At 41.1% G+C, this 60,948-nt stretch overlaps 1 protein-coding gene across 1 annotated transcript; it reads right to left on the bottom strand.

Annotated features, from left to right (window-relative positions):
- Nucleotides 1-1,114: 1,114 nt before the first annotated feature.
- LMNB1 (lamin B1) lies at nt 1,115-57,139 on the bottom strand. The gene is made up of 11 exons (XM_043586681.1): nt 56,308-57,139; nt 29,223-29,379; nt 28,475-28,600; nt 25,433-25,603; nt 23,450-23,575; nt 17,148-17,368; nt 15,596-15,821; nt 13,818-13,922; nt 9,974-10,093; nt 4,717-4,824; nt 1,115-1,902 (listed from the first exon to the last, which is right to left on the bottom strand). Exons 1-11 carry the CDS (start codon nt 56,664-56,666, stop codon nt 1,861-1,863), a joined length of 1,761 nt encoding a protein of 586 aa, XP_043442616.1. The 5' UTR covers nt 56,667-57,139; the 3' UTR covers nt 1,115-1,860.
- Nucleotides 57,140-60,948: the final 3,809 nt, after the last annotated feature.

Below are 60,948 nucleotides of genomic sequence, written 5' to 3'. Positions count from 1 at the left end.
GAAATTTATCATCTGTTCGTTCGATGGATGGTGCAGGCATTCCACTTCCCACAAGATGAACACACGTGGAGAAAGCAATCGCAAGACAAAACTGGCCCAAACCCCTAACGATCGACACCCTAGATTACCACTATACATGACAAAGCCACCCCATAAGCACATGGCCTCCCTGTCACATCGCTCATACCTTAATCCTCTAACAGGTACGGTTACGGATATCTTTTCTCTATTTTATAAGTCGGTAAAACTAGATTCTAGAAGAGTATTCTCTCCCTCTTCTCCCTTTAAAAGGAGTATCTTCCTCAGTGTCTTCTGCCACTGTCCCTGTTCCCATTTGACTTTCCTATTAAAGGAGATTTTGAAAGGTCTAATTGTTAATAAGCTAAAAAATATAAAGCACTTAGCACGGTATCTGACCCCAAAACATAAGCTACTATTATTTTTTTTAATGTTTATTCATTTCTGAGAAAGAGAGAGAGAGAGAGTGCGAGAGAGCGCCTGCGAGAGAGCACGAGCGCACAGTGGGGAGGGGCAGAGACAGAGAGGGAGACACAGAATCCCAAGCAGGCTCTGAGCGGTCAGCATAGAGCCCGACACGGGGCTCAAACTCAAGAACCATGAGGTCACGACCTGAGTTGAAGTCAGAAGCTTAACCAACTGAGCCACCCAGGTGCCCCTATTATTACTTTTATTATTGTTATTACTGCTATTGATGAAGACAGAGTACTGAAAGGGGGAGGAGGGGTAAAGACCTCAGAGTGGTTTGTGGTTTCCTCATTATCAAAGCTTAAAGAAACACCTAGTTTATTTAATTTTTTATTTTAATTTTTTTTTTGAGAGCGAGCAAGTGCGAGTGGAGGAGAGGCAGAGAGAGAGAGAGAGAGAGAAAGAGAGAGAACGCTCAGGATGGAGCCCAATTCGAGACTCAGTCCCACGACCCTGGGATCATGACCTGAGCCGATATCAAGAGTCAGATGCTCAACCGACTGAGCCATCCAGGCACCCCAAGAAACATCTACGTTAAACAAGAAGCCAAATTATTTTTATGAAAAGCACAGGTAAAACAATACTCTTCTTCCCCCCAAATCAGGTTTTTAAAGTTAAAAGAGACCAATTAATATTAAAACAGCTTTTATTTGTTAATGTATCATAGGAAATTAAAGCAAGTTACACTATCTTTAAAAACACAGCTAATGCATTTTAAGAGAAACCCGTCCCTCCCACCCGCTATCCCCGCATGAATTAAGAATCTAAGAGAAGTAACCATAAAACAAAGTTTTGTGGAATCCTTCATCCAAGAGTGCTTACATGATGATTAGGTTAATATTGCCTTCTTACAAAATTTCTCTTTTCTATTAAAAAAATTTTTTTGTAGCCTTGATTGTTTATTACAAAAAAATTCAGTACAAAAGTTTGATATATTGAAAAATGCCCCCCCCCTCACAGCACCGTTATATATAGCAGAGAGTAATCAAGAGCAGATTGCTAATCTAGATGGAGCAATCTTCAAATTATACCCAGACACACAGTGGTTTATTTACCCTCCCGTCCCCTTCTTGTAAGAACTTAAAAAACACACATACAAAAAAATGTCAAAAAATTTGAGGAACCCTTTCCAAACAGTACACAGTTAGTTCAGTGTCAATAATTCACATCTTGCAACAAAGTGTATGGATATGGTTTCTTTTACAAAACTTTTTCAGTGTCAAAAAAGGAAATTAAGGCCATCAGATTCGCAGCTTAAAAATTCACATAAAGGAAATATAAAAATATTCTGTGCTTCTGAGAAGGCTCTGCACTGCATGTTGGTAAGGATTACCGTATTTCTTTGTGTTGAGGAAGACCGTTGACTTGAGAAGTTTACATAATTGCACAGCTTCTATTGGATGCTCTTGGGGTTCCCTGACGAGGAAAAGCAGAAAGAAAAATCAGTGCTAAGAAATTGGAGGACAGCACTTTAAAATAAGGCAGAGATGGGACAAAACCGTATTACCTAACTTCAAATGAAACTTTATCATTTTCTCATTTTTAACCTCCTCTTATAAACTTCTTCCAACAAATTCCACAACAGTGACACTAAACTCCAGCTGCACATTCAGATCCTGAAGAGCTTCAAAAAAAAAAATTCTGATCTGGGTCTCTAGATAAGAATTTCTCATTTAAGTGGGGAAGTATATCTATTTATATATAATTTTAAAACTCCCTAAGTAATTAATGATATGCAGCTAAGGCTGAAAGTCACTATTCAATAAAGAACCTTCTTTTCTAACCGGAAACAGGAGGTCAGCAGGCTCCATTGTGAACAACCACATCAGGAAGCCCAGCCGGCTGGGTCCTCTGCTTGCACATCCCAAAGCACAGGCTCCGGCATCGTCCTCAGACGTGAAGTCAACATGGCTCTCTCTGTTCTTGTCTTTCACCACGCACTAATTCCTTAAAACCACACAGTCGGACCTGTCACTCACCACCAGACTTGGCTGAAATTGGTTTCTTGAAGGCCACCAAAAAAACCTTATCAATTCGAAAGGCCACTGGACCCATTCTCTAATGAGAATTCAAAATATCTACCCTTCCATCTTCCCTCTTTTAAAACTTGACATCATTATCTACTCTGATCACCAAAGCTAAACGCCTCACACATCTGCCTTCTTCTCCTTCTCTCCCCTCTCAAGTTCAGTCACTAGGTCTTAATGAACCTCCATTCACAGTCCCTCAGTGTCTCTCTAATCTCCCTTCTGGAGTCAACTGCAGATTAGTATTAGCATCTCCTTGGCTCCGACGTGTGCAGAAGCTCTCTGCCCAGGCAGCCCAGACTGCACACTTACCACCAAAGCTTCCCATTTCATCTACGTATGATGTGTATCCTACGATACAACTGGACAGATACACCTAACACTGACATCCTGACACGTCCTTTGTGCTGAACAGAAGATCACCGCAGGTTCTCTGCCTCACTCCTCCCCATCAGAGCTGAGGACTATTTGCCCTTGCCTACGGCTGAAGATGGCCTACAGACTCACTTTGTCTAAGAGAATATGGGCCTAGCCTTTAAGAGATCTGGTGCTCTCTTTCTCCCCCTTATGGAAGCCAGCTGCCATGTTATAAACAAGATTTCAGCTAAACTACCAAAAGATAAAACAACATGGGGGCGCCTGGGTGGCTCAGTTTGTTAAGTGTCCGACTCTTGGTTTCAGCTCAGGTCATGCATGATCTCACGGTTTCGTGGGTTTAAGCCCAGCATCAGGCTCTGTGCTGACAATGTGGAATCTGCTTGGGATTCTGTCTCCCGCTCTCTCTGCCCCTCCCCAACTCACATTATCTCAGTCTCTCCCAAAATAAATAAATAAACTTAAAAAAAAAAAAGATAAAGCAACATGGAGAGAAACAAGGAGAACATTCCAGCCCCAGCCAAGATCCCAGCTGAATACAACTGTGTCATTAACTTTCTCTCCATCACATGGAGCAAAAGACTTGCCCAGCTGAGCCCAGTCAAACCACAGAATCAAGGCAAGTAAGAAACACTTGTCCTAAGTCACTTATGTTTTGGGGTGTATGTTAATGCAGCCAACAGGTAATGCAAACACCACTGTGGGTCTTCTGATACCCAAATAACTGCCCAACTTTCAAATTACTGGACAAGCATACTTCCCAGGGATCTTCTCAACAATTCTGGTGGCCTAGACAGTCTTCTCCAGCATCCGACCTGCTACAAATCATACTCTGAGCCACTTCTCTGCCACCTTGAGAGATCTCTTACATTGTTATTTTACTTCCACTCATTATAATGCTTCCCACTGGGGGCAGGAAATGGATCTTGTCCTGGTTTCTTGTGAAAGTTAAGGCTAAAGTAGCTGTTCTTGAACAGTCCTCCAAAATGTATTAGGAAGTATCCCAAAGTTCGTTCTACCTCATACAACCCCCATCAAGTGGTTCTCAACCCTGGGGGTTAACCACCTAAGAGAATGTTTATTCGGAGTAGGACTGGGGCCAATGAAGCAAAATGAACCGACTTATAAAGCTGGAAACATAGAAACAAAGTCTTATAAGGATAAGGGTAGGAATTTTGATTAATCACCTGACTCAAACAGCTTGAGACTATAAACTGAAGGCTTATTACTTATTAATAATTCCAATTTAATTAATTAAAATCAAATTTGGAGTTTATTTCAAGGACTCTCAAAAGCCCAAGCATCAGCTAAAATCTATCTTATAATTAGATGATTTGGAATTTAATATAGTTTAACCGACTGAGCCATCCAGGCGCCCCTTGGAATTTAATATAGCAAGAATTTTTGTTTCACACTGCAGAATATTACTCTGGCTTTTTTAAGTTTATATGCAGATACTCTAATTAGTGATCTAAAATAAACCTCTATCACAGAACTCTCCAGTAAATAATTTTGAGCATGCATTCCAACCCATATATACTTATTTATAAGTGATACACAACATGTCCTGCATATTATGTACATTATGAAACATGATAAAAACTGAAATTGGATATAAGGAGAAAAAAATTGTTTTAAAGAAGTGCTATCATTTTCTTCTAACACTCTCTAATGTACTATCTTGAATGTCCCCTCGGGAAAAACAAACCCCAGGTGGCATATCACTCATCTGGTTCAAGTAATAGGGAAAAAGACCAAATCCACTGCGGATTTTGGTTTCTGTGTAATTCTTTCAATAAAATTTTAAATAAATACATTAAAGTGATACCTGCTGGTGGAAAATCTCTTCCTCAACAACCACTTCAGGTGCCGCTTCCTCCTCCTCCTCTTCTTCAGGTATGGTTGTTTTAAAGACTGTACTTCTTTGAGCAACCTCCTGAAAACAAGAGTAACTTTTAAGTCAACGTCATAACTATCGCAAAGGCAGTTGGGGAGAGGGAACTTATCTTTGCTTAACTTTTAGAAACAGCACCTTTCCTGCATCAGGGATTATTTTCTAAAAAAGAAGAAAGTGCTTCATCAATAGCTTTAGCTAGTGAACAGGATATTTTACATGACTAGTAGCAGTTGTTAGATTTTCCATATTCCCCACAGAGGAGCTACCGGTATCCAATTTGAAATACCGGCTGCAAAGATTCCCAATGCTTCTGATCCCATTCGCTTACTAAGAACTCTGTGAACAATCTGGCACACGAGACTCTTTGTAACACTCAACATGAATGCAGCTTCAAGGTCCTGGCTCCTCACAAAAAGAAGGCACTGAAGAAACTCTGAATTAAATGAAGCTGAAGGCCAAATGCTGTGATCGCAGGCAACATGGTGGCAACAGTCCACCTTCAACAACTTTCCTCTCAGGAAACGGAACCAAGACAGATGAGCGCCATTTACTAATAACACACCAGTGAAGCTCCAATGTATTCTGCACAGAAAATAGTTTCATCATTCACCGTTTCCATTTTCTCCTGAAAGGCACAAGTACAGATGCCTCTCCTGTGGAGAACGCTGACTTGCACAGCACAGCAGTATTTGTGTGTAAGCAAGAGGCTGACCTGACGATCTGGCAGCAAGTAAATGAGTGTCCTACAGCCTGCTGCAGAGCATCTCATTTTATTCTGTACCAAGTCCTAAGGTCACTCAAGAAGGATAACTCCACAGACAAAGATGCTAAAATTCCGTCAGTAAAAGCTTATCTGGAATTTAACACACAACCAGCTCGTTTAAAATAGCAGAGAAAGAAAACCAAAGAAGGTTGTCTTACAAATCAGAGTTCAACTTTAAATTTATGTCCAGGGATATATCTCATAAATGAAGCAAGGTAGTACACTAGTGTTTTGTGGGGAATTTTGATTACGTTACATGACCAAGGAAGACGGAGAGTGAGAGTCTCAGCTGGAAACTTCAACTCTGTGAGGTCAGTCAGTGCTCAGGTACACGAACAGCCACTTCACAAACATCAGCGTGCTCTGACCAAATCAGCACTAACAAAAAAGCATGTGAGCCTTACATCAATTATAATTCTTTGAAGTCAGATATCAATTGGGGGATGGCAGCATACAAAATAGAAGAAGAATTCTCAAAAAGTGCTCAGAGTACCCAGCCTTCCACAATTCATCCTAAAACGAGGCAAGAAAAGTCAAAGAAACCCTGCTACAGAATTCTCACATTCCAGCTCAGGCAGCACATGACAAACATATACACCTCATCTTGCAAACATTCTTAAAGCATGTGACGTTATTTTCCTCAAATGTGAAACTCCGTAAGCAGGAACTTGCCCAACTAAGTTAATTATAAGTTAATTCACCTGAACTACTTTTTATTTTTATTTTTTTTATTTAAAAAATTTTTTTTAACATTTACTGATTTTTGAGACAGAGAGAGACAGAGCATGAACAGGGGTGGGTCAGAGAGAGAGTGGGAGACACAGAATATGAAACAGGCTCCAGGCTCTGAGCTGTCAGCACAGAGCCTGATGCAGGGCTCAAACCCACAAACTGTGAGATCATGACATGAGCCGAAGTTGGACGCTTAACCAACTGAGCCACCCAGGAGCCCCTGAACTACTTTTTAAAAATGTTTATTTTTAGGGAGAGAATGAGAGAGGATGGGCATGAGCACATGTGGGAGAGGGGCCGAGAGAGAGGGAGAGACAGAATCCTAACCAGGCTCTGCACTCTCGGCACAGAGCTCGATGCGGGGCTCAATCTCACGAACCCATGAGATCATGACCTGAGCGGAAATCAAGAGCTGGACACTTAACTAACTGAGCCACCCAGGTGCCCCTCACATTAACTACTTTTTTTTTTTTTAATGTTTTATTATTTATTTTTGAGACAGAGACAGAGCATGAGTAGGGGAGGGACAGAGAGAGGGAGACACAGAATCCAAAGCAGGCTCCAAGGCTCTGAGCTGTCACTGACACAGGGCTCGACCCCACGAATTGTGAGATCATGACCTGAGTTGAAGTTGGACGCTTAACCAACTGAGACACCCAGGTGCCCCTTTAGTTATTTTTAATATAAGCCTGCTGTTAAGCACCTTTCATGTGATGACATTTAAAAACCAAATAATCCAATGCAGAAGGCCTGTATAGAAAAATCAGTGTACTAAATAATGTCTAAAAATTGATAGAAAAATCATAAAACACATTTAGAACCAAAAATCGTTGGAAGGTTTGGGCCCAGGAAATTATTAGTCAAGGCACTAATAAGTGTCTTTATCCAAAAAGTTCCTCTCATCCAACCCTATCAAGTGCCCCGAAAGACACATATAAATGGCCTCTCTGTAAAATGTATTAGGAGTCTGTCCCTGTTAAGCCTTGCACACACAAAGGTACACTATTCAGGCATGCACTGAAGCCAGCCAGTACCAGCTGATCCGCTCACCTCTGCCAACTGTGCTCAGTCATGACATGCGGATATCCTGGAAACACCACAGTGACAGTATGGGATATCCACAGCACAGAAATCAGCAAATGTTACAGGGCTGTTTTTCGATGGAGGAGCTATTAAACTATGGTATCTCTGTACAGACAAGCAATCATTCACATATAGAAAAGCTTCAGTTATGACTATATTCCAGAAGGTAGAGACTTTTTTATTTCTTATTTCCCTCACAGAAGAACATTTTAGCATGTCAACACTTGGTGTTTTTAATCATCTAGCACCTCCTCCCTCATTTCTCAGTGGCAGTCCCCAATTTCACCTGGGTACCCATCTCTCCTGTGGAGATGGGACAAATGAGTCACAAGGAGCAGAGGGGATCAAGCTGCTAGAGAGAGAATACTCAAGCTCTGTCTTCCTGACTCCAGGAACCGGGTTAGAAGGGAGCCTGTGAGCCATGCTGGTACAAGGAGAGTAAAGCCCGGGATGGGAATGTCACAGGGAAAGAGGCTCCTTCCCACAAAAAGCCAACCTGGAATGATGCACTTCCAGGAACTCCAGCACCCATCCCACATCAACCACAGAGACGCTCAGCAAACAGACAAAGAAGATCCTTGGTGACAGTGAGTGAACTCCTGGATCAAGTCCACTACTGCTGGATTTCTGGGTGTGTGAGCCCAGATATTCCCAGGAGGGTTGGTTTAAGTGGGTTTTCTGACACTTCCAATGCCTCAGGCAAGAAGAAAATATATGTAAAAAAATAAACTGACTTATGCCAATTACCTACAAACTTACGGAAAAATGGTCTTTATGGTAGTGATTATGGATTGTTGCAAATATGGTCTGGAATTTACTAATAAACACGGTTTCAGAATCAACGAATAAATACCAAATTTACTTGGCTGGCAACCGCAAAAATAGAAACCGTATTCATCCTATTTTCCTCATTTGACAAAAGTCACTTTAAATAGAGCCTAGCAAGCAGAAGACAGAAGTTTGTTAAAAGAACAAAACCGACCAAGCAAATAATCTAATATTCAATGGTTTAAGTTCTGCAGAGAAACCAAAGCTTCAGTCAGCTTTATCGAAACGTCACTGTAATACCACCTTCAAACCCGACCCCCAGTCACGGGATCTGCTTTGTTCACATGTCACTCTATCTTGTGGGCTTTAAACTGCTACATTCCAAATACCTTCCCATAAGACCACCTCTAACTAGATAGGCTTTCACAGAGAAAAGAATGGTACACAGGTGATGACTGGATTTCCATGATTCACAAAAGCCCATCTCATCTGCCAGGGCCCCTTCTAACGGTGCTTTTCAACCTGAGCAAATCGCCACTTTCGGCAACACTGTGAGAGTGTCACGTGTGCTGCCCACATCAGGTGTCGGGGGAATGCAGCACTTGGGTGGCGGCCCCAGCGACCCTGGGAAAGTTTCCACAGTGCTGACGGCAAGAAGCTTCTTCTTTCTCCCGTGGAGAAGATCCAACACCTTGAAGACGGAGTGAGCAACAGCAAGTGTCAACTACGCCCCCACCGGAGAGGCTAGCCAAGGACCTGGAGAGGAATTCTTCACGCGTGCCCTGAAATCTCACACGACCGTACTGAGGTCTACGGTGAATCAGAACAACTCTCAGTCTGAGATCAAGGGCACTCTTCATCCAGCAGACCGTGAATTCATGTGAAGAGCGGTCCCAACACCAGCACGTGTGTGCAGTGAGAGACAGACAGGAAGGTGGCAGGGCACGGGGCTCCTGATGCAAACACCCCACACCCGCATCACAAACGTGTTACTTTATTTCTCTGAACTCAAGGCAGGCCCACATTTAATTAAAATTTTTTTATCCAGTAAATTCTTACTGAAATATGTGCCAAGAAAATTCACCGTAGGTCCTCACCCTCAATGTGCTGTGCTGATTACTGTAATGAGACAGGCCAACCGGACAAGTCCCGTACAGGTGAGAGGTCTGCACTCGGCATTACAGCGGCGGAGAAGGAAGCCCTAAGGGGCTGCTGCGAGTTGGCCTGCAACCGCTCCTTCCTCCGCAGACTCCCACTTCTTGGGTGGGCGTGCACGTGCACATATGGTAGGGGTGTCTTTACCTGACAGCACGGGTAGGTAAGGTTCTTTGGTAAGAATCTAGGACAGACATGTTAAAAATAGAAATATCAAGCAGATGTACACTCCACGGTCTTCAAACTCACAGTTTCACAAACACTCTGAGCGAGCAACAAGGTGAAAACATAAGCAGTCACCAGAGGCCAGATGCTGTTGTAAGCACTTCCCAACGATTATCTCATTTATATTGTATTCCTCCCATTAATACCATCACAATTATATTACTTGTCTTTATCATCTCCACTGTAAAATGAGAAGACTAAAGTAAAGGAACTTGCCGAAAGTCACAAAGCCAGTGGCAGTGGAGACAGAACTACTGTCCTGTATGTTCAGTGTCCACAATACATTCCTACTTCACTCCTAAAATCTGAAGTCAGCTTCACTTGGATTTACTGAGTGGCCTTGGTCTGGTGTAAGCAATCAACTACTTCCCATTTCAATGTGATTTCTGAAGAGAAATCGTCTTGCACAATGAACTTTCAAGGGGAACATACACTGTGGTAGTGCTGACAAAATGGCCTTACCTCTCCCTGAGAATTTTTCAATATCACCTTCACATCTTCACCAGTGCCCCAAGAGTTCTGGTTCTTCCAGATGAGGTCAGTGGGAGGACTGGCTGTGACACCAGCATTTGCAGCCCAAATCTAGAAAAGAGAAAGGACATCAGTCGATCCAGATCCCAGCTCTCCCACATCCCAACGACAGCAAAGTAACCAAGAGACTTGGATACTTTATAAAAGAACAGATTCTAACTCTCAGAACTGAGTCCCAGGTTCAGAGACCTGCTGTATGACTAGCTGTGCATCCAGGAGAACCTTTCTAGGCCTCAGCTTCCCCAACCGATAAATGTGAATGGTGATGCACAGGGATCTGAGGGGACGTTGTCCATATTCACCTCCTACCCCTCAACATGTCAGCTGAATGTGTGCAAGTCACCTTACTCTCATTAGGCATGAAATGACAGAAGTGAAACCTGGAACGCATGAGATTACTCTACCCGCACAGAGGGGCTGGCTCACTCGGCAAGGCTCAGCTCTCACTGTCGCTACTGTTACTCTATGGGTTTTATGGGCCATTCTTCCAGGGTGGAGACCTCTGACCAGCTCCAATAGTAGCCTCCAGCTGCCTAGAGCAGGAAGTGAAGAGATACCGCTAACTTCTCTCAAAACTTCTGCAGCAGACAGCCCACCTAGAATATTCTAATATAAACTAGTAGGTCTCCAACTAGGGGCTCTGTCACAGTACGTCAGGAGTGTCTGATACTCAACTCCGAAAAGAAAACAGGAAAGGAACAAATCACCCATTACTCACTGATAAACAGGAATGCTACTGAAATAGGCAAAACCAAAAAAATTACATTTCCCTCCTAATAAGCATGGAAATTCTGCCATATTTTTAATGTATTTTATAGACAAAAGAGTATTGGTAGAGTGGAGAAAATGTGAGTCAGAAACTCTGGCTCTGAGCCAAGGACAAATCACTCCAGCTCCACAACATCCATCTGTAGGGACACCACCACCAATCTTGATGCTTCTGAAAGAGTGTATGAAAATAGAAAGGAAAGTCTTACACCCCATAAATTATTTTACAATATAAATGGCTACATGATGGCAAAATGAAGACTGGAGATCACACAGGCAGACATCTTTTCAAATGGGGAGGAAAATCTATGAATTACTAACTAGGAGGGAGCCCATCCTCTGTAGATGCTCACCTGAAGCTTCAAGATCTTTCGTCAGCATTATAGCTGGAAACGGACAAGGAGCATTTACTGGGGTAAAACAAAAAATGAACTGGAACTGGGCTGTCAGGTTTGTGGAATGTTAATGTTTTCCTCGTTTCAAGCAAGACATTTTTACTAGTCCATATGGAATCATATAGTTGGTTTAGTGTTGTTAATAATCACAAAATGTCAGTAACCTTACTGGGTAATTTAATCTAAATCTAAAATGTCCCAGAGTCTGGGGTGCCTGGGTGGCTCAGTCAGTCAGGTGTCCAACTTCAGCTCAGGTCATGATCTCATGGCTTGTGAGTTCGAGCCCCGTGTCGGGCTCTGTGCTGACAGCTCAGAACCTGGATCCTGCTTCAGATTCTGTGTCTCTCCCGTTCTCTGTCCCCCCCATGCTTATGTTCTGTCTCTGTCTCTCAATAATAAATAAAAGTTAAAAAAAAAAAATTAAACATCCCAGAGTCATCCTGTTCCATGTGCTAGCCATATGTGGTTTGTGAGCATTTGAATGTGGCTGGTCAAAATGGAGATGTACTGTGAGGACAGCTGTAAGTTTGAACACATAGTTTAAAAAAAAAAAAAAAGGTAGGGGTGCCTGGGTGGCTCAGTCGGTTGAGCGTCCGACTTCAGCTCAGGTCATGATCTCGCAGTCCGTGAGTTCGAGCCCTGCGTTGGACCTCTGTGCTGACAGCTCAGAGCCTGGAGCCTATTTCAGATTCTGTGTCTCCCTCTCTCTCTGCCCCTCCCCAGTTCATGCTCTGTCTCTCTCTGTCTCAAAAATAAGTAAACGTTAAAAAACAATAAAAAATTAAAAAATAAATTCTAAAAAAAAAAAGGTAAAATATCTGACTTAATAATTTTTTATTATTGATCACATGTTGAAAGAATAGTATTCTGGATATAGTGGATTAAATAAAATATAACAGTGAAGTTAATTTCACATCTTTTTTACTTTAATGTGGCTACAAGAAAATTTTAAATTAAGTACTTCTTTTTTTGTGTTCTAGAGCTTTAAATTAATCTTTGCTATTGTCTAGTACAATCTTACAGGAAGATTACTTATCACTACCATGTTCCAAAGAGCTTCTTATCATATTTAAGGCTAGCTACTTAAAAAAAAAAAAAATCACATTATTTTATATGATAATTGAGCTCCACTAGACCTATAGTATATTTATCTATTTGGTCCCTGAGGAACTATATCTAATGGAAAAAGCCTATGATTGGCATACTGGTTTCACATTACAGAGACAGAGAGCACACTCAATCCTGAAATCTTCTGAATTAAAATGTCAGATTCTCTCCACCACATTATGCAACCTCCAAAAGACATGTAAGAGGACTGAACAATTTTCTCTCACTATAGTAATGACTAATGAGAAGAAAAGATAGTGTGGTTAGAATATTTGTTTCCATTTTTTACCCATTATTACAAAATTAGCATCTCATATTTTCCCAATGTGGTATCAAGCTCTAGGACACTTTTTAAAAGAAAAGTCCTAACTAGTTTGAGCCTCTGATCTTAAACACTAAATGTGTATCAATCATAAATTTAAAAATATGTGTTTAGTATTTTTAAAAGAAATTGATAAAAGTTACTTCTATATCCTTCAAGAACGAAAATATGAACCATTTTCACATCTTTATCAAAGTTAACAATTTACAAAATCTACTAAGAAAAATAAAGAAATTTTGTGTTTGCTCAATGATGCTACTTCTATAGAAAGTATGCTAATGACATTTAGTAACTATTAAAGATGTGATGTTTCAGAGCACAGCCAACGGTCAGTGAACCACTTAGAACTCAAAATACAGAGTGACACAAAAAGCCCATCTGCAAATCTAGAAATGTAAACACTATGTATGTAAAAACCACGTTACCCTCGCTAAATTATGTTTAAAAAAGTGATTCTGGGGGCACCTAGGTGGCTCAGTCAGTTAAGCGTCTGACTCTTGGTTTCAGCTCAGGTCACGACCTCATAGTTTGCAAGCTCGAGCCCATGTCGGGCTCCGTGCTGACAGCGCAGACCTGTTTGGGATTCTCTGTCTCCCTCCGTCTGCCACTCACATGCGTACACGCTCTTTTTCTCTCCCTCTCTCTAAGTAAATAAACTTCAAAAAAAAAGTGATTCTTTCTAGGATCTATCACTTAATGACTATTGTTCAAACCACAGGTCCCTAATCCAACACCAGAGATGGTGACTAAGGGTGAGGTGGGTCCTGGACACCAAAGCACTACCCAAATGATGCTGAAGGTCAGTCACCCAAGGCAGACAACTGTCATTTTAAGGCATACCTTAGCATTAAAAGATTATCCTAATAGTTCTTTATGCTAAACAGTATCTCCTGAATCAGACTGGCTACAATAATGTCAAGAGACAGCTGTTTTATATCTACTGGAGTAGACAAAATAAAGATTATTCACAGGTCAATACTTTCGCTTTTAATAGTCAATTACCACTCTCAATAAAATAGGATTTTAAAAATCTTTAATAGTACTTGTAATTCCCTAATAATGTCAAAGATGTTTTAATGCCCACTTCTAAAATGCTTCCCTTGAAGCCAAAAATTTTCTTGAATTACTTTAACTGTTAGTTAAGACACTGAAGTTAAATTAAATGATGATTAAATTCACTTACTGTAACAGTCTGGCCTGCCTTCAGCACATATCTTGAGGTATATTTATAACTGACTGATGTGTCTCCAATTTTTCTGATCATTTCCCAGCCTCCCATTGGCTGATCCTATTCACAAAAAGAGTAAAACAAGGTCACATGAAATATACAGAAAGCGATAGATAACCATATAAATGAACTTACACAGGCAGTTAAACTAAGAAGGCTCTATGGGAGTCTTCCTAGGAATCTATTTTCCTACTACAAAAAGAAAACATGGTTTTGTCATTTAGCAGAGCAGTAACTTCAATAGTGCTACAGTTTTAATATTAAGGTACTTTATTTTAAAGAAGACAAAACTGGAATAAAAGGAATGTGAACCAAACTAAATGGTTCATAGTCACTGCTAGATCAGGTGGGTCTTTGAAATTTACAACACAATCTAGCGGTCATAATCACGATTATAAACATCTAACATTTGATTAATTTAAGCTTTAAAAAAATACAGACACATAAACTTAAAAACAGATGGAAGAAAATGTGTCCTTTATCTTTTGCACCTATACCACTTCTGCCCACATGTAACTCCCTTACCTCAAAGCATGAGGGGCTGAAAAAGGGTCAGTGATGCAATGAGCCAGTCCCAAGTGAGGTCTATCACCGCGGGCCCCCAAGCTACCCAGGGCTGCCTGACACCCGAGAAAAGGTGCAGGGTATTTAAAGCAATTAGCTGGACTGATCTATATCCATCTCTAACTCAAAGCCAGGAATAAACCAGGCTGAAAGCCAGCTGTAGAATAACTCAACACAGGGCTATTAGGCCTTTTGAAAAACAGCCAAACTACAATAATGGAGCAGCAGAGGCTACTCTTTTTCTTCAGGTTTTGAAGTCGTGACTAAGAGGGCATAGAGCCTGTTCTCTTTTAGTATGTGAACTACTAGCTTTCCTTTGCCCATCCAAATTATGTATTCAAACACACACACACACACACACACACACACACACACACACACGGCAGCTTCAATAGCTCTGGTGAGAAAAGGAGTGGTTTTCACAAACAACATTTGACAAATCCTGAACAATGCTTCAGGAAGTGACATTCATCCCAATGCACCCCCCATGGAACCCCCAGGCCTGCCATCCAGCATCATCGCACACACCCCTTCATGGCTTCCAGCTCCATGATGCCTAGCCAGGAAGGAACTTCACTTCTGAGCTCTCAAAAACCCCAGCTCAAAACCTCACAATTCTCTGCTATGAATATTTTGTTTAACTTTTAAACAAATAATTTCAAGATAGGGCTCCATACAATTCTTCATATAAATTAAATCATGAGTTTTTATTCATTTATTCATTTAAAGAGCAAAATACTCCCTGCATATATGTGACTCTAGCCTCACATTTCCTTCCTTTTCTGATGTTAACGGCTGTGAAAAAATATCTCCCATTTTCACACTCCCACTCCAACTTTTCCACCAATCTGGCTAGGGAAGGGTGTAACAACAACTCATCCTTAGGAAGGCCACTGTGAGAGAATGGCCAAGTGTGAGAAAAAGCTGTGGCTCTGTACAGAAAGGCTAAGGAAGGACATGTTTAAATCACTAAATGTACCCTCTCCTCTTCCTCCTCCTATTTCAATATGTATTTTACTCCGTGAATTTAAGTAAAAAATAGAGGAGGGCAACTCTTATTCTGTGAAGACTACTGAATCCAAATAAAGGCTGAGGAATTATTAGCAATGCAGAATAGTCTACCAATCAGCAAAGCCTTCCTAGAAAAAAAGGGGGAATCTGTTTTTCACCTGTTCAGAAGTGTTCTTCAAGCGGATAAATTTCCCATCAACATCGATCTCTTCAATGCAGACATTGCCAGTGGCCGAGGCGGAATGAGAGATGCTGACGCTACTGCTCGCCTCAGACTCTTCTACGTCGACTCTCTTCCGCTTCCCTCTGGTCGTGCGCACGCTCCTACTTGAGGATGCTCGGGACACTGTCACACGAGAAGAAGGGCTTGGGGAGAGCTTCAATCTACAGGGGAAAAATAATCCATTTATGAGACAATTATGCACTTCCAACTTTAGTAAAAACGGTATTGATATCCTACACATGCATTTCTAAAGCAAAACAGCACTGAAGATCTGCTGAACAAGGCTGATATACGTCTTAACTAAGACAAAAGTCTTTGTGCTAGAGTGCCCACCACAATGTTCTTTAAAAAATAATATCGGAATGTTTTTCCCTAGGAACAGAATGTAATTGTTATGCAGGAAGTCTGGAAAACATGGGGAGAGGAACCAACCCACCTACTACAATGTATGTAACACTGAAACTAAATGGCTTCTCATTCCAAATTTTTTTTTTTTTAACATTTATTTATTTTTGAGAGACAAAGCATGAGCAGGAGATGGGCAGAGAAAGATGGACACACAGAATCCAAAGCAGGCTCCAGGCTCTGAGCTGTGAGCGCAGAGCCCGACGCGGGGCCAGAAATCACAATCTGTGAGACCATGACCTGGCCTGAAGTCGGATGTTTAACCGACTGAGCCACCCAGGCGCCCTGGCTTTTCATTCTAAATCAGACACTTATGCTTTGAAACTTTTTTCTAAGAACAGGTATCAAAGGATTTATACACTAACCATATTTGAAAAATAAGCATAAAGGTCTCTTTCAGCAAATGTAGTATTTTACAACATAATATTTAAAATCTCAAGAAAAAGACTCTGCATCTTGACACAGTCCAGCATTTAAAATAATAGTAACAGGGACATCTGGGTGGCTCAGTTGGGTAGCGTATCCAACTCCTGATTTCAGTTCAGGTCATGATCTCACAGTCACGAGATCCAGCCACATGTCAAGCTCCACACTGGGCATGGAGCCTGCTTAAGATTCTCTCTCCCTAACAGACATATTAATTAACTCTGGGGGTGGGAATCTTTTCACAATGTATACATATACCAAATCATCATGTTGTACACTTTCAATATATTGCAATTCTATTTGTCAATTATATCTCAATAAAGCTAAAAAAAATTCCAAAAACAAAAAAATCTATCCCCCTTACTCTGGCCTCTCCCCCACTCGTGCTCGGTTTCTCAAACAATAAAATAAAATAGAATACGATAGAACACAATACAATAAAAAAGACTGCTTGAATATTTTTGTTGTTGAGAGAGATACATGATCCATTTCTACTTATATCTATACTCCACTGTTAAAATATGACAGAGAAAATATTTAAGGTTGCCTTAAATGTTAAAATAAAATTTTTGCAAAAGCTCAATCCTATTTACTACTCTTAAATAAAAAGGGGAAGGACAAAAAGTATGGGGCAGAGTGACACCGAAGTTACTTACCTCTCCTCTTCGCCCTCTAAGAGCTTCCTGTAAGCGCTGATTTCCATGTCCAGGGCTAATTTTACATCAAGAAGTTGTTCATAATCATTGAGCTGTTGCTGCATCTGATCCCTTATTTCCGCCATCTCTCGCTCTTTGTCAGACAGCATGCGTCTAGAGTTGTCTCTTTCTTTAGCGAGCAAGTCCTCCAACTCTTGAATCCTCTCCAAACATGCTCTAGACTTCAGAGTCAAGGGAACACAATTACATTCTAGGAATGTTTCAACATTAGCACAAAGCACCTATCTTAAACCATTTCCTGGATGGGAAAACAAATAAAGCTAAAAATTTTCAAAAATAAATAAATAAATAAAAGATTCTCTCTATCCCTCTTCCTCTGCCCCTCCCCCACTCAGGCTGGCTCTCTCAACACATAAAATAAGAAGACTGCTTGAATATTTTTTGTTAAGATCGACAGATCTATGATGTCCCTCTTTCTCAGTCCCTTCCCACTTACATTCTCTATCTCTCAAAATAAGTAAACTTAAAAAAAAATTAAAAACCAAAATCTCTCAAATACAAAATACAGCCCTTGGGAAGTTTTGACTTGTAAAAGATTTTAAAAAGAGGTAAATTCTTCAAATGAAGTATGTCATAAACGTACATATAATTTTTCTGTATTTGGCCAAATAAAACAAAATTTTAAAAGTTGTGGTTTTAGTAAAAGTCAAGTCTGGCTCCCCTAAAAACCTTTTCACTCAAAAGTATAAATTAACAAAAGTAAAGAATAAAAAAAGATAGGAAACTCAGTGGTAAAGAACAAAAAAGGTAGGAAACTCACTGACAAAAGAAACCTAAGGGTGAAAGTATGCTTTGGAGAACTGCTGGAATTATGCAGAAACCACAGAAAGGGATTCTGGTAACTCCCAGGGACAGTGTCCCTTTAGCACTGCTGCGCTCTCATGATCCGGCAGCATACAAAGACTGTACAATATAGTGTGGTTTGTAAGATACTATTTTAAGCATAAAACTTTGCATTTGGTATTTTAAAAAATGAGAAATCACACAGCCTGAGCCAGAAAGTTCATCTGAGAACCTTGTGGCTCACTAGGTTATTATTCTTCTGCATTTCTCCAAGACAGAATTCATCTCAGTAACCTCAAAAAATGACAAAGGTGATCAACTCAAAAAGCCTGATAGATAGTTCACACCCTTGGAATCACAAGTAGCTGCATCAGAGCAGAATCCAAAGGGCATGTATCGTGCAAAAATTAAACCTAGAAGGCTAAAAATCAAAAGAGGATCTACACTGTGCAGAAACACTACCCTTTAATCGGTTTATGTGTTTCTCACAGGGGTATGGGTTAAAATTTTTGAAAGTGCTTTACATCTATACTTGGGTTGAACAAATAAGTAAACAGGATGGGAGAAACTAGGTTTTTTACTCTCAAAGAGAAAAGTTATAGACAAGCAAACAAGAAAGCCTAAAATGAACCCTGTGGGATGGGGTTAGTCAGAAACATCTATATTAACTTGGGTTTTGTTTAATATAAATACAAGTGGACAGAAATACATTATAGAAAGTGTGTAAACTCGGCTTAGCATAATACCTATGTCAGCTAGCTCCATCCACAAGAGGGCCTAGAAGCAATGACACCCCCAGACCAGTGAGACACTCAGTGTCCAGATCATCATTTCTATATACTATTCTCTAATAAAAAGAACCAAGGCTCCAAGGAGAAATGTCTGATTCTAGGGCTAGTGCAGGGAAAATACAAAATGAACCTGGAGTATCTTACAGTACTAGAAAGTAAAGAAGTACTTAAAAAGGGGGGGACATGATAGGCAATCTGACAGAACTCCTAATAGCCAAAGCTGGGACCATCTAAGCCAATAAAGGAATGTAGAATTGGATTAACCCAAAAGATAAAATAAATATCCATGAGTCCATACTAATATAAACAAAATGAATGAATAAAATATAAATAAATTTTAAAAAGAAGAGACACATCTTTACTAGGGAATTCCACTTAATAATAAATGTAGATACCCCTTCAGGATGGAGAGCTTATTTCCCATCCCTTAACCCTCAAGAGTGGGCTGGACTTAGTGGGTTGCTTTCCAAGAACAGAGTATAAAAAGAAAGAAATGGTAATGACAGTGGAGAAACCTGGCAAACACTACCTTAACCAGTGATGAAGGTTAGTATCACCAATGATGTCATGTGACCCCTGACATGATGAGACAAGAAAGGCACTTAAAACCCAGAACCCCAGTCTAATCATGAGAAAAACACCACACAAACCCAGATTGGGAGACAGTATACACGGTAAGTGGCCAGTTCTTCTCAACACTCTCAAGGTCATAAAAAACAAGGAAAGCCTAAGAAACTGTCACAGGCCTGATGAGACTAGGGAGACAGGTGGTACCCTGGAGAAGGAAATCAAGTGCAATAGAAAATGTGATAAAATCCAAATAGTCTGCGGTCTAGTTAGTAGTACTGTACCAACAGCAGCGCTTTCATTTTGACAAATATACCATGATAATATAAGATGCTTACAATGGGGGAAAACTGGTTGAGGGAGACAGGGGAACTGCCTGTACTACCTTTCTAACTTTTCTGTAAATCCAGAATTATGCCAAAATAAGAAGGTAATTTAAAAAATAATTAACTAAAATCCAGAGCAGCATCTGACAGTCCATATCAGAAGCAGGCGTTCATCTTAAGAGTGATACTAAACATAATCCCTACCTCGAAAACTTGCATTTAAACTGCATTTGCAGGGGCGCCTGGGTGGCTCAACTGGTTAAGCATCCAATTCTTTGTTTTGGGTCTGGTCATGATCTCACGGTTTCTGGGTTTGAGCCCCGTGTCAGGCTCTGTACTAACAGTGAGGAGCCTGCTTGGAACTCTATCTCTTTCCCGCCCCTGCCCAAGCTCCCTCTCATTCTCTTGCAAAATAAACAAACATTAAAGGAGTTGATGAAAGGCATGAAGTACCCAAGATTCAGAGGTAACCTCTGAGCCCAGATTTGTAAACCTAAAAATGTCTCTACTTTTCTGCCTCTGATATTACAGAGCTATATAAGTGGGGAAAAAACAAAATCAAGGTATAAAAAAGTTTTAAAGTTACTCTGAATCATTTAGAAATAAATTGTATATATATTTTTTTAATTTTAGAGAGAGAGAGCACAAGTGGAGTTGAGGGACAGAGGGAGAGAGACAGATAGAAGTGAGAGAAACAGAGAATCTCAAGGAAGTTCCAAGCTCAGCATGAAACATGATGCAGGGCTCGATCCCCCAATCCCAGGATCATGATGTGAGCCAAAATCAAGAGTTGGATACTCAAGCAAGCCACCCAGGCACCCCTAGAAATAAATGATATTTTAAATAGCTACACAACACCTGTCGTGTAGGCAAACACAAAGAATACAACATGAGAGACAGACCTAGATTCTTCTTGCAAGTCTGCCATTAAGTACCTTCAAAACTCTGGGCAAGCTGTAACTAACCTCACTAAACCAGTATCCACATTGGAAAAATGAAGAAGTCAAACTAGATTATCTACATGTATGATCCTACCCCTCACTCTAAAATACTTTATAGCTGATTTCTGCTGGTCTTTTGTTTGTTTGTTTTAATAGTATGTAACATAATTGTACTAGTTTATTAGGGTCTAGCTACAATAGAAGCTTCCAGAGTCTGAATGTTAGAAAGAAAAAAAAAAAAACTTAGAGGTGCTTTCAAAGTGCTAATGGAGAGTCTTCTGCAAGCCAGACAGACTGTGATCAACCAAGTAATTTGGCCACTAAAAAACTAGACAGAAATAAAAGAGATGCTGTAAGCAATAAACGAAATTCCTAATTTCAAAACAGACTACTACTATCGTATCTATATTATTTAAAAATATTTTAAGTCAGCATTTTAAAGGCTATGTCAATTTTATTTTTTTAGTATTATTAGTTTTTTTATGTTTAAGCAATCTCTACACCCAGCGTGGGCTCAAATTTCCAACCCTGAGATCAAGAGTCTCATGCTCTACCGCCTGAGCCAGCCAGGTGCCCCAAGGCTATGTCAATTTTACATCAAGTTTAAGAAGTACCTCACTAGCATAAGTCAAATAACCAAAAGGAAACTGTATGGCCTAAGAGGCAGCATGAGGAAACAGGTATGGCCCAACAACAAATGCAGTTAAAATACACAATGGGAAATACTGGGAGGGGTGGCTTTTTGCTTCTCTTTCTAAGAGGCTAAAGTTTATGAACTAATGAAGACACTCCTCAAGATATATTACTTACCATAAAATCTGATACCAGTAATGAATAGAGGAAGGACACCCGCCCCCTGCGGCTCCCCAAAGTCAAAGAAATTTAAAACTATTCTGGCTGAAGGAGGTGCATCTCTCCTATTTCGTTAAGGAGTTAGCTCCTGGAAACCCCCAGGGCCCCACCTAACACTGTTTAAAGACCATTAACCAGAAGTTAACAAAAAACTGTCAAGGACAGGAGTATAACTAAGAAGCCAAGAGGGAAACAGCCCTGAGCCTGAGTCAGGAAAGGTGGCTACCAAGTTTCACAACCTATCACTATTTAACAGGCAAGTCTGTGCCTCTGTCTGTAAAACATCCATACCTAGCATAACTAAGTGGAATATGCAGCTGCCAAGAAAAAAAAGTGTAGGGGCCATGTGAAATTCAGAGAAAGGGGATGACTAGAGTATGATTTATTAAATGGAGAAAAATAGTAAATGTCAACACATAGTAGGAACACAGAAGCCTATTTTTTTTGGAAAGGTAGCTCTTAAGATGGTGCAAAGGAAAAAAAGATCATCTTTAAAGAGTATGAGGGGTAAAAGGAAAAAGAGGGAACTAGGAGAAAAACCCATCTATCAGCCTGCAGCCTCTCGGGCAAGTATTTAAACTCACCTAGATCTGTGTCAGACTGAGTGAACTCAATCACTTCTCCGCCTTTGGCCTAAGATTATGTGCGGACTGAGTGAACTCAAAGATCCTTCTAGTCCTATTGCTACATGAAAACTTCAAAATACTGTCAGGACAAAACAGGTCTAAAATAATTTTTTAAATTATGTCATGAATAATAAAGTACACAAAACAGGCAATGTACAAGTTTCTTTCTTTCTTTTTTTTAAATTTTTTTTTAACATGTATTCATTTTTGAGAGTGAGAGAGATAAAGCACGAGCGGGGGAGGGGCAGAGAGAGAGGCAGACACAGAATCAGAAGCAGGCTCCAGGCTCTGAGCTGTCAGCACAGGGCCCGATGAAGGGCTCGAACTCACGGACCGCGAGATCATGACCTGAGCCAAAGTCAGATGCTCTACCCACTGAGCCACCCAGACGCCCCCCCCTTTTTTTTTACATTACCCCATTTTATGTAACTCACTGTTTACCTTGTTTTCTAAATTCTTGCAAAAAAAAGTCTTCAGTTTTATAATCAGAAAAACATTTTACTAAAAATAATAAAATAAAAATAAAAATAAAATAAAATAAAATAAAATAAAATGGAAGGAAAACTTGATCAAGAATAGAGTTTATTCTTATGGGGAAAATTTAAAACAACAAAAATTTCCTCCCTGACGGGAAACGGAGGCTGAAATTACTTCCCAAGTAATTAAGGTGAGCGGCAGATTATCAAAGCATTCTGCATACTTAAGTGGTCGCTTGTGTACTTTGTGTCCATATCAACACCACCCGTACACTGAGACCGGTTTCGAGCGGCGTCCCCACCGCCTGGAGATGCACCTTCAGGGCCCCATCACAACTGGGAGGCACTTCGTCAGCACAACCAGCAATGTCATCATTTGCAACTTAGGTGTACTGACGAATGAATCAGTTGCTAAATTCTTAATAGGCAACTAATGCTACATCTGATGACCCTAATTATTACGTAGTTCAAACACTGAGAGAATCTGTCCAAAATCACAAAGCATTTCCCACTCACAAAGAATTTTTGCATGTTTTTCTTATTATGGCTTCCAAATGTGAAGAAAAAGGATGAGGCTGCTAGATGGTTCAGAAAATCTGGGTCCAAGGGGTAAGCCCTAGAAATAAATCAGCATGTCACTTCCTAAGGGAAACCTCTTTAGTTCTGGGTAATCTATTAATTTAGGAGTAACAGTCCTACCCAGGGGACATTTATGTAGTGCAAAATGAACAAACCAGGAAAGCCCTGTGACACAAGAGTGTAGAAAACTACGATGCTCTCTGCACAATGACATCAGGCTGAGCCAAGCAGGTGGACGACAGTGGTCAAGGTGGCCTTCAAGAGCAACTTACATTATTCTTGGAAGAAGACACTTACTAACCTCTTTCTGTAGATTGGAAAGCTGAGACGAAAGGCTCTCAATTCTCATACGACTTTCCATCAGCTCTTCCCTGGCACTGTTGACAGTAGAAGTATTCATCTCTGATGACAGTCTGGCATTCTCCAGCTAAAAGAAGAACAAACAAGAGTCAGCCTTATCTAGTGACTTAGAGCAAACAATGAGGAAGTATGATTCATCTCAAGGCATTTCGGTTCAAACCTAAGCCCTACTAGTAACTGGCTGATGAAACAGGAAAAGCATCATGAAGTTTGCTGACGTGGTATGAATTATCTTACACGTCTTTCTGACTTTAGGTTCAATTCCCAACATATGAGCTTAACAATGGTAATACATGAGGTTCTCTCCCCAAAGTTTATTACTTACATATTTTACCTGAGTATTTCTAATGTGTTAGGTAATACTGCTAATGAGGAGACTGGGTACTAGCAACTTAATTGTGGGTGATGTTTGTAGAAAAATAAACATCACATATCTCTAACCCACCAAATCTAATTAGAGAAGATAAAGCCAGGGGCGCCTGGGAGGCCCAGTCGGTTAACTGTCCGACTCTTGATCTCTCAGCTCAGGTCATGATCTCACCGTTCGTGAGTTCCAGCCCCACATGTGGCTCCAAGCTGACAGTGTGGAGCCTGCTTGGGATTCTCTCAAAATAAAAAAACTTAAAAAAAAAAAAAAAAAGATAAAGCCAAAAGCAGAGAGTACTAACTCATAGATTATTTCCCACCAAGTAGAACACTTCCTTTCAGAAGCAAAATATAGCCCCTTAGACAGAAACATCCTATTTCTCCAAATGCCCATAACATTCAGCTCTGCGTGTGCCTCAGACACATTTTTCTGGACGTTGTTAGTCTGTTGGCTCCCTCTGGGGACACAGTCTATGTGACGGACGAAACCTACGTTACACTTTGGCTCCTTCACTGCCCAGCACAATGCCTAGTATGGAGTATCAGACAATTCAATGTAAGGTTTCAGAGATCCCTCCCTTTCACTAGCCAAGGACTACTTCAGAAATGAATTCAAAGCAACATCAACAGTTTGAGGCCATTCAACAGAAATTATATTCAACATTTCGATGACCTTAATTTTTCTAAGTCTTCCACTAACTCTTTTTAATCAAATCATTTACATTTCACACACTGGGATAAAATCATTTATGAGGAAAGCCTACACTCATTGGTGTTAAAGATTTTTGCATGAAAAAAAAAAAAAAAGATTTTTGCATGATCTGCTAACACAAGTGGAAAGTTTCTATAGTATTTTTAGATGAATAATGGCAGCAGAGGAAGAAATACCACACTTTCCATTTAGCCTCTGTTCAAAAAAGCTTGAGTTGTGTTGGTCGCAACCAATGCACAATGATGCCATGCAAGTCAGAACGAGGTGCCGTCTGACATTCATTCGCTGTTAAATGCACATGTAGGACAGCATGATTAGTACTGGCCACGGGGAGGGAAGTATTTTCAGAAGGCTTGGGTTTAACTATTAAGACACAACTTACCTCTATTAAGAAACCCTTACCCCTGATATGGGTGAAATAACCCTACTTTCTTTCAATAATTTCTAGTATCATTTACGTTATAGAAAACTTCTTTAAAAAGTCCATTTTCGAGGCGCCTCAGTGGCTCAGTCGGTTAAGTGGCCGACTTTGGCTCGGGTCATGATCTCATGGTCCATGAGTTCAAGCCCTGCATCGGGCTCTAGGCTGACAGCTCAGAGCCCAGAGCCTGCTTCGGATCTGTGTCTCCCTCTCTCTGGCCCTTCCCCGCTCACGCACTGTCTGTGTCTCTCAAAAACGAATAAACGTTAAAAAGAACTTTTTTTAAGTCCATTTTCTATTTTCATAGAGACTAGGGGAACTCATTTAGGAAAACTAGAACAAGGCAACCATCAAGTCATGTTCTTCAGGGTGCCTGATGCAAGGGTTCTCAGGACTCAAGCCCGTGCTCACAGGAGACCGCTCACTTTGGCATGGTAAGTCTGCTCCAGCTCCTCCTTGTACAGCTTCACTTGGGCATCGTGTTGCTCTCGCATCTCGTGAAGGGCCTGAGCCAGCTTGTACTCATACTCAATCTGACGTCCAGAATCCACCTCCACCAAGCGAGTTTCATGCTTCCTCCTGGTCTCGTTAATCTCCTGGGGGAAAAAATTACACGAAACCAAGTTACCTACCGCGGCTGCACTAGTACCAGTCCAAGCAACATCGGGGCCACTTTAAGTGTTACATGCTAACCTCCCTTTGTCTCTCCTACAGCGGGCAGGTGAAAAGACCTCGCTTTTGCCTTTGCTTGCAAAGGAGATTTGTGAGATGGAACTAATGACAGAAACGAGAGCCCTAAGAATTTTGTGTTTCTTTTCAGTGGCACAGCTATATACTTCTCTCAAGACCAGGAACGGTGTGAAGACTTACAAAAGTACCATGCAACCATGGATTAACTATGTGCACTGATTACCATCTGTTTTTCTACACTGGTGTAATGATGATCCTCAGGACATCTCTAGAAAAAATCCACGTGAAAAGTTAAACTTGCCAACCGGGGCAACTTTAACTACAAGATTTATGTATAATAAAACTATCTACTTAAACATACTAAGATGCAAGCTAATTTATGTGACTTATTTTAACAGCTGGTGCTAAGGCATGAATATCAACTGATATGAAACTGTACTAACAATGGGGCACCTTGGTGGCTCGGTCAGTTAAGCGTCCAACTCAGGTCACAATCTCATGGTTTGTGAGTTCCAGACCCACATGAGGCTCTGTGCTCACAGTGCAGGGCCTGCTTGGGATTCTCACTCTCTCTCTCTCTCCCCTCCCTGCTCACATGCTTGCTCGCTCTCTCTCTCTCTCTACCAAAAAGAAATAAATGTTAAAAAAAAAAAAAACATTAACAATATTACTTTACTCTCTCAAGTACATATGATCATTCACTATTTAAGATCAGAAATAGTAGGCATAATCCTTCACTTTATGTTATAAAGAAGTATCCAAAACTAGGATGCCTAGAAAGACAAGTCCCAGAATAAAACCTCCATTCCAGCTTCTAGCGCTGGAAATACAAAAGAGCTGTCTTTAATGGCAATAATTCAAGAGGCCACAAGAGGGGGATATAACCCACCGACATTTGTTTTTGTGTCCTCTTCCTGCACGTGGTTCCCTATGCATTTCCTCATCTTCCTTTTAAATGTTCATTGCAGAGGAAAATGCGCTTGACAGAATCTGAAAACCAGGGTTCAAATTCCAGTTCTGTCTCCCAGGGCTGACATAAACTTGATGAAGCAAATGACATTTAAATCATGAAAACACGCAAATGAAAGGTTTTTAGTTCAACAAATACTAAACACCTACTGATTTTGCCCTTTGTCTACCTCCTTTCCTCCTCTTCCTGTTTTTCATCTTCCTCTTTCTCGCCTCCTAATCCTTAACTGTTCATAGTAAGGAACTTAAGTATATTTATTGAAAAGTATTATATCCTCTGTTAAAAACATGAATATTTTACATTCATTCTCTCATAAAAGGCAAAACCCAAAATATTCAAAGATGCTATGCAACCCCCAAAATACTACTTTTTGTTGGTGCCATTTTTCATTTATTATTTTATGTAGAATCCGTGACTTGCAAAGGAAAAAAAAATACCCTATTCTTGGTTTAAAGATGCAGGAGTCCACACACAGCATAAAAACTAAGTAATGATACACCATCGGCAATTTTATCAAAACAAAACAATAATGTAAGTCAACTTAATATAAAAATATCTCCATTTATAAAGCAAAGCTGTAGTTAACAATTAAATGACAGCATTCACTATAATCTTTACAAGGAACTACACAAAATATTCCACTTTGATGGTCACTACTCTTCTAAGAAAAAAATAGCAAGTATTGGTATTTCACTTTTAAATAAATGACTCAAGAGTTGTCCAAAGTCTGTTTGCCCAGTAAGTGCACTGTGCCCCCCATACCTGTATGTTTTAATAGCATGTAGTTACAAAAATAGTTAAATTTCTATTTTATTATTTTTTTTCGCCAATTAACAAAAAATTTTAAGTTCCACACTAATTCCCCATTTTTTACATCACTGTTAATAGTTTTCAAAAATTATATTACCTCTAAAATCATGAAGTATTTAATTGCAGGTTCCATATACCCTGGGTTCATTCCAATCCTCTTCAATTTTGAGGAAATATATGTACATTCCCCGTTCTCTTCAATTTTATTACTTGTTTTTTGGCAACAGCTGCTACCTTCCCCAACCAAGGCTTGACCACAGAAGTCAAGGCTTGTAAACAATATTTTAAAATATACATATATAACTGTAAATGCTGTGGGCAACCTGCCTTCAAGATGATCCCCAATCCTGATTGCTGCCTCCTGACAGTCACACCCTTGTAGAATCCCACAGTGCATCATGGTTGGTCTGTGTGGTAAGAGAGTGATGGTAGTCACTCTGTGGGATTGGAAAGGTTATAGCAGATAATGAGGCTTCTGTCTTGCATTCTCTCTTTCTCTCTCATCATGAGGAGCCCCATGGAAAAGCCCAAGATGAAGTGACTCTTCATGCCAGCAACCTGTGCATGAGCTCAGAAGCAGTTCCTCCGTCCAGGATGAAAGCCTGACGGCAGCCTCATGAGAGACTCTAATAACAAGGCAGTTAGTTAAGCAGCTCTCAGATTCCTGACCTTCAGAAACTGTGACATAACAGAGATCTGTGGTTTAAAGTTGGTAAATTTTAGAGTAACTTATTAACGAAGCAACAGATAACTAATACAAATGCTTAAACAGGTTGATATTAACTGCTATGACCAAGCCTCTATGAATCAGATAAAGTGAAATCCTATCTGTTTATCTTAAGAGTTTGAGTTCTTACATACAACATTTCAGCAGCAGTGCCTTGAACAATTCATCTATAAAACCCCTCCAACTTTATATATATATATATATATATATGGTTAGAACAAATCTTTTAGGATCCCCCCATTTCTTACAAAAATAAAACTATACAGTTACCTCCTCATACATGTTTTTACGAAACTCCAGGTCCTCAGTAAGGCTCTGACAGCGATTCTCTAAATCCACTTTAAGTAAAGTTTCATCTGCTAACTGTTTCTTGGCAGCAGCTAAGGAGGCTTCCAACTAATATAAGGGAAAAAAATTGATGAAAATCACACAGCGATTATTTAGTAATGAATTTAATAGACACCTATGGACTGAATCTAATCAAGTCTTAAAACTTGCGTATCTCTTATCTTTATCTTCTCTTTTACCAATATATGAGAGTCTCTTATTACAACCTTTATCACAGAACTGTGTAGTCAACTGCTGGTCCCACCCAGAACGCCACACCAAAACCTCTCAGATCTGGTAACTGCCAATGAGTAATAGACACATACCGATGATTTTTGCCACTACTTTCATTTGTTTCCTGCGTGTGGAGCAGTGGTATGAGTTTTTCTTTTCCGATCTTACAGTTTGGTGCAATAACGAAAGAAGTTTTGAGAGCAAAGATAAGCATAAGCACAACAAAAACGAAGAAGAGCACCAGTAAGATCTGCATGACCCACAAGTGCAATGACTGAGAAGCGAAGATACTTTGTATGTCAGCTGCGTTAAGACTATCTTTCAGGTAAGCCACAAAAAAAATCATGATAAATTTTAAAAACAAAAAATATTTTCAAATTTAATTCAAAACTCAATCAACCGAGTCGGATGGGGCAACTAAACTCCCAATATGGTTCAAAGGCAGAGTTTGCCTTACCTGGGCAATCTGATCCTTCAGATCCTCCAAATCTGCCTCTAAACTTTTTTTGTCACCAAGTGCAGTGGCCAGAGCTGCATCTTTAGAATTCAATGCTGCTTCATATTCTCGAAGCTTGATCTGGGCTCCATTAAGATCCGATTCCTTCTTAGCATAACTGTAAGACATTTAAAGGTACAAGATACCAAATTATACCCCTGACTTGAAGCCTTCCCCCTCCTTGCTGAAGGGCAAACAAAAGAAGATGCAGTTTAAATAAAGGCTGCCATAATCTACTAAAATTAGATGAGCAATTCAGGAGCACTGCATCTACAGCTCTGGTGGATAACAACATTCTCTTTCAATGCCTTTCCTTCCATGATTACTAATGATTCTAGGTCAAAAAAGAAGTCCATAAGGCCATTGTTCCAGAATCTTGGCTGTCACTAAGAACATATGCCCTTCTTGTTCTATAAGGAGACACTACATATTTCAATAAGAGAAGATGTTTTTGAAGAAAGAGAAAAGTATTATTTTAAAATACAATTAATATGGGGCGCCTGGGTGGTTCAGTCGGTTAAGCAGCCGACTACGGCTCAGGTCATAATCTCAGAGTCCGTGGGTTTGAGCCCCGCACTGGGCTCTGTGCTGACAGCTCTGAGCCTGGAGCCTGCTTTGGATTCTGCGTCTCCCTCTCTCTGCCCCTCCCCCACTTGCACTCTGCCTCTGTCTCTCAAAAATGAATAAAACGCTAAAATAAATAAAATAAAATTAGCATTAAATCCAAGACCCACAGGACACATAAATCAAGATATACAATGAGGGGCGCCTGGGTGGCGCAGTCGGTTAAGCGTCCGACTTCAGCCAGGTCACGATCTCGCGGTCCGTGAGTTCGAGCCCCGCGTCAGGCTCTGGGCTGATGGCTCAGAGCCTGGAGCCTGTTTCCGATTCTGTGTCTCCCTCTCTCTCTGCCCCTCCCCCGTTCATGCTCTGTCTCTCTCTGTCCCAAAAATAAATAAACGTTGAAAAAAAATTTAAAAAAAAAAAAAAGATATACAATGAGATTAAATAAATGAAAATGAAGTTATTTTAAAAAGCAGTTTTATGACCTGAAAATACATCATATAGAAATCTTTTAATTTACTTTTATTTGAAGTATAGTTGATACACAATGTATTAGTTTCTGGTGCTCAACACAATGATTTTGACATTTATATTCATTTACAAAATACTTATTACCATGATACGTGCAGTTATCATCTGTCACCATAGAAAGTTGTTACATTATTATGGAGCACATTTCCTATACTGTACTGTACATATCCCCATGGCTTACTTATAACTCAAGTTTGTACCTCTTAATCCCCCTCACCTATTTTACCCAACCCCCATCCCCCTGGTAACCATATTAGTTCTCTATATCTGAGTCTGTTTCTGTTTTATTTTATGCAGACACTCCCTCAATATTACATAAGAACTAACTGATCCTAGGCTTGCAAACACTTTCCATTTCTTACAGAGGTGATTTTAAGATTTCCCTAACTTAGAAATAACGGCTTCCCTAATATCTCGAGGAAATACTATTTCAGTTTATACTATTAACCCTCCAAAATGAGATGTGAAGTTTCTCTGTCTTCTAAATTACATCACTTTTCATTAAATGAAGTTCTATATTATAGAATTAAGGCTCCTTTGGATATATTTTGTCGAATAATTATATTTTAAAGGAAAGTATTTTTTTCATTCCAAACAATAATTATTAGGCACCAGGAAAGCCTCAAGACCAAAATTCTCCGTAACAATTCTTAATTAAACTGCTATTGTTGAAGAACGTTTCTACAACTGATGTTTGAGAATGGTCTAGAAGAGGAATCCTTAGTTAACAGGAATTTTTAAATTAATCTTATACTACTCAAATAAAATGGGAAAAAAAAACCTGTCCAAAGTATTCATCTCTTACTCGTTTGGTATCATAGAACAACTATATACGTAAAATCTCAGCAGTCCTTTCCCAGTAACTTTTTTCCTAAATTCTGTATTTTTAACAAACCACAAGATGGCATCCTTTCACTGATGTCTTGTTCAGGAGAGGGGAAAAATTAGTTGTTAAAAAGCAATCCCATACAGTCATTAATTTAAAACAAAAATGCTTAGTTCATACAACGGCCAGGTTCTAAAGCAGAGAATTCATTAGAACAGAATCAGTGTTCGTGAGGAGTTCTGTCCCACATAAATGAGCAGCGCTGGGCAGAAACACATGTCATAAAACATGATTTAAAACAAACTCATATTTTACAGATTATACAATATTCACAAAAAATACTGGCTTAACAATCACAAAAAATTCTACTACACTATCTTTGTGTGTGTGTGTGTGTGTGTGTGTGTGTGTGTGTGTGTCTGTGCATAACACGTGGCTTATTTATTGCTGAGTGAGTGAATAAATTAAGGGGCTACAGACTGAGCCCACATTTGGGGCCTGGGGTTGGGTGGTGGCAGAGAGGGCCTTGGTAAGATTCAGGCTGGGCGTGGGGGCAATGGGCAGAAATTGGCCACAGGTTCTGAAAGACTGAGTCTTGAGAAGGGCGGGGTCTGCCTCTGCCTGGGCAGGGAAGGGGTCTTACCCGGTAACTGACCAGGTCTATAGTCTGGGGTCACAGCCTGTGAGGCCAGCCCTCCCTGCCATGTGCCTTATCCTGTGGGGCCTGTGTGGTGGGGGACTGCCTTGTCCCAAGGGGCAAGGGGCTCCAAGGACAACCAGGGAGCAGGGGTGGGGCGTTGCAAGCTGACGTTGAGAAGCCTGGCCAAGTAGGAGCCTGTGAGGTCTGGCTAGAGGCAGGCTCAAGCTCCAAGTATCTCCCCACCCCCCAGTATCCAGTGTGTGTGTGTGGGGGGGGGGGGGGGGTACTCTGGATTGGGAGAAGGAAAGCCTGTCTTTCACAGGCACGTGGCCCAGGCCAGGTTGCTAGAAGGACCAGAACTGAGTGTGGGTTGTATACTCACAGTATCTATATTAGGTACTATTAGGTACTAGTATCTAATATTTAAATCTCAGATCATTATGTAGTGCTTCCAAATGTGGTACCTCTTGGCAGGAAAGAGAACCTGTGCTTCCCAGAAACCAAACGGTCTACCAGAAAGGATACTGAATTTTTTTTTTTAATATGAAATTTATTGTCAAATTGGTTTCCATACAACACCCAATGCTCATCCCAACAGGTGCCCTTCTCAATACCCATCACCTACCCCCCCCCCACCCATCAACCCTCAGATTGTTCTCAGTTTTTAAGAGTCTCTTATGGTTTGCCTCCCTCCCTCTCTTTTTTTTTTTTCCTTCCCCTCCCCCATGGTCTTCTGTTAAGTTTCTCAGGATCCACATAAGAGTGAAAACATATGGTATCTGTCTTTCTCTGTATGACTTATTTCACTTAGCATCACACTCTCCAGTTCCATCCACGTTGCTACAAAGGGCCATATTTCATTCTTTCTCATTGCCACGTATTATTCCACTGTGTATATAAACCACAATTTCTTTATCCATTCATCAGTTGATGGACATTTAGGCTCTTTCCATAATTTGGCTATTGTTGAGAGTGCTGCTATAAACACTGGGGTACAAGTGCCCCTAGGCATCAGTACTCCTGTATCCCTTGGGTAAATTCCTAGCAGTGCTACTGCTGGGTCATAGGGTAGGTCTATTTTTAATGTTTTGAGGAACCTCCACACTGCTTTCCAGAGTGGCTGCACCGGTTTGCCTTCCCACCAACAGTGCAAGAGGGTTCCCATTTCTCCACATCCTCTCCAGCATCTATAGTCTCCTGATTTGTTCATTTTAGCCACTCTGTCTGGCGTGAGGTGGTATCTGAGTGTGGTTTTGATTTGTATTTTCCTGATGAGGAGCAACGTTGAGCATCTTTTCATGTGCCTTTTGGCCAACCGGATGTCTTCTTTAGAGAAGTGTCTATTCATGTCTTCTGCCCATTTCTTCACTGGATCATTTGTTTTTCGGGTGTGGAGTTTGGTGACCTCTTTATAGATTTTGGGTACTAGTTCTTTGTCCGCTATGTCATTTGCAAGTATCTTTTCCCATTCTGTCGGTTGCCTTTTAGTTTTGTTGGTTGTTTCCTTTGCTGTGCAGAAGCTTTTTATCTTCATGAGGTCCCAATAGTTCATTTTTACTTTTAATTCCCTTGCCTTTGGAGATGTGTCAAGTAAGAAATTGCTGCTGCTGAGGTGAAAGAGATTTTTTTCCTGCTTTCTCCTCTAGGGTTTTGATGGTTTCCTGTCTCACATTCAGGTCCTTTATCCATTTTGAGTTTATTTTTGTGAATGGTGTGAGAAAGTCGTCTAGTTTCATTCTTCTGCATGTTGCTGTCCAGTTCTCCCAGCACCATTTGTTAAAGACACTGTCTGTTTTCCATTGGATATTCTTTCCTGCTTTGTCAAAGATGAGTTGGCCATACTTTTGTGGGTCCAATTCTGGAGTCTCTATTCTATTTCACTGGTCTGTGTGTCTGTTTTTGTGCCAGAAAGGATACTGAATTTTAAAAATCACACCCATTTTATAGGCTATGGCATGTTCTATTTGATTTCACTAATTTAATGGATAATGAAACATGCACATTTCCAAATTCAGAATGTTACAGTGTAAATGATAGAAACCGTGCAACATCTTGAAAAGTACAGGAAATCCAAGAAGTCAAAAGTAAGATGGTGCACTAGTACAGGACTAGAATTTGGTGAATTCTGCAACAACAATCAAGACCAAAGAGTGGTGGAGTAAAGCGGATGGATGAGAGGAGGATATACTGATGTGTGGTACCTTGAGCCACCCAATGGTACCAGCCGAAACTTGGTGTCAAGTTCTTAGCTGCTTATACCATTGCCAATCTGTAAAAATATAAATTATTCCATTACAAATTCTTTCTTAAAGCTCTGTCACATTAGTAATTAGGCAGAAAAGAAGTCAGAAGTTGAAAATGTGCTTAAAATTACAAATAAAAGCTTTATGTGCCCGGGTACAAGATGGAAAAGGAAGAGAGTTAAATAACTGCACCTTGAACCTATCTTATATTACCCTTTCCATACAAACCCGTATTTGTGGATGTACTCGGCTACTTCAACAGACTGAAACTCTTTCAGGGCAAGGGCCATGACTTACTACCCTCTAACTTCTATACAATCTGTAGATAATGACTATTTTGGTAATTCTTAAAAGAAATTCCCCCATACAGTCCCCAGAAAAACTCACTCTGCTTTTTCCCGCTATATAAAAATACCATGTTTTTTCCTAGAAGGAAAAAAATAACTGTGATACTTCTATCATCTCTACAATTCACATTACCAGAGGCCCTCCCTATCCCCTTGCCAATTTCCTAGGCTGGATGGATCATAAGAAAATTATGAAGATCACATGCAACTTTCCATCTAATAAGCTATGAATCAATGAGTTTTACCTGGCACATGAGCTGCCAATACCAAGGACACATGGGAGCTGTGCAGAAAGCACATAATCTTGTGACAGTTTTCTAACTGCATTATTATTTTTCACTCATTACAAAGGACACAGGAAGTCTTGATCTAATTATCAGTGCTTGGTCAAATTACAAAAACCCGTGGAACTGACATCCTAAAACATAACACATTAATTGACTATAGCCACCACCTAAGCATAGAGTAGCATCTGACGCTACCCCGGAACAAACAGCAACTGAGACAGGAGACCAAAGTTACCAGAAGCTATCGCTTAAGGGCATGGTGGACATTTTTCTTTGACAATATTTTACTGTTGTTTATTTTTGAGAGAGAAAGACAGAGTGTGGGTGGGGGAGGGGCAGAGAGATAGGGAGACACAGAATCCAAAGGAGGCTCCAGGCTCTGAGCTGTCAGCGCAGAACTCAACACGGGGCTCGAACCCATGAACCATTGAGATCATGACCTGAGCTCAAGTTGGACACTTAATCAATGAGCCACCCAGACGCCCCTCTTTGACAGTATTTCCTAACTGGATCTCTTCATAGTTGCTGACCTACCCTAAGTTATTCCCCACCTCCAGATAAGGAGACTTTCCTGTGTTTTCATTTACATTCATTCAGCATGTGAATCTACCACTAGAAATATGCACACTGCTAAATATTAAGTCAGAAAACATGCTCGTTTACAGCAGATGCTTACAGATGAACCGAAACTCCAAATGCAGCCCAGAAAACCTTTATAAAATGTAGTTGACACTCCATCGTAATTAAGTACTGCTTCCCTCAGGGCCGCCTGGGTGGCTCAGTCAGGTAAGCGTCTGATTCTTGATTTTAGCTCAGGTCATGATCTCATGGTTCCTAAGATCGAGCCCCGTGTTGGGCTGTGCACGGACGGCACAGAGCCTGCTTGGAATTCTCTCTCTGCCCCTACCCTGCCAGTTCACTCTCTCTCAAAATAAATAAAATAAACTTTAAAAAAAATTGCTTCCCTTAATAAAAATAATATGAATAAAACGAAAGCTTTCATTTCAAGAAAACTTGAATTTCACCAGGCATAACAAGTAACCAGGTCCAATCAAATATATGACCATTAAATAATCAGCTTGACAGGAGACACCTACATTCCTGTTAATATCCTATAGCAATGGATCAAGAGTAACAGACATAGTTTCAATGATACAGCATGGATATACTTTCCCAAGAGAACCTAGTACCATTAACTTTTGGGAACCAGCCCTACAATCTCTTGGGGTCTATCTGACTAACCTGAATGCAACTGCTTACCTGCCACTTTCGGAATTACTCCTGATCACCTTCTACTTACCAACAACACCACTGTACTTCACTGCTTTCACCATCTTGGTTTTTCATCCTACCACCTCTTTGACCTTGACTTGTCTTAGGATCATAATTTCAAACCTAGCTTCTGCACTGAATTACTGGTTCTGGAACTCAATGCTTGAACTTGCTTCGATGTCTGCACTACCCCTTCCATTTGGAAGATTCAAGTCTCCTACTGAAGTATCCTTCATTTTGTCTAAGTGAACCCAACTCCGACAACCTCCACCAATAAAGAAATGGGAGATTCAAAAATGCACTTGAGGTGTGCCTGGGTAGCTCAGTTGGTTAAGCATTCAACTCTTGATTTTGGCTCAGGTCATGATCTCATGATTTGTGAGCTTGAGCCCCACATCCGGCTCTGTGCAAACATGGAACCTGCTTAGGATTCTTTCTCTTCCCTTCTTTGGTTCAAGCTCACACTCTCTCTCTCTCAAAACAAATATATAAACTTAAAAAAAAGTTTTTTATTTAAAAAATAAAATGCACTCAATTACAGAATCACTAGAAAAATGAATGCTCAAGGTAGCTCTTAGGGGAAATACATCATTACTAGGTAATAAATGTAGAGCACTTTTTAAATAAAGTCATACTACATACACAGAACACACAGAAAGTGACTGAAGACCTAATAAGCATATGACAGTAACTATTTGAAAATGAATTAATATAATTAACGACTTAAACAGTAACAAAGAACTAGTGTAAAACAGAAACCAAGAAGTAAACTTAGAGGAACACACACTTAGAACATAATCTGAAACTCATTACACAACAGTTTAATTAGACAATGGCAAATTATTGCCCTTCTGTTAACATTTTGTTGGTCACACAGGTCAGTTTGTATCACAAATGCTCAGCTAAATGAATTGTCTAGTTTGGCCAGTAGCACAACTACAAAAAAAATCTTGGAGCTCAACTTTTTTTTTTTTTTTTTTTTTTTTTTTTTTAATTTTAAGTAAGCTCCACATGAGGTTTGAACTCAAGACCCTGAGATTAAGTCACATGCTCTACTGACCCAGCCAGCCAAGCACCCACCCTGGAGCTCAGCTTCTCTGTATCACCTACAATGTATCTGTGAACAAAGAATCTGTGTTAGTTTTCAGGATAGGAACTATACACATGCTTTGCTTCGGTTTGGTTTCCTTCTGTCACAAGTGCCGTAATTTTCAATGTATTTTCTCAAAAAAGCCCTTTTGCCCTTGTTCTTTGATTTTCATATATAGAGTATATATGGGTACAAAGAGTTCCATTAAGCAATTCAAAATAAGAGACCCAAATTATAGATGGTCTCTCAGTTGTTCTAATAATTACATACCTAGAAAGGTATGTAGTTTCTGTATGTATGTAAGAAAGTAAGTAAATAAATAAAGTTTCTGGATATTAAATGTCATTTCCATGAAATTCACCAAAGATTATTATGCTGCATATAACCAAGCATGGACAAGGGCAAAAATTTGTGTTCAATAAATACTGAGAGACTTAAGTATATAGAATTGTAAAAGCTCTAAATTTGACAAACAAAACAAAAACAAAACAAAAAACCAGACCAGGAATATTCATGCTTCTAAATAAAAAATAGAAATACAAGTATGTGGGGTTTTTTATTACTACTTTAACAGGTCAGGCAAAAGAATAGTGTAAGGAAACCAAAAATAGACCACTCTCAAGTCAGTTTTAAAATCCACTCATAATATTCTACAGCAAAATACTATGCAACTCTGGTTTCTTAGATCACTTCTTAGCAATTGGGAGAAGCCCTTAAAGATTGTCAGGTTCATCTTATAGAAAAATAGACGCTCGAGGCACCTGGGTGGCCCAGTTGGTTAAGTGTCTGACTTCGGCTCAGGTCATGATCTCAGGGTTCATGGGTTCAAGCCCCACAGTAAGCTCTGTGTTAACAGCCTGGAGCCTGCTTTAGAGTCTCTCTCTCTCTCTCTCTCTCTCTCTCTCTCTCTCTCTCTCTCTCTCTCTCTGCCCCTGTCTGCTTGCACTCTGTCTCTCAAAAATAAAAACATTAAAATATTTTTTTTGAAGAACAGACAAAACAAACAGATTGAAAATTTTCCCTAATGCACGTATCGTGATACCCTAGATAGAAATGAGATGATAAAAAAAAAAAGAAAAATGAACACAAGAAATCCATGCCAATGATTTAGCTGGACCCCTTCTCTGTCCAGCTGCCAAGATTTCTTAACTCAGCACTCAGCACTAACATTTCACTTCAGGACCATTCTTATTTAGAAAAAACAAATAAATGACAGAGGGTGAAATGGAAAAGCTATTTCGTTTTTCACCTACAGCCAGATAACCTAACAGAAACCATTCTATATAAACCGTTATTTCTAACATAACCACAAAGCAAGGATTTTAAATCCCCCAGAAGAGACCTACTCTACACGGACAGCCAGGCCAAGTATGGCCAGCTGTTTGAGCCCTGTGCTGGGATACACCGTAAACTTCTTCTGACAGTTGTCTGATGGCAGCTGGACACCACTCCACACGACAGCAATTATTCAAGTGACTATCAGTGCAACTTCTGAGGCTCTCTTCACACCTGGAGTTCAAAATGAACATGGTCTTTACCATCTATCTAACCATGGTCTAGGCTTTTTAAGAAAAAATAAACTTCCCTTTGAATTTAAGGTAAGGATTATTAATCTACCCAAACACAAACCTTGTCTTTAGTTAAACTAATCTATTTCAAATAACAACGTACTCAAAATGCTGTTAAATAAGCATTTGCTCCAATATTCATTCACCAGCTTCAATTCTGTCCCCAAAGTATCTTCCTTTCCAAAGGAAAAAGGAATGTGATCAACAGTAGTTTTACTGAGGAAAATAAATGAATTCCTCTGCAATTAAGCTCATTGTAATACACAAAATCTCTAGAAAGTCATATGATCACAATTTCCATGAACGAGGGTCTCCTCTGGCACAAGTAAAAGGACTAAGATGCTTCTATACAAGCCCAAAGGTTGAAATTATTATTTTTTTGCGGGAGTAAAATTCTGCTAGTTATTCAAGCAGCTGAGCAGTCAACAAATTAGCAGCAACCCAATCACAATCAGGCAAAACCTAATTGAAATTAGATTATAATTAGGAAAAATACCAAATAAGACTCAAACTGGACCTCACATCTATTTCTTCGAACGAAAGAGATTCACATAGTTACTTCTGTGCTTGCTTATAGCACAGACTTAGACCTTAAATCCTAACAAAAAATGACTTATTAAGGAAAAAAAAAAAAAAAAAAAAAAACCAGTAACCGCCACTGTGTGCCTGACCATTTATCAGAGGGCTTGGAAACCAGCAGTGAACAAAATATAACAAGTCCCTGCTCTTATGGAAGGTATTTTCTGGTAGGTAGAGGCACACAGTAAACACATTTATATATGGCAGAGGTAATCAATACTTTGAAGGAAATTAAATCAGAAAAACAAGTTAGAAATTACTAGTATGACTACTTTACTGCTCCTCTATGGGTTTCACACAACCCAATCTTGTAGGAAAATAGCCTCCTGAGAAAATGGTAATCATTAAGTCAATAATTATCTTAGGAGAGCCTAGAGGGTACTGGAAAAATGTACTGATACAACAGGAAACAAAGTCAGACACTAACCCTGTCCACAAAGAGACTCCACTCTCATGAGGGAACCAATCAATGATATAGAATTGTCTTAACACATCAAATTTATCGGCAGCCTTCTTGACACACAGCGCTCCAAGAGTACATGATACAACTTCAGGGTAAAAATGTCACATTAAACAGGACTCCCGAAACTTCTGGGTTAAAACATCACATTACACATGACTCCAGAAACCCAACTAAAACAAGCAAAGGCACAAATTCACAATGACAAAGGCAAAGGGAAAATGACAAAATCTTGGAAGCTGAACATGGATGGATAAGTGAAAATGAGCTTAGCCAACACAAGAGTGCTGAATCCTAAGCCAGGCACAGGGATATCTGAGAAGTAACCTACTTTATACTGCAGATGTTGTTGATAACAAGAGATACCTTGGTAACTCCGAAGTACAGCTAGCTGACAATCTATTACAAAGCAAAGCAAATAACCACTCCATACCACACTCCTGGGTCAATGGACCCTCATCCACCGTGGCAAAGATGAAAGATCTCCTCTCTGAGGACAGTGGGGCAGATTCCCAGACCTGGTAGTTACACAACACACCTGAAGGCAGCAGTACCACACAGAGGGTAGGGGAGCTCAGTGGACTCTCCAGACACCGAACCCGCTCTCAGCCTCTCTCAGCTTACAGCAGGCTGGGCAGCAAAGCCCAAGGAAGACTTGAAAACATGACAGTGGGTATTCCCAGTGACGTGATCCTGCCCTATCACCCCCGGAAGCTTGGTCAAGAAGCCCCACTTATGCACACAGCTTTCTATCAGCTTCTGAGAAACACTTCTGAATATAAAGGGACACAAAACAGTCATCAGACAACTGAGAAAACCCAATGTCTGTTCCATCCTCCTAGTTGTGCTTTCCTCAACTGGAAAGGTAAAAATTACATTTTCCAGAATGCCTAGACGCTAGGATATGGGAGGAAAATGAGGAACTCTAATGCACCTATAAGGAGTATGGAAGAAGGAAGTACCACAGGACCACCTTCTTGGTCCTTGTGGCAATTTTCCTGCTGAAAACCAATCATTAAAACCTGAAGCTTTCCTGTCCTTATGTCAATAACACACACATTAATGGAGCTTTGGAGTGAAATTTAAAATCAGAAACTGAATCCTCCAATTTTGTTTTTTGTCAAGATTGTTTTGGCTACTCTGGGTACCACAAATTTCTGTATGAATTTTAGGCTTAACTTGTCAACGTCTGCAAAAAGGCAGCTGTGACTTTGATAGAGATTGCACTGAATCTGCAGGTCAATTTGAGGAAAAATGGCACCTTAACATCTTCCAATCCATGAACATGGGATATCTTTCCATTTATGTAGGTCTTCTTTCATTTATAGTTTTCAGTGTACAAGTCTTATACTTCTGTTCAATTTATTCCTATGTAATTCATTCCCTCTGATGCTGCTAAAAATAGAGTTTTCTTACCTTCATTTTTAGACTGCTCATTCTTCATGGCTAATGTACAGAAATATACTTGAGTTCTGTATATTGCTCCCATGTCGTAAACTTTGTTGAACTTACTAGCTCTCAAGAGTTTTGCTTTTGTTTTTTTTTATTAAATTCCTTAGGATCGCCTATGAAAGCATGACACCTGCAAATAGAAACAGTTTTACCACTCCGTTCCTAATGTGGATGCCTTTTACTTCTTTTTCTTGCCTAACCGCCCTGGCTAGAACGCCCGGTACACTGATAATGTTAACAAGTAGTGACAGTGGGCGGCCCTGTCCTGTTCCTGGTCTTAGGAAGAAAGCAGCCAGTCTTGACCATCCAGTATATTAGCCGTAAATTTTTCATAGATACTCTTCATCAGGTTAAGAAGCTCCCTTTTATTCCTCATTCGAATATTTTTACAATGAAAGAGCAGTGTACTTTGTCAAATATTTCTTATGCATCTAGTGAGAGGGTTTTTGCCCTTCATTCTATTAATATGGTTTATTACATTATAGACTTTCACAGACTGAACCAACCTTGCATTCCCAATATAAAACCCATGTGATCAGGGGAACCGGGTGGGGTCAGGGTACCTAAGCACCAGCTCAGGTCTTGATCTCAGGGTTGGGAGTTCAAGCCCTGCATTGGGGCCCACGCTGGGCATGGAGCCTACTTTAAAAAACAAAACAAAACAAAAAAGTAAAAAAATCCACATGGAAATAGTATATAGTCCTTTTACATGTTGGTAGGTTTGGTTTGCTAGTATTTGGTCAGGAATTTTTGCACCTATATTCGTAAGAGACATTGGTATGTGACGTTTTTCTGGTCTGAAGTTTTTCCAAAACAGTGTCCCAATGTCCATCTCCAGTTTGCTAGGTGTCATGGGGCAGGTGTTTGCAGCAACAGCAGTGGCAGCTTCCTGCTCCTGAACTGTAGCTATAAACTGTTTTTTGTTTTTTTTTAATTCAGTGGCTTCAATGGTGCCTGAGACATAAAAGCTCCCAGAATCTACAGTGTTCTAGCCATCATTCTAGCTCTCTAACGCTTTTAATAATTTTTTCTAGCCACCTGCATCCCATATCATTTTCTTTTCTGCTTAAAATATGTAGTGGATTCCATTTCCTGCAGTGAGACACAAAGACCTAAATAAACAGAAAAAGAAATTAACTTGGAGCAAACAAAAACTGTGAAGGAAAAGAGACTTCTTAAAAGGTAAGAGGAAGTACTGCACCTACGAAATGTAAACAAGATCAAGATACTATAAGGAAACATGGAGACAGTAAAAAGAACCTATTAGGAATTTAAAACAGGACAGCAAAAACTGGAAGGTAAAATGGAGAATATCTACCAGAGAAAAAAAAAGTTTTAAATGAGAAAACTAAAAATTTAAGAAGTCCAACATCTGAATCACATGAGTCTCAGAAAGTATAAAATAGGAGAAAACCATGAATAAAAGAATGTGTTGTTTATATATTTATTTTGAGAGAGAGAGAGAGAGAGAGAGAGAATCCCAAGCAGGCTCTGCATTGTTAGTGCCAGAGGCCCATGTGGGGCTCAATCTTACAAACCATGAGATCATGACCTGAGCCGAGATTAAGGGTCAGATGTCAACCAACAGAGCCACTCGTCACCTCAAATAATTTTTTAAAGTTGCCAAGGACTGAAAGACATGAATTTCCAGACTGAAAAACTATCACCACATGACCAGCACAATGGAAGGAAAAGAGATCCACACCAAGGGACATTCTTAAGAAACTTCAGAACTGGATCAAAAAAGGATACTATAGGCTTTTAAATTTTTCACTCATAGTGCTTCTTAGCAACAACAAAAGCAAACTATAAAGCATGACTTCAAAATCCTAGGAAATATGCTTTACAACTTAGAATTCTATAGCCAAACTATCCATGCTGATGTGACATAACTAGCCATAGAGAAGAGCATAAGCCTCCAAATGTTATCTCTTCAATAACATAAAGCTAATTTAAAAAAAAAAACAACTCGGGGCGCCTGGGTGGCTCAGTCGGTTAAGCGGCCAACTTCAACTCAGGTCACGATCTCGCGGTCCGTGAGTTCGAGCCCCGCGTCGGGCTCTGGGCTGACGGCTCAGAGCCTGGAGCCTGTTTCCGATTCTGTGTCTCCCTCTCTCTCTGCCCCTCCCCCGTTCATGCTCTGTCTCTGTCTCAAAAATAAACGTTAAAAAAAATTAAAAAAAAAAAAACTATGATTCCAAATGACTTGATGTTTTAAGAGTTAGTATCAAGTCTTTCTATATAATTAGATAAAACTAAGTGGGAAAAAATGCCATTTCCGTAAGTAAACAAAAGATGGTATAGGGAAGAAAAACTAATGACTACTCAGTTCTGTGGGAGATTATGTCCATAGTACGTCCAGGCATTTCTGCCATAACACAATATATGTGTTCCTGAAAACCCTTCCACTAACAGATCAAATGGAAACATAAAGTTGGAACAATCCTCCCAAAACCTATGCAGTTTTGTAACAAGAGCACTAGCAATAATAATATAAAACTAGTACCTCAGGAAATGACTTGGACAACCCAGGCAGAGAGTTGTGTGGCTATAACTACCTCAAGAGATACTTATAAATGCACAAGAGTGGTCATGCAGGCTTGCGGGAATTGAGACGAGACAGAAAGAAGTAGAGCTCTGAACATACCAAAGGGAATGTACCTGTTTGGGAGAGGGAATCCTGGGAGCAGCACTCATGTTTAATCTTCTTCAGAAAAAGGTGAAAAGCAGAAACAGACTCATAAATGCAGAGAACAAACAGATGGTTGCCAGAGGGGAGGGGCATGGGCAAAAGAGTTGAAGGGGAGAGGAAAATACAGGCTTCCAGTTACCTGATGAATAAGTCACAAGGAAAAAGGCACAGTACAGGGAAAACAGTCACTGGTATTGTAACGGAGTTGTACAATGGTATTCAAGTAGAGTCATACCTTAACAGACAGCAGCTACACTTGTGGTGAGCACAGGGTAAGTATACAAGTATGGAATCACTATATTGTATACCTGAACCTAATGTAACAGTGTGTCAACTACACTTCGATTAAAAAATAATAAAACTGGGGCGCCTGGGTGGCGCAGTCGGTTAAGTGTCCGACTTCAGCCAGGTCACGATCTCGCGGTCCGTGAGTTCGAGCCCCGCGTGGGCTCTGGGCTGATGGCTCAGAGCCTGGAACCTGCTTCCGATTCTGTGTCTCCCTCTCTCTCTGCCCCTCCCCCATTCATGCTCTGTCTCTCTCTGTCCCAAAAATAAATAAACGTTGAAAAAAAAAATAAATACAAAATAAATAAAAAATAAAAAATAATAAAACTAAAATAACACAGCTGAAAGTGCAACTGAAGGTTTTCTCTACCTCTAAATTCTACTCTTGACCTTCTGGTTCCTTTACTAGGAAAAGTCACATATAAACCAATACAACCTCCAATTACAGTAATATCATTTCTCGATTTAAAAGCCAAATATGAGCTAATTGGTGTTAAAGAAGCATCTGTAGCACCACACTAAATTAATACTTTAAATACCAAAAAACTGATCTAAACCGGTCCAAAATATAATGTACGAGGCCAGTCACAGGAAGAAAATGTGTTATGGAGAACATAATGAAGAACTCAATTCCCCATCTTTCAAAGCACAAAGTCAATAATGTCATTTAGGTAAAAATTCCAAATGAGCAGTGAAAATAGTTGAAGGTAATTTCTTTTTATGAGAAGCCTTGGGAGGATCCTTGGAGTCCTTAAATTACATACACACATACACACTGCTGTATAGTCCTGGGTTGTTTTTTGCTTTGTTTTGTTTTTTTCTTTTTTCCCAAGACTCAAATTGAAAACATCTGATAGTCAGGAAGGACTTCCCTAAAAAATGGATGCAGTGGACATCAGAGAGATGAGACGTTAACCCAAGGACAAGAGAAGTCCAGACAAGGAAATCACTTTTGCAAAGGACCTATTAACAGGGAGCGTAGTAAACAAGGTTGAATAAAGGACTTCAGAGTGAGGAGAGAGAGCAAGACCAAGTATGGTGGGAGATACAGGTGGAGTCAGAAAGCAGCCAGCTCGTGCAGAGAAGAAGTCTGAGGTAGGATGACCACCTTGTCCCAGTTTGCAAAGGACAAGTTCCATTCATGCCAGTTGTCCCAGCATAATTTATACCTCCCTCTTTCACACACAAAAGCATCCCTGTTTGGATGCTAAATTATATAGTCACCCTGCAATTAGGTAATACTGAAGGTCTTAGTCTTTATCCTAGAAGTTACTAAAGTGTTTTAGGCAAAGTAGGTTAAGTGCATTATCATAGAGGGTAAGTGTTCTGGTCTCCTATCCAATGTTTTGTGATACAAAGTTGAAATGAGAATCTATTTTTTTCTTTTTTTGATGTTTTTATTATTTTATTTCTGAGAGTGCGTGCAAGCAAGAGGGGGCAGACACAAGAATATGAAGCAGGCTCCGGGATCTGAGCTGTCAGCACAGAGGCCGACGCGGGACTTGAACTCATGAACCATGAGATCATGACCTGAGCTGAAGGTGGATACTTAACCAACTGAGCCACCCAGGTGCCCTGAGAATCTACTTTAAATAAAACTTTAAAAATGTCTTCTCTTCACAGCCAACATTCTTATACAAGTAATCTCACAATCTTTCTTCCCACTCCTTCCTTCATTATAGCCCATGGCTTTAATCCCACTGCCAAAGTTACTAGCATTACGCACTCCTCACAATCAACAATAATCTGCCAGCCACCAAATGTAATAAATAACTTTTAGGACTTATCTAACCAAAACTGTCCTAGCATTGCTTTATAAATCTCTGTCCCATGACTCAACTCTTGTCCTGCTTCTCTGGCTATTGCTTACCATCTCCACTTTGCCTTTTTCTACCCAGTCCTCATATGAAGGTGTTTTCCACGTCTTTGCCCCTCCTCTCTTTTGTCTTTATCCCCAAATATCAGCCCTGCTCCTGCAACTGTATCTCCATTCAAAGTCTCTCCATAGAGCTCCAGGCAAGTACTCTAGATTGCCATGTGACATCTCCACCTAGAAGTCCAACAAACACCACTAATTCACACTAACCTTGAGTAGGTTCTCTAAACCAGTCCCCTATCTATCAAGGTCTAAAAGCAACACTTCCCCCAGGCACCCATGCATGGAAGCAGGGTCACCCTCAACTCTTCTCCTGACTCTCCCATGCTTAGCATCTCTTAAATCCACTTTCTATCCTTTCCCACTGCCTACCTGAGCTCAGGGCCCGCCTCAAGTGTTCTTACCTGGGTTTTATCTGTACTCTTTGTTTCCTCCACAGAATGGCCAGACCATTCTTCTGTTCATGTCACTTTTCTACCTGAAATTCTTGAGGCTCATTTCCTAAAATCCAACCGCCCTCTACCACATACGTGCATGCGTAGGTATGTACACACACACACACACACACACGCACGCACACACGCACGCGTGCAGGTCTAGTTAGAGGAAACTAACTGCCATTTGGGTAACCACCCTCTCCTAATGCTTTCCAGCCAACTCCTAGTTACTTACCTCCCAACACTCAGCCCAGTTCCCTGGCGATGTCTTTCAAAACTTCAGAAGGCTCCTGTCTGCCTTAGTCTTTTCTTCCACAGCACCATGTAGATACTGCTATCATAACACCTATTACACTGTATTAATGTACCACATTAACAGTTCACAATAGCATAGTGTTTGTTTTCTGCTTTGCCCATGAGACTGTCAACAACTTGGTAACAAGAACTGAGTGTCCCATCTATTCGCGGCATCTGGTTCAAGGCCTGGCATATAGTATTATTTCCACAAATGTGTGAATAAAAAATGAAAAGAACATTTCTCAAAAAAATAATTCAAAAAAACAATATTTCTCTCATGAGTATTAAAGACTTAAGAGATTTTAATTCCTCTTAAAATTATTATTAAGGCATAGAGTAAAGTAGGAAAGTAGCTTTCTAAGAAGGAAGATAAAAGAAGTCTTTTTCAGTAATTCATCTTCACCCTTTCCTCATGAGCGAATGAAGCCCTCAGTCTTTCCAACAGCTGCTTCCATTACTGCACCCTCCTGACAAATCCACAATCACCTCCAGGGAGCTATGAACTATCACTGTGAAAAACACACATCCAGTACCATCTGCAAAAGTAACAACCAAATGGACCTGAAAATCAGCCGTCCCATGTAAGATTTCAAGTCCCAACCCAATGATAGTGCATGGTGAGCCTGCTTCAGGCAGAGAAACCAAAATCACACCTGCAAAACAGCAATGATGTAAGGATTACAAGAAATGACACGGGGGGGTGGGAGGCTGGCTGGCTCAGACGGTAGAGCGTGCAACTCTATCTTGGAGTTGAGTTCAAGCCCAACGTTGGCCAAAGAGCTTACTTAAAAATGAATAAATAAATGATCCATGTAAAAACTCTGACAACGCTGTAACACAGAGCTCAGACCTAGTCTAGCTCTACCACTAATCTGCTAAATTCTCTTAGCCTGAAGTTTCCTCACTCATCAAACAGGGTTATCACACGGCTTAAAAGACAGTGCATCTAGCACAGTGCGTGGCAAACATGTTAAGCGCGAAATGAATCTTAGCACCTTCTGTCCTGTATCTTTGGTAAGTACTTTAATCTAGCTCTCAGTTTCTGCATCCACAAATCAAGTTGGTTAGACTGCATGATCCAAGACCCCTTCCGGCACCAAAAGGGCTCTGATTTGATCTGTGATTAATAAATGTAGATTCAGTGAAGGCAAAAAATTATATTTAAAAAGGACCAACTAAACAGATTAGCTAAGGAAAACGTCATTTATCATCTACTCATACACCAAAAATATCAGCAGAAACCTAAGATTATAACCTAAGTTTCAATCATTTTATGCCTTTATACCAGCAATATGACCCTAACAATATAAAAATGATCAAGAACTAGAAAGATTCCAAAATTAAAATAAATTCCTCAGACACTCATCTGTTGCTGGTAGCATCAAAAATTGGCAAAATTGTCATTTCTTCATCCAGTGGTTAACATTTAACCAGTCAATTAGTTAACATTTAACCATTAAGTTAACCAGAGGAAAAAACCTGTTAACTGTCAGCAAGAGAAGATAAACATGGCCCTCTAACCATCTCGGAGAATTTTACTTTCTTCTTGGTGTTTACCTGTATTTTTTAATTTCCCATAACAAACATAATTTTTGTGTAATAAGAAAAGCTTTTTTTTTTTAATTCCCGAAATATAACAGCCAACACACAATCCCTTATCACAGAAGTACAGTGAAAAAAAGAAGTTAAAACCCCTGATTAGGAAACTTCCTTAGACCCCAATAATAATTGGGAACTTCAGTTACGCTCCCATCACTCAAGTAATGCCTCAGCCTCAATCTCACTATCTGTGCATGGAACAGACCTACACTGAAGATATAAAATTCTCAAGATCTCTAACTCAGACATACCAGAGGTGATGTCATCTGAACAAATTAAAGCACAAACATTAATAGATTGTGCTGGCAGGAGGGGGGGGGGGCGGGTGGGAAGAATCGGGGCACCTGGGTGGCTCAGTCGGTTGGGCAAACAACTTCACCAATGTCATGATCTCACAGATCGTGGGTTCGAGCCCGGGATCGGGCTCTGTGTTGACAGCTCAGAGCCTGGAGCCTTTTCAGATTCTGTGTCTCCCTCCCTCTCTCTCTGCCCCTCTCCCACTCACGTTCTGTCTGTCTTCAAAAATAAACATTAAAATTAAAAAAAAAAAATCAACAGCATATTTTTTTACTGCTTTATCTTTCATCCTGTGTTTACTTTCTTGAATCTGGGTACACTAAAAGATTACCTAGTTTACAGGATTAAACCTAAGGATTAAATTCCAACAACTCTAAAAGATATCCTGCTCTACCAGACATCCTTTGAAAGCATAGGAAGGAAGGGTTATGACAGTTGAATTACCTAGGATCTGCTTCCTAGATTTTGACACCAATTCTAGGGGTTTTGTCCTTCCAAGTATTTCCCTGAAAATTAAGCTTAGCATGCAGTTTTATAGCTCTTATATTAAGGCCGGAGTGTTGCTGTCAACTTGCTTCTACCAGAGCAAAATTAGGACATAACCGAAAGACGAGGCAATACATGTGATGAAGGTTTTTGTTTTTAAATTAATCATCCTATGTCCAAAGAAAATTCCCTAAAGCAGGTTAGCATTTATTATTTTAAGTTTGAAAACTGAATACGAATGTTAGAACAACCCTGCTGATGTTGTTTAGTCTGTGCACCTTCCCTAAATGTCATTCTATGACTAAAATAGGTAGAAAGCCAACAAAGGAAGTATATATATGCACTAAGTCCAAATTTATAGTAAATCCCAACCCCTTTCACCACTAGGAAAGTAACAGGAAAAATTATTTTATCATATTTGCATTTCAGTACTCTTTAAAAGTGCTAAAATTTTAGCAACTTTCCTTGGTAAATTATCAGCAATATTTTATCCAACTATTACTGGATAAAAATTCATCCATTATTATGACACAAGTAAATAAGAGGCTAAAAAATGATATAAGTGTCTTAATTCTTGCTGAGATTCACAACACTACTACTTACTCCTTATCTCAATTATACAGATGAGGAAACACAGGCTCAAAGAATTCCAGTACCCAAGCCGCAAAAAACTAAGAAGTTGCAACTTTGCGAAGTACCCTTGCTTGATACTACCCAACCTCATGCTATTGTGGTTGACAGTGTCCCAACATACTTGTTAGTAGCACATAAGTACCTGTATGCATTTTTTAATTACACACACACAAATCCAAATTTCCCATTAGAAGTTTCCTTACTAGGGGCGCCTGGGTGGCTCAGTCGGTTGAGCCTCGGACTTCGGCTCAGGTCATGATCTCACAGTCCGTGAGTTCGAGCCCCGCATCAGGCTCTGTGCTGACAGCTCAGAGCCTGGATCCTGCTTCAGATTCTGTGTCTCCCTCTCTCTCTGCCCCTCCCCCACTCGCACTCTATCTCTCTCTCAAAAATAAATAAACATTAAAAAAAAATTGGGGGGTGCCTGGGTGGCTCAGTTGGTTAAGCGTCCAACTTCAGCTCAGGTCAGGATCTCACGGTTTGTGGGTTCGAGCCCCGCATCAGGCTCTGTTCTGACAGCTCAGAGCTTGGAGCCTGCTTCGGATTCTGCGTCTCCCCCTCTCTGTTCCTCCCCCACACATGGTCTATCTCCCTCTCTCCTTCAAAAATAAATAAAAACATTAAAAAAAATTTTTTTTATTTTTTTGAAGCGGTTAATTTAAAAACACAAATCCATACTCTCTTACATGCACTTCCAGAGTTTCTAAAACCTAAAATTTTCATTAATTCATTTGGTGGCAAAACCTGACCTAAATGGGTATGAAGCTATTTTTAGTTGTCTTTCTCCACTGACTATAACTATTAATATCTTTCCTTGCAGAAACATGTTTCACAATGGAGTGCCACCCCAGACCCCACTGGAGGTATTCTATATGGTACACGCATATTACCTTAAAATTGAAATTGTTTTTACTTCTATAACACACCTGGCCTTAAGGATTTTACATAAAAAACTGTGGACCTGTATCAGCAAACGAAAAAAAAAAAAAGTATGCATCCATAAAATTAGTTATTGAACAACTGACCAACAAACTTACTTTTCTCTTACATCTATCTACCTTTCCTGTATAATGAGTTAACACTGAAATTCTGCAATGTCAATCTTCCTTTACTTTTTTGTTTCAAGTGTTGACTGATGGCACTCATCATCATTCTTGGAAACTGTTCACCAAAACAGCTTCCAATGACATATAATTAGGTTTGGACTGAATCAGAGTAGCTGTATCTTAAATCTGAGATGTGTTCCTGTGAGAGACCACATGGATGGAAGCGGATGTCAAATTCTCTCCAGCAGGACCAAGCATCTCCAAGAATTATTCTGTCTTTAGGTACATTGTGTACTGAGGAAGCAAAAAGGGACTAAGTAATTTCGGAATCTATGATTTTTTTAATCCACTTACATGATATACTAACTTACAAAGACTCTTAACTCTGAATAAAAAATTAAAAACAGAAAATTATTCTTAAATAAAAGAGCTAAATGGACCCAAATAGACAAAAACAACTTCTTGCTTTACATCTTACAAATTATACTGCAACTATTGCTCAAAATTAAATTATTCCCAAGATTTCCAAGAATTACTACATACAGGCAGCATTAGTCTACCCACTAGACCCTAATAAAAAGGCAGTTAAATATGCCACATAAAATAAACTTGTATCGGGGCGCCTGGGTGGCTCAGTCGGTTAAGCATCCAACTCCAGTTCAGTTCCTGATCTCACAGTTCATGAGTTAAAGACTCACTCAGCTCTCTGCTGTCAGCTCACAACCAGCCCACTTCAGATCCTCTGTCTTCCCTTCTCTCTGCCCCTCCCCTGCGCTTGTGCCCCCTCTAGCTCTCTCTCAAAAATATATCAACATTTTAAAAAAATAAATAAACCTGTCGCACCAAAGAGAATGGGAGAAGGATCATTAAACATTCCAATGAACTTCTAAAAAACGATGAAAAGCAGATAAAAGTACATATCACAAAATATGCACAAAAGGACTACAGGGGAAAGTGAGGGAGACTTAAAATGGGGGCATGAACTCATGAAACAGCTTTATATCTGATCCTCCTCAGCATCCCTTAGCCTAACTGCAGGCTTTCCGACCAGTTAGTCCACAGCACATCCCAATGAGATATAAAGAGGTCCTAATGTGTTCTTCCATTAGAAAAGCCAGGGAAGGAGCTACCTAAACAACTAAAGCACTAATGCTCAACCAATTCATTTGTAAATGTTGACAAGCGAGAAGGATCACACATGTGACAAAAATCACTTGCAAGAAGAAATCCAATCCAAACAAAAAGAACAAATGAACAGGGAAGAAAAAAGAGATCATCCAGTGAAAAGTATTTTAAAAAGAAAATCCTAAATATTACCTTCAGACAGATTAAAGAAAATAATACATCCTTAAAACAGAAACAAATTGGGGCGCCTGGGTGGCTCAGTCAGTTAAGCATCTGACTCCGGTTCGGGTCATGATCTCACAGCTTGTGAGTTCGAGCCCCGCATTGGGCTCTGCGCTGACAGCTCGGAGCCTGGAACCTGCTCAGATTCTGTGTCTCCTTGTCTCTCTCTGCCCCTCCCCTGCTCACACTCTGTCTCTCTCTCTCAAAAAATAAATGTTAAAAAAAATAAAAAATAAATAAAATAGAAACAAATTGAATAAAAGAGAAATATCTGTACAAAAAAATTTCTTGGAATTAAAAGCATGACTTCAGTCTTTAAAATGTCACTACTGAAAAATAAATTAAGTAATTAAATAAAAAGTCACTACTCAACTAGAGAAGAATCAAAGTAATTTCCCAGAATGGAAAAAGAAAAAAAAGAGACAAGAGACAAAAGTGGTTAACATCCCAACCAGAAAAAAGAAAGAAAACAAGGAACAGAAAGATTTGGAATAAAATAAATTTCCCAGAGCTAAATAAAGTTCAAGACTTTAAATAGAAAGAAACCACTTGTAACAGGTGGGATGCATAACAGAAATATCCTTTCCTAGACTCATTGCCATCCAATTTCAGAAAATCAGGATAAAAGAAAATTCCAAAGCTTCCAAAGAAGAAAACCAAAAGCAATTACCAAAAGAAAATAACTGTGACTGACATCAGACAGATACTGCAACACAGGCCACTAGAAGACAAGGGAGCAATATCAGAATTCCCAAGTTCTGAGGAAAAAGGTTAGAACCAATATTCTATACCTAACCCAACTACTAACCAAGCATGACAAAACAAAGTTATTTTCAGACACATGGGACTCAGAAAGTTTAAATCCTGGGGAACTTGCGGGGGCTCGGTGATTAAGCGACCAACTCTTGATTCAGGCTCAAGTCATGATCTCACAGTTCCTGAGATGGAGTCCCACTCAGGGTGCTGACAGCAAAGAGTCTGCCTGGGATTTTCCTTCTCACTCTGCCCCTTCCCTGTTTGTACGCTCTTTCTACCAATAAACTTTTAAAAAAAAAAAAAAAAAAAAAAAGGAAGTTTACATCCTGCCATCTTTTCTGAGTCAGTTGCTTAAGGATGTTCTCCAACAAAATGAGGGAAGAAACCAAGAAAAGAAAAGTATGTGATCTAGGACAGTGCGTCGAAATCAGGTCAATTCCTAGGATGTCAGCTACACACAGCACATTTTTAAAAAAATTTTTTTTTAAGTTTTTTTATTTTTGACAGAGCATGAGCGGGGGAGGGGCAGAGAGAGAGGAAGACACAGAATCCGAAGCAGGCTCTGGGCTCTGAGCTGTCAGCACAGAGCGTGACGCGGGGCTCGAACTCACAGACCTCGAGATCATGACCTGAGCCAAGTCGGTCACTCAACCGACTGAACCACCCAGGCGCCCCTACACACAGCACATCTTAAGCCCAGAAAGCTTCAGGGAAAAAATAATACTCATGTAATAGATATTATGATTACATATTTTCAGAAAGACTTCTTTAGTCAACAAGAAAAATAAAAGCCCATTTAGGAGCAAAATTCCTTAACCACACCATCCCTTCACCCTATTTTATCTTTACTACCCTGGCACCTGTTATTACGTAAAATTATATCACATACGTTATTTTATTGATTCTAATACATGTATATTTTACTTTTTAATCTTGCTAAAACTAGTATGCATCTTACAATCCACACACAGCATTTTTTCCCACTTTTTTTAATGTTTATTTATTTTTGAGAGACAGAACACAAGTGGGGGAGGGGCAGAGAGAGGGAAACAGAATCTGAACCAGGCTCCAGGCTCTCAGCTGTCAGCACAGAGCCCAACATAGGGCTCAAACCCATGAACCGTGAGAGCACGACCTGAGCCAAAGTTGGACGCTTAACCGACTGAGCCACCCAGGTGTCCCGCATGTTTTTACACTTTAATTGACAACTGACACACATCACTGTGTAAGCTCATGGTGTACAGCAAATTGTTTGATTTACATATACTGAGAAATAATTAACACAATAGGTTCAGTTAACATACATCTTCTCACATAGATACAAAAAGAAAAAAGGAAAAAATTTCTCCTTGTGATGAGAACTGTTAGGATTTTACCTCTTAACTTTCCTATATATCACATGATGACCTATAGACATCCTGTTATACATGACATTCCTATTACTTTATCTTGTAACTGTATGTATCTTTTGACTGGCTTCCTCTATTTCCCCCTCCCCCTCCATAGGCAGCATTTTAAAACTACAGTCAGCCAGGTGGCAGTCTTGTTACTGTATTAAAAACCTTCCGTAGTTAACTTCTGAAAAGATTACAAAAGCATCAACATCGAAATGCCTCAGATTAGATGAAATAGGACCTTTATGTGCTTGTTAGGTATCTCCCCTACAGTACTCAATTCAGCAACACAAGGGCAATGATTTATTTCTTTAAAACAATCTCTGTAGTCTCTCAACATACAACAGTGACTGGCACATAACAGATGCTTAATCTGTCACATTTTAACATCTCTGAAACAAATATGGGCCCAACAGAATGGATCCTACATAGCTGGTCCTGACATTTTTTTCTTAGTGGTGCATTTCATAGCAAGTCGGCATCTAGGATTTGAAGAAATTCAGTAACAAAAATTAGACAGTAATGTGAGTGCAATGACCCATTTCAAAGGATGCCTCCAAAGGTTGGTAAATCCAAGAAACAGAAAAATAAGCTTATTATTGAGTTTCGAAACTAAACACCCAAATAAATAAACACAAAAAGAGCTAAACACGACTGCCTCCTGGAAATAGACAATAGATTGTCAACAGTCTTTCACCAGAAGTCAGCCCATTTTTTTTTATCAAGTGCACACACTTTTTATGAACCATTTTTCAAGTATTAATAAGGGGGAGGGGTAGATTCAAGCATACAAAATCAGAGAGAGACAGGAGCATTCACACAGAAAGACATTCACGGGCAAACAGAGTCAAAGTCGGAGTCAATCATCTCCAGAAATTTCAATGAACAATGGAGGATGGAGACCGAGTTCTGGAAGCAAATTTAGCAAATATCTAAAGCATGACATCAACCCTAGTTGCCTACTGATTGATTACAAGTATGCCCTTTTGCTCACCAGAAAGTCAAGGTAGGCTCAGCAAAGGCTTGCTAGTTTATCCTAGTGCCCTGGTCTGAAAACTCAGACCTCCTTAGGTGGAATAATTACAAACTCGCCACAGCACTTCACGTTTACACAACAATCCTTACACCTGCCCTGGCCTGTCATTAATTACAATGACAGACGCGGGCGCTGAAAAGGTCTCTCCATTACCAGAAAGACCAACTGACTACATTAAGGGGGTGCAAAAGCTCGGGGAAGGAGACTGCTGCCGGGGGGGGGGGGGGGGGGGGGGGTGAGTAATGTGGTCCACGAATCAGAGAACGGTGGCCACGCCATCCAAAACCCCAGCTTTCAGCACCCAAGGGGACCCGCGACTATCTTCTTAGAAACGGCACCTTTCCCTAGAGAAAGCTAAAGAGCTTAAAACCCCAACTCGGCCTGGGCCGGCAGAGGCGCTCAGTTCAGACCCCGCCCAAGACAGGCGTAGAACGATTGCAAAATGTCACAGGGCCCAGATTGAGCGCGCCAAAGCGGGACCCACCCCCGGGAGACGGGGACGCTGGAGGCAGGTCCCTCCCCTTCCTCTCTCCGCCCGCGCACAGCTCATTCATTCTTGAGGCGGGCAGCCCATCTTCCCGGCCGGCCATCCCTGCGCCGCAAACCCACCAGCCGCTTTGTCTCTGGCCCGGCCGGAAACAGGAACGCGCATTGGAGCGCGCGCCCAGACGCCACCTCCCCACACCTGGGGCCCGCCGGGCATTCCCGGCCGGAGAACCCTTCTGGATCTCGGGGTTCGAAGTCCGAAGCTGGCCAATCCACCTTGGCGGCCTCAGGTGCGCGCTCCACCCGGCCCTGCTAAAGAGCGGGCAGTCGGAAATGTGCATCTCTCGGTCACACCGTCGCTACAACTCGAACCCCCCCTCTGCGACCCCTCTCCCCGCTAAGAAACACTGTATTCTTTCGCCTTCCAAAGGGCGTCGGCACTCGGCCCCGGTCCTCCCGCCCTGGGGCTGCGCCCCCCGCCCCTCGCGTGAGCTAATGCGGCCCCCAGACGAGCACTCACTTGAGGAGCAGCTGGTCGTGCTCGGCTTTGAACTTGCCCAGCTCGATCTGCAGCTTGGCGCGCTCGCGGGCCGTGTCGTCGAGCGCGCGTCGCGCGTCCGCCAGCTCGGTCTCGTAGAGCGCCTTGAGGCCGGTGAGCTCGCGTCCGCGCACCTCCTCACGCTCCGTCACCTGCAGCTGCAGCGCGCTGTTCTCTGTCTCCAGGCTGCGCACCTTGTCGATGTACACGGCCAGGCGGTCGTTGAGCTCGCGCAGCTCCTCCTTCTCCTGCAGCCGCGACAGCCTCGTGGGGCTCAGCGGCGTAGCGGGGCCGCCGGTGCGGCTACCCGACCGCGGCGGCACGGGGGTCGCGGTCGCCATGGCGGGCGGCGGGGCGGCTGGCGGGCAGAGCAGAGCGGGGAAGCCGCGGGCAGCACGGGACGCGTAGGGAGCTGCAGAGGGCGAAGCGATGATCCGAAGGCACAAACCGACGACCCGCGCCCGCGGAGAAGCTGGCGTGGGAAGGGAGAAGCACCTGGGTTGGCAGGAGCCGGGTTACGGCACAAAGGGCAAAGGGGGAAGACTGCCAATCAATCAATCGTAAAATGCCCTTTTAAGAAAACACGCACACACACTCACACACACACTCCGGAAGATTTGGGGCGAGGGTGACCGGGAGGGGCCGAGCTGGGTCCGCGCGCCGCCGCCGCCACCGAGTCTCCCGCCCGCAGCACTTTGTTTCCTCTCAGGCGGCGCGGAGCGGCGGGCGGGGGGGGGTGGGGAGGGAGGAGGGCGGCGGGGGGCGGAGGTGGCGCGGGCAGTGGCGCCGCACTCTCCAACATGGCCGGCGCGCGCCGGCACCTCCACGTGACCGTCGCCGGCCAATGGGGAGCCGGCGGCGCGCTCCGGGGTTCGGGGGCTGGGCCTGTAAATTCAAAATCGGGGCCTCGGGCAACCGTCTGCTTGGCGCGCGGGGCTGGGCGTGGCTGGGGACGGACTGAGGGCGGTGGAGCCGGGCGCCGAGGACTGCTCGCCGGGCGGCCCAGGGCCCAGCGCCGGCCGGGCCTTCCCACCACCCCGCGGGGACCCCCGGAGGGGCTGGGCCTGCGGGTGGCGGGAAGGAGCCCGGAGGTTTTCCGGGGCGGGCCAGCGCCGCAGCCCACACCCAGCGGTTCAGGGAAATTCAAACATAAACGGCCGTAACAGCCGCTCGCACAACTCGTGGAGGCCGGGACAGTCGCAGACGTTGTAACTTTATCCCCGGCAGCCGTGGAGTTACGTAATGGGCTCTGCTGTCTGAGGTTCAAAGCCCGCTACGTGCCGGTGCCAAATGCAAGCCTTTATTTTTCTCTGGGACGGAAAACGGTGTATCCAAACACCTCCCCCCAGTCAAGTCGACGTACGCGTGTCTTGAAGCGACAGAGACCGCACAGAAGCCAGAAACCCTGACCTTGGAGTCATTTGCTACCAGTGCTGATCTGATGGTCCGTCCCTGATCGGTTGGTTTCTGAACAATTAAAGGGTTTATAAAATCAAAACCACCTCGCAAGAAGTAAATAGCACAAGCTGTGAATTATCTTGCTTCACTAAAGTCCGATGCAGCAAAATCGAAGCTTGTGCAAATTTCGGTAGAAACGACTTTTTGCTTGAAAAAAGGATCCCTCTAAAATGTAATTGTCAGCTAGTTCTAATCAAATGTCCCGTTAATCCCTTTGAAAAGCCTTTACCTTGAGGCGAACGTTCATTGGCTTTTACTGTGCCCTGCACTGATCCGTCCACGCAGACGCTCTGTGGTATGGGGATTGTTTTCGTTTGAAAATTCACGTTTAACAGCCGAAATTCCTCAAGGCTGCCCAGCAAGTGACAGAACAACGTTTGAACCCAGGCAGTTTCGGCTGACCCCAGAGCCTAGCCCTTAACTATAACCTAGGCCACCTCACGATGTATTAGTAAAGTACACCTCACATCTGTAATTACAGCTTAGCTGCCTTAATAATGGTAGAAATGAAGACCAGGATGTTCTTTAAATATTAAGTTACGTACATAACAAGTAGTGAAGGGCACCAGGCTGCATCATCACCCTGGGGGGATTTCTGGGCACCCTGAGTGATGATACTGTCCTTACCAATGGTTCTATTTCCTGCCCTGTTACCTAAAATGCCTTTCCTTAACCTCGCTGAGAAAGAATTGAAAAGCTTCTATTTTAGGGGCACCTGGGTGGCTCAGTAGGCTAAGCCTCCCACGACAGCTCAGGTCATGATCTCATGGTGGGTGAGTTTGCGGAGTTCGAGGCCCGCCTTGGGCTCTGTGCTGACAGCTCAGAGCCTGGAGCCTGCTTCGGATTCTCTGTCTCCCTCTCTCTCTGCCCCTCCCCCACTCGTGCTCTGTCTCCCCGTGTCTCAAAAATAAATAAGCATTAAGTTTTTAAATAAATAAATAACAAAAGAAAAGCTTCTGTTTAAGAGGGTCTAAAAAATCCAGATTATTGGAGAAGAAATGAGACCTAAGGAACATGAGTGCTGATCCGACGTGGTGGAATCAGCCCTGGAATGTAAATCCCCTCCACCCATGGTTTGGTTTTTGCTCCATACTCCTCCACCCCCCAAAAATATATGTATTTTGAAATCTTTTATTAAAGTATTTTCTTTCCACTTTGAAAATTTTAAAACTGTATGTGAAGTGTCATCAGGCCTAACCTCTGTTACTCTCAAACCCATAAAGCCTTTTTTTTTTTTAAGTTTATTTTTTGAGGGGAGGGGGGCAGAGAGCCTAATGGAGGGCTCAAACTCATGAACAGGGAGATCATGACCTGAGTTGAAACTAAGAGTCAGACCCTTAACTGACTGAGCCACCCAGGCACGCTCATGAAGCTTTCTCCTAATAGAATCTTTCAATTTTAGATTCTTTTTAGGAGACTCAGATTGTGTCCTTTTGTCTGAACGACAAATACATTGGAGTCAATTAAGGATTTGCCATTGATTGCTGTGTAACAATGGAAGTTATTCCTTGGTTTCCTCATAGAAAAAATTGGAATGATTTCTACATTCCAGGAGGTTCATAAAGATTAAATTTTAAACATATAATATGAAATGACTAGTAATTCTTCCTAGTAGTAATTCTATGTCTCCAACCAAAAGCAATTTTTAAAAAATGGAAAATCTCTTAGCCATAAAATGAACCAATTCTGCAAACATTTGGTCAAGAACTTTACTAAATGTACATTTGCCTTACTCTCTTGACTATTCCCATGCCTAACCCTGTACCTGGAGTGCCTTCCCCCTGCTCTTTCATAATAAGAGGCTGTTCAGCCCTCTTAAATAATTCCTGTAATCCCATCGCTGCCGATATGTTTCCCAATTAATTAGAACAGAAGTAACAAATACTTTGTTTTTGGTGACAGTGTTTTCACATTTACCAGGATAATCATATTTTCAAATACTCTGCCTTGTTTTTATAAATCTTTACTTTCTTGTCATGGCACATGTTCTCGTTGCTGGTTAGGCCATACATATCGCCACCAAGCCTCAAGTTGCCACGACATTGGTTCCCTCTTCAATACTCCTTCCCCTGCACAGACCTACTTGACAACATAGGCACAGCTTATTTGACATTTGCCCTACTTTCTGTATGACATTTGGATCTGGGACAGACAAATACAGGACACCTGTCCTACCTGGACAGAAGGGGCCCAGACTAGGATGGAGGTGGGGAGGCAGGAAGAAGGGAAGGAGATACTGAAAGCTTGCAGTACCTCACTTACGTCCCACGGGAGAGGAGTGACAGCTGGCAGTTAGCTGAGCATACAGTGCAAACAAATGGACTAGCTAGGACTGCAGGGCATAATGAAGAAACATATTGCTGGGTGGCATCCCCTCAATATATGTTTGCTGAAAGAATGCAAGAAGAAATAAATACATGGTGTTCCTCCAGGCCACATCGTTTCTGTTTAATACACTTTGCAAAGTTAATATTTTTTCCAGTTACCATAAAAGCATAACAATAAGTCAGGTTTCAGAAGGTTGAATGACTATCCAGAATCCCTTCAAACTCTGATTTTGATTTTTGTGTTTTAAAAAGAGACTAAGGGGCGCCTGGGTGGCTCAGTCCCTTAAGCAACCAGCTGTTGATTTTGGCTCAGGTCATGACCTCACAGTCCTGACCTTGAGCCCCATGTTGGACTCCCTGCTGGGGTGAGAGGCTGCTTGGGATTCTTGCTCTCTCTCTGCCCCTCCCCTGCTCCTCTGTCTCTCTCAAAATAAATAAATAAACAAAAATAACAATATTAATAAAAAGAACCTAAATAGTTATAAAGGTGTCTTTATCATCTTCAATAGCATTCTTCTCTTAGCAAAGCTGCATGATATTTACATATGACTCAAAACTGTTTTCCAAATTGTTAAGATCTGGATAATTTGGCAATAGTAGAAATGGCACAGTTATTTTAACTCCGTGGTTCCATTTTCCTGAAAACGCATGAGTTGATCAAAAAGAGAAACCAGTGGCCCCTGGTGGCTCAGTCTGTTAAGCATCCTACTTCCACTCAGGTAATGATCTCACGGTTCATGAGTTTGAGCCCCACATCAGGCTATGTGCTGACAGCTCGGAGCCTGGAGCCTGCTTGAGATTCTGTGTCTCCCTCTCTCTCTCTACCTCTCCCCTACTC

The sequence above is a fragment of the Prionailurus bengalensis genome, chromosome A1 (assembly GCF_016509475.1).
Source record: "Prionailurus bengalensis isolate Pbe53 chromosome A1, Fcat_Pben_1.1_paternal_pri, whole genome shotgun sequence".
Classification (NCBI taxonomy): domain Eukaryota; kingdom Metazoa; phylum Chordata; class Mammalia; order Carnivora; family Felidae; genus Prionailurus; species Prionailurus bengalensis.
This window is presented reverse-complemented; position numbering and strand designations above follow the sequence as displayed.

Bases quoted from the DNA above. Each gene is read 5' to 3' on its own strand.
- LMNB1 (XM_043586681.1), bottom strand. From the start codon at position 56,666: ATGGCGACCGCGACCCCCGTGCCGCCGCGGTCGGGTAGCCGCACCGGC. The intron at 29,380-56,307 runs GTGAGTGCTCGT...AATGTCTTACAG, and splicing joins CACGACCAGCTGCTCCTCAA to TTATGCTAAGAAGGAATCGG. The intron at 10,094-13,817 runs GTAAGTGAATTT...TCTCTTTTCTAG, and splicing joins AGGCAGGCCAGACTGTTACA to ATTTGGGCTGCAAATGCTGG.